At 40.4% G+C, this 72,089-nt stretch overlaps 1 protein-coding gene across 5 annotated transcripts; it reads left to right on the top strand.

Annotated features, from left to right (window-relative positions):
- The first annotated feature begins 32,024 nt into the window (after window positions 1–32,024).
- On the top strand, window positions 32,025–66,695 carry MEP1B (meprin A subunit beta). Of its 5 annotated transcripts, none has more exons than XM_033178041.1 (15): window positions 32,025–32,233; window positions 33,909–33,927; window positions 34,751–34,795; window positions 34,879–34,922; window positions 37,483–37,561; window positions 45,890–46,007; window positions 47,335–47,513; window positions 53,312–53,530; window positions 54,175–54,327; window positions 56,873–57,088; window positions 59,476–59,919; window positions 61,444–61,623; window positions 62,949–63,075; window positions 63,722–63,926; window positions 66,215–66,695. In XM_033178041.1, exons 1-15 carry the CDS (start codon window positions 32,171–32,173, stop codon window positions 66,224–66,226), a joined length of 2,103 nt encoding a protein of 700 aa, XP_033033932.1. In that variant the 5' UTR covers window positions 32,025–32,170; the 3' UTR covers window positions 66,227–66,695. The 5 variants fall into 5 exon arrangements, with proteins under 5 accessions (XP_033033932.1, XP_033033931.1, XP_033033933.1 ...); XM_033178040.1 differs by having other exon boundaries at window positions 32,028–32,233; window positions 66,212–66,695; XM_033178044.1 differs by having other exon boundaries at window positions 32,029–32,233; window positions 59,761–59,919; window positions 66,212–66,695.
- The last annotated feature ends 5,394 nt before the right edge of the window (window positions 66,696–72,089 follow it).

The raw sequence follows: 72,089 nt of genomic DNA, 5'->3' as shown, positions 1-72,089 counted from the left end.
TAGTGCTTCCTGTCTTGTCCAGCATGGTAAAATTTTGAACCTCACAAAATTTCTCAGACCTCTCTACATGATGAGTAGCTGATTTTTAACAATTGGGGAAAATATAGTCCTATGAATCCACTAACAACTCTAAATGGATTTATAATTTATTAATCACCCAACCTTTAGATACATTTGAGCCATATTTCTTATTTTTGTGGGATGTTATTACTACACAGATAACACTTGCCACAAGGTGTGGGCCTCTTATAGTGTCTAAGGCGCCTGAGGGTTGCTGCCCATGAGTTATCCATCTCTGAGCTAATTTGTGGGCATGTACTGTTGAGACACGAGAAAACAGGAGCTTTCCTCTCCTCTCTTTCCTCTGCTACTAGGTACCAAAAGTCCATTTTTTCAGTGGCTTCTTGGGGACATCAGTGTCAGTTTGCAGTCCAGTTTCAAGAGTGAACAGGCTGTGAAAAGACCCAGTATTGCTTTAGAATAAGTAGTTGTGATATGGAAAAACTCTATTAAGGGAAGACAGCACAAATATTGGGTAACACAGTGGTTGGTCAAACTTTAATTCAGAAAGCCCTTATGGTTCAGTATATTTTATTTGGGTAAAAAGGGAGGGGTTCTCTTAAGGATATTTAAATACATTATTGTAAAAAAACTGAAACAGAGTCCCATTTTGTTGCTCAGGCTGGAGTGCAGTGGCTCATTCATAGCTCATGGCAGCCTCAAACTCCCGGGCTCCAGTCATCCTCCCACCTCAGCCTCCCAAGTGGCTGAGACTACAGGAATGCGCTACTATGACTGGCCAATTTTTAAAATTTGTAGTACAGACAGGGTCTTACTATGCTGCCTAGGCTGGTCTCAAATCACTAGGCTGGGCTCAAGTGATCTTTCTGCCTCTGCCTCCCAAAGCACTGGGATTGCAGGTGGGAGCCACTGTGCTGGCATGAATACATTCTCAAAAGTACCTGGAGTGCTGTTTGGGCTGGCAGAGATCTGGGGCTCAAGTCCCAGAATGATGTGTGTACTTCCTCACCAAAATAGTGCCGCTTTTCCTTCTGTCTGGGATGTCTAACCTGTCTCCAACTTTGGCCTTCTGACCTGCAGACTTAAGCTTCAGTCTAGACTCTTCTGTGAAGGCATTGCTGACCCCTTCAGAGAGATTTTAGAGTGATTTCCCAGGTCTCCAATGTACAGCGGTTCACCTGCATTATTTGCAATTGCCACATGGCCCCACATGTCGCCTCAGGAGGCTGGGAAGTCCCGAAGGCAGTGGCTAATAGGTGCTCAATCAATGCTTGGGAAAGGAATTTGTTGTTGCTTTTCGGATACTGGGGCTTTAAAATAAATATTACAAAGTATTTCGGGAGAAAAATATAATTGTGTCTACTAGAGTTCAAAAGCAATGTGCAATTCTGCCATGATTTTAAGCTCTTGGTATACTTGTTATCCTGAATGATGTCAGGTGTAATCCAGTTTCGTGAATCTACGACAGGACAAACTAGTAGCTCTGGGGGAAGGAAGCACAAAATGCAGGAAGCAAAAGGAACCGCATCAAATTACAAGTGCAGCTAGGCAAGCGGCACATTGAAGAGGCTGCTTAAAACACACACGCGGGACAGCCACAAGGTGGCAGCTTAGAACTGTGACATTACGCATCGACCATTCAAAGACCGAACAGCGGGGGAATATGGCAAACTGGAGAGTGGAGAGCGGGTTTATTGGGGCAATTAGAACCGGGAAAGGAGAAAGAGACCATGATTTATTGTACTTGGTGCACACATCTTTATAATTTTGTTTGCCCTAGAAAAAAGCACAGGCACACACACTTAAGCACATATACACAGCAAAGACTCATCAATTTCTCTCTTAAGAAATGTTAACCCCAGAATGAGTCTCCTGTGCAGCAGCTAACTGGCTTTTTCCTGAGGTGGCCTCACGTCCTCCGTACCTCTTATGGGGAGCTTTTATAGGCTATTAAGGATTTTTTTTTTTTTTTTTTTTTCTGAGACAGTCTCGCTCTGTTGCTCAGACTGGAGTGCAGTGGCGCGATCTCTACTCACTGAAACTTCCTTTTCCCGCGTTCAGGTGATTCTCCTTCCTCAGCCTCCTGAGTAGCTGGGATTACAGGCGCATGCCACCATGCCCGCCTAATTTTTGTATTTTTGTATTTTTTTTTTTTTTTTGGTAGAGACAAGGTTTCACCATGTTGGCCAGGCTGGTCTCAACTCCTGACCTCAGGTGATCTGCCCACTTCGGCCTTCCAAAGTACTGGGATTACAGGCGTGAGCCATCATGCCCTGCCAGGACTTCTTAAGAGTACTTTTACTTTCATTGGAGTTCATATAACATTTACTTTAGAACCTCTCTCTCTTATAAATTGCTACTCTACTCTGCTTATAAAAATATACATATGGAAATCCATATATTATAGACTGTATACATCTATATTATACATTATTATAATAATATGTAGCATTAATAGATGAATCAGGAAACCAGTGCTTTCTACCATGCCTTTGAAACAGTGGTTGCTCAATATATGTCTGCTGAACCGAAGGGAAACAGAATACATATTTTGGAAAATGGAAGGTGTGGACACAGTAGCAGGGGAGTATTTCAACATAGTATAGAGGATCATAAAGGGGCAAAAGGGAGAAGAGAATATCCACCTCTTTGCCACTTCTCAGAGCAAACCTGCTGTACCCAGGGGTCCATGAAACCCAAGGTCCCGTTCCCTAGTTTGTTCGTTTGTTTTGAGACAGAGTCTCACTGTGGCCCAGGCTGGAGTACAATGGCATGATCTCTGCTCACTGCAACCTCTGCCTCCCATGTTCAAGCCATTCTCCTGCCTCAGCCTCCCAAGTAGCTGGGATTACAAATGCGAGCCACCAAACCCAGCAAATTTTTTTTTTTTTTTTGAGACTGAGTCTCGCTCTATTGCCCAGGCTGGAGTGCAACGGTTTAATCTTGGCTCACTGCAACCTCCACTCCCCGGGTTCAAGTGATTCTCATGCCTCAGCCTCCCGAGTAGCTGGGACTACAGGCACATGCCACCACGCCCGGCTAATTTTTGTATTTTTAGTAGAGACGGGGTTTCACCATGTTGGCTAGTCTGATCTGGAACTCCTGAACTCAGGTGATCCACCTGCCTTGGCTTCCCGAAGTGCTGGGATTACAGGTGCAAACCACCATGCCCGGCCCTAATTTTTGAATTTTTTTTTTTTTTTTTTTTTTTGAGACGGAGTCTCGCTCTGCCGCCCAGGCTGGAGTGCAGTGGCCAGATCTCAGCTCACTGCAAGCTCCGCCTCCCGGGTTCACGCCATTCTCCTGCCCCGGCCTCCCCAGTAGCTGGGACTACAGGCGCCCGCCACCTCGCCCGGCTAGTTTTTTGTATTTTTTTAGTAGAGACGGGGTTTCACCGTATTAGCCAGGATGGTCTCGATCTCCTGACCTCGTGATCCGCCCGCCTCGGCCTCCCAAAGTGCTGGGATTACAGGCTTGAGCCACCGCGCCCGGCCAATTTTTGAATTTTTATTTTTATTTTTTATTTTGAGACAGAGTCTCACTCTGTTGCCCAGGCTGGAGTACAGTGGCATGATCTCAGCTCACTGCAACCTCCACCTCCCAGGTGTTCAAGCAATTCTCCTGCCTCAGCCTCCCGAGTAGCTGGGATTATAGGTGCCCACCACCATGCCAGGCTAATTTTTAAAATGTTTTTAGTAGAGATGGGGTTTTACCATGTTGGCCAGGCTGGTCTTGAACCCCTGACCTCAGGTGATCTGCCTGCCTCGGCCTTCCAAAGTGCTGGGATTACAGGTGTGAGCCACTATGCCCAGCCCCCTTCCTTGTTTTGATCCATACTATCACAATGTCTACATGTCCTTCTAGTGATTTGAACAGTAGTCTTTATAACATAATCATGAAACCTTAGATTTCTAGAAGACAACATAAGAGTCAATGCCTTGTCTGAAAGATCGTATTTGCATACCTTGCCCAGGGTAGGCATTTAATAAAGGTTGGTTATAAATTTAACCTACCCAATAAGAAGTCCAAAAGCTAAGCACAGAACTACACGAATGTGGGAAATTACTGAATTAAAAGGAAATGTTATTTACAATAAACCATATAGATAGATACTACCTAAAACATAGCTTTTGTTAAACTTCCAACAAATCAAAATTATATTTTAGTAAAATCATATTTTCTCAGACCAGCAGTAAGTTAAAAACTATGGATACAGGGCAAAGGGTGCAGTATCACCCTGTCTCCAGGAACTTATAACTTACTGGAAAATGATAACATATCTACAAATGCACTTTCGACAAACTATGGCAAAAATAAGTGCTATAGATGCTCAGAGGAGTGAGGAAGTCTTCGTAGAAGGGATTAGCATTGGCCCGGACTTTGGAAGGTAAATCATAACTATATAATAACAGGAGCGGGAAGCATTCGTGGGGCAGAGGCTCAGGAAGGTGTGTTCAGGTGAGGGTGAGTAGAACAGGGTGATCAGAGCAGAAGTTCAGGAGGGTGTGGCATGGGGAGATAAGACTGAGATGCAGAGGGGCCAGATTGTGAGGACGCCTGGGAGTCTGTCCTCAGAAGAGTCTGTCCTTTACCCCAGAGGCACTGCAGGCCTTTGAACAGGATAATGACGTGGTGGAGGCTAAACTTTTGAAAGATTATGCAGGATATATTGACATGGGTTTAATTAGAGACTTAGATGTGATTTTGTTTTATAAAAGTCATCCAGACAAGCTGGGCACAGTAGCTCATACCTGCAATCCCAGTGCTTTGGGAGGCCGAGGCAGAAGGATCACTTGAGATTAGAAGTTTGAGACCAGTTTGGGCAACATAGTGAGACACTGTCTGTACAAAAAAAAAAAAAAAATCAAAATCAAAAAATTTTGTCAGGCATAGTGGTACGCTTGCAGTTCTGGCTACTGGGGAGGCTGAGGTGGGAGGATCACTTGAGCCCCGGAGATCACAGCTGCAGTGAGCCATGATTATGCTACTGCACTCCAGCCTGCATAATACAGTAAGACCCTGTCTCAAAAAAAAAAAAAAAAGCCATAAAGTACAACCTGTAGCTACTGTATGTATATAAATATTCAAACATATGATAGCCAGTAGGTTTATCATATAATTGTAATTAGGTGACAAAATAAATTTGAGAACCACATGCTATTTTAAATACATTAATTTTTATTAGTTGAAAAGGTTTTAAAGGTATACAGTATTTGAGAAAATGACAAAAACACAAATCTCATGCAATATCTTTCATTTTCAGTTTAAATATTTTTTATGAACAAAGTACAAATAATGGCCCACATTTCTTATAAATAGACTAATTTTTAAAGATGTAGCTGGGGAGTGGATGATGAATGAAGAGAATGACTATGACTTTATTTAGAAGCAAACCCCACCTAAAGCTCTGAGGGCAGGGGCTTGCTTTTGAAAGGCACTCTTTGCAGTCAGCTGGGCAGCGGTTTGCTATGCACGGTGGCCCTTCAGAGGACCAGCTAACCTGAAAAGTTATCTCTCCCAGGATCACCAGCCAACTGCAGCACAAACCTTCTGCAAAGAAAAATGGGCTGGGTGCGGTGGCGCATGCCTGTGGTCTCAGCGACTGAGGAGGCTGAGGTGGGAGGATCAAGGCCAGGAGTTGTGGTGAGACCAGCCTGGGCAACACAGTGAGGTCTGGTCTTAAAAAACAACTTAAGTTTCACTTAGGTATCCACAGTTTCGTTGGGGTAACAGAAAAATATTCCTGCTATATAGTCTGGCAGTTCCTCAAAGGTTATTTCTTTTTTATTTTTTTTGATGGAGTCTCACTCTGTCACCCAGAGTGAGACTACAAGCTTCGCCTCCCAGGTTCATGCCATTCTCCTGCCTCAGCTTCCCAAGTAGCTGAGACTACAGGTGCCTGCCACCAGGCCCGGCTAATTTTTTGTATTTTTAGTAGAGACAGGATTTCACCATGTTAGCTAGGATGGACTCAAAATCCACCCGCCTCGGCCTCCCAAAGTACTGGGGTTACAGGTGTGAGCCACTGCACACAGCCTAAACATGGAATTTCAATATGACCCAGTAATTCTACTCTTAGGTATATAGACAAGAGAAATGAAACATATATTCACATAAAAACTTGTATGAGACTATTAATAATAGCATTATTTACAATACCCAAACATTGAAAACCACCTGCTGAAGAGATAAATAAAATGTGGCATATCCATACAGTAGAATATTCTCTGGCAAAAAAATGAGGTACTGATATATGCTACGAGATAGCTGGATCTTGAAAATATTATGCTAAGTGAAATAAACTAGACATAGAAGACCATCTAGTATATGATTCTATTTCTATGACACGTCCACAATAGGAAAATCCATAGAGACAGACAGTAGATTAGGGCTGCACAGGGCTGGAGAGACTGCAAAGAAAGAGGGAGGGGTGGCTGAATGGTAGGATTTGGGGAGGGGGGCAATGAAATGCTCTAAAATTGTTGTGGTGATGGTTAATGCTGTGAATATACTAAAAGCCAGTCTTTGTACTACATTGTACACTTCAAAAGGGTGAATTATATGGTATGCATATTATATCTCAATACAATTGTTACCAAAAGAGAAATATCTGTTGTAACATCATAGTACTGGAAAGGACTTCAAGATGTGATCTAACACACTTTAATCAACTAAATGTAGTTCATCTAATATGTATCACTAAGTCATGGAGCCCTCCTGTGCTGGGTTTGGATGTGATGTTGTGAGAGCCCTGAGGAAGGGCACATGGCTCAAGCTGGAAGTCAGGAAGAGTTCCCGGAGGAGATGGTGCTTATGCCAAGAGTTAAAGGATAACTAGGCATTAGCTTGGAGGCACTAAGCAATATGAGGGGGTGGGCACCGTGGCTCCCGCCTGTAATCCTAGCACTTTGGGAGGCTGAAGTGGGAGAATTCCTTGAGCTCAGGAGTTTGAGACCAGCCTGGGAAAAACAGAGAAACCGCATCTCTTAAAAAAATTTAAAAATTAGCTGGGTGTGGTAGTGCACAACTGTGGTTCCAGCTACTTGGGAGACTGAGGTAGGATGATCTCTTGTGCCCAGGAGGTCAAGGCTGCAGTGAGCTGTGATCATGCTACTTCACTCCAGCCTGGGTGACGGAGTCAGACTGTCTCAAAACAAAACTGGGGGATGTAGCTTTGGGGAGGGATGTAGCTTTGGGGAGGGATGTGTAAGGAAGCTGTAAACACTTGGTATAATTGGTATATCAAGTACAAGATTGGAGGGGACAGGAGATCAACAACTAGGCAAAGTTATAAATACAGAGGGAAGACCTCCAGCGCCATGCTGTCTAGATTGCATTGACTCTTGTAGCTTATAGGCTACCACTGAAGGGCTGAACCCAGAAAGTGACACGGTGTCTTGCATTTTGGACAGACCACTCTGTACATACAGAAGAAGGGGTCATGTTGGCAGAAGGAGCCAGTTAGGAGGCCAAAGTCCTCCTAGGAGAACTTAGGAGAGATGGATGCTGAGAGTCTGAAAGGATAATGTGGTAGGGATGATGGGTGGGGAGGAGAGAAGGGGGTTTCCAAAATGTTGAGGAGGAAAAATGAGCCATGCTTGATATGGCTTAGGTGTGAATATGAAGGACAGGATGAGGTCCAGAAAACTCAGGTGTTCTCATTGATGTGCCCAGGTAGGGGGAGGAGCCATTAACAGAGAGCAGCTTGCAGGAGATAGATTTTCCCTAGGAGGAACAAAGTGAATTGGGTTCTAAATGAGTTGATTTTGAGATACGTCCAGCAGGAGCTGGATTTTGAATGTGAAGATTAAGGATAGGAGGTCACTGAAACCATGAGAACAAATTAGGTCACTCAGACTAACATGGAATAATATCTAATAGGTGTTAACATTCACTACACCTCTTCTATGTGTTTATATGTATTAACTTACTTAATTCTCCCAAAACACTATTCAGGTGATACTTTTACCCCATTTATGTAGAAATGAGAGGTTAGAAATAATAAGAGAACTTCCAGTCTCCCTACCCCCACACCTACCTACTTACCCACCTCAGTCCGCTGACCTCAAGTGCTTGCTCTTCTATGGATGAAAATAACTTTTCTCAGAGTGCAACCCCTCCACAGTGGAATAGATCTCATCCTCTTACACCTACTAAAATAACATTGCTTCAGCAATTGTCCCCTCCCTCTGTTCTTCATAAAATCCAGCCTCTCTATGGATCATTCCTCTCAGTATACATACTATTATTTCTCCCAGTTCGAATAAAACCAAAACCACAACCAAAACCAAAACCCTTCACCCCATTCTGCCTTCCAGCTTATGTTCCATTTTTGTCCTTCCTTTTACACCTCAAAAGAATTGTCTGTACTCATTGTCTCTAACTTCTCTATTTCATTCTCATGCGATCTCATGCTGGTATGGCTTTTATAGCTTCTACTCCGTCTAAATTGTCCTTAACAAGGTAGCCAAAGACCTTCATTTTGGTAAATCCAACAATCAGCTCTCAGCTCTCATCTAATTTGACCCGTCTGCAGCATCCTGACTCAGCTGATCACCTCCTCCCTCTTCCGTCACTGGAGTCGGAGGCTACTAAGCTCTCGGTTCTTATCCTACCTCTCTGCTCACTCCCTTAGTTTCTTTTGCTTATTCCTCCTCGTGTCCCATTCTCCTGCCTTAGCCTCCCGAGTAGCTGGTACTACAGGCGCCTGCCACCATGTCCGGCTAATTTTTTTGTATTTTTAGTAGAGACGGGGTTTCAACGTGTTAGCCAGGATTGTCTCAATCTCCTGACCTCGTGATCCACCCGCCTCAGCCTCCCAAAGTGCTGGGATTACAGGCATGAGCCACCGTGCCCGGCCTGGATTCCTCCTTTTCTTTGATATTCCACATCCAGTCCAAATTTCCACGGACTTCACCTTTAAAATATTCCTGGGATCTGACCTCTCTGTATCATCCTCACTGCTGCTCCCCTGGTCTGAGCTGTCCTCAGTTCCCCTGTGGATTTCTGCAATAACCTCATAATCTGCATTTGTCAATCTTTCAGTGTATTCCCAATAGAGCAGCCAGAATAATCCTGCTAAGACTCATTTGATCTTGTTATTCCCCTGCTTAAAAATCATCCAGTGGACACTTAGGCCACAGCGAGTAGGAGCCAAAGTCTTGGAATGTCCTACAAGCCCTTCCTTCTCTCTACCCCACTCCTTAAACAAATTGACCTCCCCTCTTGCTACTCTCTTCATTTGCTCCACAACTCAGGGCCTTGTATTTGCCGTCTCCTATGGCTGGAACTCTCTTCCCATAAAATCCCCAGAGCTTGTTCCCTCACTTCCTTCATATAATTACTCAGATGTCACCTCCTTGTTAAGTCCTTCCCTGACAACCCTATTGTATATTTCTTCCCCTCCCCTGACACTCTTTATTCCCTCTCTTAACCATGATGGATGAGTGTTGTGCTAACTTAGCTGAGCTGGAGTTATTCCCAGATTCTCTTTCCTGGAGAGCACTGAAGTCACATGGGCCACAGATAGGTGTCTCACATGCAGACACATAGGAACCTGACATGTGATAGGTACTCAACAAATATTTGCTGAACTGAACCAAACCAGGTCACGCCTTGACAAAGTGACCTGGCAGAACTGAAGGAACCACCATCTTGTTTTACACTTAGAAGACTGGTGCAGCTCAGTGCACTGTTGCTACCTGTTGGCCTGATGAGCACATGGCAGTTGCTGGACCCTTGACAACTCCTCTAGCTCTAGCTGGATCTTCCTTTAGTTTTTCAGCCTCTTAGGTGAGGGATGTATTTAGCTTCATGGTGAAGGAGGCCAGCTTCTCCCTCAGTATCCCTCCTCCCACCCTCCACATCACCAAAGTTGGATGCTTAGAGACAGTGAGAGTTCCATAAGAATTCCAGACAATCCTCTTGGCTTACAGCTCAGCTGTGTAGGTTCCGTCTTGCTTCCCTTACTTCATGTCCATCTTCCTTTTCTGACTACTTGCCCTACTGATTTCAGGCACCAGCACCTGACACAGAAGCAATAGCGTCCATATAGACTGTTTAACCAGCCCCCACATTTGCACAAAGACAAATCCCTATAATAAGTGCCTATAATAAGCCATTCCACATGTCTACGTGTGGTATGTGGATAAATGTTTAACAATCAGCTTTCTGGAGGGAAAAAAAAACCCCAAAAAACCCTAATTTGTAGCATTTGCCAATTTCCCTGGTATAAATATTCTTACCATGGCCAATTTCAAGCCACCAATGTTACATCACTGAATGGGGAGGAGAGAGAAGATGCCAATTGCTCTCTCAGGCCAGTCCTAGCCAGCTCCAGCCCACCACTGTGAATACCTCTTCATGGTCTTGTTTCTCTGGTCAAATCCTAATAAACCTATTTTTTCCCCCATATCTCTTAGCACCTTCTCCCATGCTCTACATTTTAGTCATCTGTGTCCTACTTTGAAATGTAAATTCTATCAAGGCAGGGAATTTTGCCTGTTTTGCTGTATCCTTGACTCTCAGATTTTTTTTTGCTTTTTTTTTTTTTTTTTTGAGATGGAGTCTCGCTCTGTTACCCAGGCTGGAGTGCAGTGGCACGATCTCGGCTCATGGCAAGCTCAGCCTCCCAGGTTCACGCCATTCTCCTGCCTCAGCCTCCCAAGTAGCTGGGACTACAGGAGCCCGCACCATGCCCGGCTAATTTTTGTATTTTTAGTAGAGACAGGGTTTCACTGTGTTAGCCAGGATGGTCTCGATCTCCTGACCTCGTGATCCACCTGCCTCGGCCTCCCAAAGTGCTGGGATTACAGGCGCGGAGCCACCGCACCCAGACTTTTTTGCCCTTTTATATAATCATAAAATTAAGTTTATCAAGTAGATTTGATCTCTAAAAATGAGCATATAGAATGGCTCCTTTATGGTAGCCTCTATATATGTTAAAGTTGTTTTTTATTATATTTATTTATTTTTTGAGACAGTCTCATTCTGTCACCCAGGCTGGAGTGCAATAGTGCCATCTCAGGTCACTACAACTTCCGCCTCCTCAGTTCAAGCAATTCTCATGCCTCGGCCTCCCGAGTAGCTGGGATTACAGGTGTGCGCCATTGGCTAATTTTGTATTTTTAGTAGAGATGAGGTTTCACCATGTTGGCCAGGCTGGTTTCGAACTCCTGGCCTCAAGTGATCCACCCATGTCGGCCTCCCAAGGTGCTGGGATTACAGGCATGAACCACTGCACCCAGCCAAAATTTTTTTTTTTTTTTTTAATACCAAGGCAACTATTTTAACTCTCTGTCCCTAGTTTCTTGTATAGAAAAAAGCCTTTTCTGTATATTTCTATCTTATCAGAACAGATCTTGGCACTTAACAGCCATTCCACATGTATTTACTGAGTGAATGAATGTAGTACGGGAGGATGTCGCAAGAATAGAACCCTGGGTCTGGCAGAGGAAGAACCTGAGTAAGAATTCTTGGAACTTCGTCAAGGCGTGACCTGGTTTGGTTTAGTTCAGCAAATATTTGTTGAGTACCTATCATATGTCAGGTATCTCGTGAGCTACTGAGATCATAAAAAGAATATGGTATGTTTGCCAGTCTGGCTGAATTCAGCAAGGTTAGAGAAAAAGGGAGAGAGGTTTCAGGGTAAGCAGGACAGAGCGAGTTTCTAAAATGAAGAAATATTCAATAGAGCCAAAGGCAGCATAATGGATGATTAAGAGATTGAGAAGTATCTTCTTTACAGAGCAATCGGAAAAGTTACAGCGGATTTTCTCCGAGACACTACTTTCTCTGATGTTATATTCTCCAATACTTTGACCATGTTCTGTTATAGCCATCTGATGTAATTAATTTTCCAACAGCCATCCCTTTTGGCCTTTTGGCAGTGGGATCTTTTTTTTGTGGTGGTGGTTGTTTTTGAGATGGAGTCTCACTCTGTCACCCAGGCTAGAGTGCAGTGCTACGATCTCGGCTCACTGCAACCTCCGCCTCCAGGGTTCCAGCAATTCTCCTGCCTCAGCCCCCGGAGTAGCTGGGATTACAGGTGCGTGCCACCACATCCAGCTAATTTTTGTATTTTAGTGGAGATGGGGTTTCACCATGTTGGCCAGGCTAATCTTGAACTCCTGACCTCAAGTGACCCGCCTGCCTTGGCCTCCCAAAGTGCTGGGATTACAGAAGTGAGTCTCGCCCCCAGCCTGGCAGTGGGATCTTAGAGAACAGGGCTGATAAAAACTTGTGCCCTCGGTGCCCAGGTCAGTGCTCGGCACTTGAAGACACACAGCACCATGTTTGATCAACAATTAAATTACAAAGAGATTTAAAACATTTTAGACATCCCAGCTATTTGTTTCAGGCTTTTCTCAGTTTTTCCCCATTGTTTTCCACAGAAACTTACCAGAAATTGAAATATTATAATACCAACTGTATCCTTCAGTTCTCCAAAATTCTGATTTTGGAACCAGAAATAAATATTAAGTCGCAGTTTATAATGAGACAAATCACATTTGGGATTAAGGGAAGGTTGATTTGAGGCCCAAATAAATCTTTTTTTTTTTTTTTTTTTTTTTTTTGAGACGGAGTCTCGCTCTCCCGGGCTGGAGTGCAGTGGCCGGATCTCAGCTCACTGCAAGCTCCGCCTCCCGGGTTTACGCCATTCTCCTGCCTCAGCCTCCCGAGTAGCTGGGACTACAGGCGCCCGCCACCTCGCCCGGCTAGATTTTTGTATTTTTTTAGTGGAGACGGGGTTTCACCGTGTTAGCCAGGATGGTCTCGATCTCCTGACCTCGTGATCCGCCCGTCTCGGCCTCCCAAAGTGCTGGGATTACAGGCTTGAGCCACCGCGCCCGGCCACAAATAAATCTTTAGTTGGGAAATGCCACTGTGTAATTGATAACTAGCCTAGATTTCTTTTACTTATTTTCTTAGAAGGTTGTGTTTTACAGGATCTCTAATCCTGAAAGGTCCTTTCCACCCCCCACCCCCACTCAGAAAGAAACATTTAATAGTGACTTAAGAATAGAAGTCATAGAAGTCATGTCTTGGGTAGACGTGAGGCTAATCCTGGAACTTTGATTACTATGCCCACCATTCACTAAATTATGCTCTTCTGGTCTAAGAAAAATTTCAACTGACTGGAGATTCCTCCGCTGACCACATCGTATAAAATAGCTCCCCTCCTCAGCCTTGCTGCCTCCTTTCTCGAGTTCTATTTCTTTCCCGCACTTACGTATCCCTGACATTGTGTTCCGTGGTAACTAATTGGTAATTGTCTTCTCTCCCACGGGAATGTAAGCTCCACAAGGGCAGGGTCTTTATCTGTTTCTTTTACTGCCTCATCCCCAGGACTGAGAACAACACCGGCAGAAAACAGTTACAGGAAATACGTTAAATGGATGATTATGAGCTTTCTAGAGCAATAAGTTGATTTGTCCTTTTTATTAGGCATATTACCCTTTTAGAATCAGTTTTCAAAAACTGGTAAAGACAAGAACATGAGGGCTGAGTATGAGGCCTGCCTAGTTCATGGCACTAGCCCATTCCCCAAGTTAGCCCCTTTCTCCTTTTCGTAAAGTTAAATAGATGGGTCTTCAGCTGTGTCCCAACTCTTCCCTGCCCCACTCCTCCCCACTCTCCCCAGGCCTCCGTCTCGTCTTCTCCTCTCCCCTGTCTCCACTGGCTCATGCTTTGCTGCCAGCATGCCAAGGCTAGGTCTAAGCTTTGTTAGAACCTGCTGCTCCCTTCGTTACTACCCTACCTTTCTCCTTTCTCTCACCACCCAAATCCAAAATCGTGAGGATAGTGCTGACAACTCTTTCTTTCCATCAATTCCTCCCTGAAACTTTTACAATCTGGCTCCTATTCCTAAGTATTTCTGGAACCTCCTTCTTATGTAACTATCCTAAATGGTCTCTCTGCATCCTATCTGTATTAGTCCGTTCTTATGCTGCTATAAAGAACTGTCCGAGACTGCGCAGTTTATAAAGGAAAGAAGTTGAGTTGACTCACAGTTCCAGAGGGCTGGGGAGGCCTCAGGAAGCTTACAATCATAGCAGAAAGGGAAGCAAACATGTCCTTTTCCACGTGGCAGCAGGAGAGAGAAATGAGTACCTAGTGAAAGGGGAAGCCCCTTATAAAACCATCGGATCTCGTGAGAACTCACTGACTATTATGAGAACAGGATTGGGGAAACTGCCCCCATGATTCAATTATCTCCACCTGGTCCCTCCCACAACACGTGGGGATTATGGGGACTACAATTCAAGATGAGATATGGGTGGGGGCACAGCCAAACCATATCACTATCTTAACCTTTTGGAACCCATTTGCTAAACAGGCAGCAGAATAATCAACCTAAAAGGAACACCTGATCATGAGAGTTTCCTGCTTAAAAACTGCAGAGGCTTCCCAACTTTTTTAGGATCAAGTTCAAGCCTCTTTCGAATGGCATCCTCAGCTGACATGGCTGGCTCCTGACTGCTCTGCCCACCTCATCTCTCAACATTTCTCTGCTGGGAATTGATTGGGTTCTCTGTCTGAATCCATTGTTTCATTCACGCAGGCAGCAACTCTTTCTTTGCTGTAATTCCTTTGCTGTGGGTGCCCTCTGTCTAAAATGTCTGAATTTCTTCTCTCATCTCCATCCGGCTTACTCCAGTTGATGTTTTAATACCCTGGTCTTTTAAATGTTTTGAAATAATGAAGTATCTATCCGTCCCAATGTCATCTGTTGACAACCCATCATTTCTCCACTGATTTGCAGTGTCTCCTCCAGCATGTGGTAGATTCTTACGTTTAGGTCTGGTTTGGGGCCTTATATTATTTAATCTATTAATACATCCATTCCTGTGTTGTTACTATTTTTATTATTATAAATTTCAAATGACTTTTAATATCTGATGTGAGGGAAGGCAAGCCTCTCCACCTTTTTCCTACATAGTTACTAATATCCACCACCCCATCTGTCAATCTTTTTCTTTTTTTTTGAGACTTTTTTTTCCATTTTTTTCTTTTTTTTTTTTTTCTGAGTCTGACTCTGATGCCCAGGCTGGAGTGCAGTGGCATGATCTCAGTTCACTGCAACCTCCGCTTCCCAGGTTCAAGTGATTCTTGAACCTCAGCCTCTCAAGTAGCTGCGATTACAGGCAGGCACCACCCTGCCAGGCTAATTTTTATATTTTTAGTAGAGACAAGGTTTCACCATATTGACCAAGCTGCTCTCGAACTCCTGGCCTCAAGTGATCCACCTGCCTTGGCCTCCCAGAGTGCTGGGATTACAGATGTGAGCCACCGTGCCTAGCTGTATCAATTTTTTGTCAAATTTTCTTGACTATTTTCAGATGCTTACTTTTCCAAGTGAGTGCTAGAATCTCTTTTTTCACATTTCTCCTTCTTCAAAACAAAAAAGGGATTTAGATTGAAACTACTATAATTATAAATAATTTTAGAAAGTATCATTTTATTCTTACAAAGTCAGAAAGAGGAAAACGGAAGAGCTAGCAATTGTTCAACTATAATTTGTGTAGTCCTTACCATTAATTTGTTCTGTGCGTTGGTTTTTGATAAGGTAAAATTGTTGATAAAATGATGTATTATCAAGAAAAATAATCCGAGATATAAAAGTTGGCTAAACAGAATGCCAATTTCAGTGGAGTTCTGTGCACTGTCCAGAGAATGTTATCTGATTTTATAGGAATGTGTACCTTTGATTGTCTCCTAATGACTAGGGCAGAATTGAACTTGCAGGAAACTGGTAGTCATGGCAAACAATTCTTGTCAACAGAAATGCAAATGCTTTTGTACAGTAGAGATATAATTGATTTCTGACCTGTAGAAAGATTATCCCAAATGCTGCATTTCATTTTCTTACATAATATTAATAAGTTTTACAACCATTAGCATATTTATTTCAGCATTCCTAATTGCCTCTGTGTATATATGACTGTTCAAATTTTCTCTTAAACTGGTTCTTACATCTTACTGGTTTCTTTCTTGATTAATTGAATACAATCTTTGACATACATACATTTTATATTTGCATGAGGGTCATAATATGAGCTTCTAAATATTATATTGTAGTTGTATTGTGCCTTAACAAAACTATGTGAGAAATGTGATTAAAGCAAATTCCTTTGCTTACACTCTTTAAAGGAATTCTTCTAGAAATGTAATATATGCTTATAAAGTAATTCAACTGTACAGAAGCCACCGTGCTTAGACTTAAATTTCAAAGAACATATTGCCCAACCCCTTATTTGAAAACGAGAACAACAGACATGCTAAACTTCTCAGATGATTTAATCATAAACAGATAAAGTTTATGACAATGTTGCATAAATAGGGAGAGGCCTTTGGGAGGCAAACTGAAAGATTTATGCTCAGTAGGACTATTTTATAGAAAAAGAGAATATTTATATAATCCTTGTTAGATTAAATACAGAAATTTTACAAGTTGGTCAAAAGCAGCTAACAGTAAAACAGGGGGCAGGGAACTAGATTCCCAGAACAAATCTTAGTCTTATTAAACTTCCTCAGGGCTGGGTGTGGTGGCTCACAACCCGCAATCCCAGCACTTTGGGAGGCCGAGGCAGGTGGATCACCTGTCAGAATTTCAAGACCAGCCTGGCCAACATGGTGAAACCCTGTCTCTACTAAAAACACACAGATACAGACACAAAAAATAGCTGAGCGTGGTGGCAGGTGCCTGTAATCCCAGCTACTCAGGACGCTGAGGCAGGAGAATCACTTGAATCTGGGAGGTGGAGGTTGCAGTGAGCCGAGATCACACCACTGTACTCCATCCAGCCTAGGCAAAAAAGTGAGACTTGGTCTCAAACAAAACAACAAGCAAGCAAACAAAAAAACCTCCTTAGAAAATGGCTTATTAGTTTTATCAGGAATGCTAATTTCTTCCCACGAGAAGTTCTTTCCAAGTCTAGGCTTTGGGACAATGTTGTTTGCACAAATCTTACATTTTAGTGTAAGTGTGAGGAAGAACATTAATGTTTTGATTTTTCCCTGTCTTTGATGCCTTTAAATAAATGTATCAAATTTCAAATACTTTTCAAATTTTTTTCTTCTTTTCTTTTAATTTTTAGTTTTTGATATGTAGAGACGGGATCTCGCTATGTTCCTCAGACTGGTCTTGAACCCCTGGGCTCAAGCTGTCTTCCCACCTCGGCCTACCGAAGTGTTGGGATTACAGGAGTGAGCCACCAGGCCTGGCTTTTTTCACTAAACTGGGCTTCTTCACTTTTCTTAGGGAGTGAAGTGCACAGGAGAGGGCAGTGAGGTTGAAAATGAGGGCTTGGAGAGGGCAGTGGGAGGACTGGGAAGCCCACAGGAGGAAGGTGAAAGGGATGTCAATGCTGGAAATCTTCCCCAGTCCTGAACTCTGAGCCGAGAGGACAAGTCACAACTTACAGTTGGTTTTGCAACCTAGGAAGACTTAACCCCTTTCCCTTCTTGTTTTGGAGCCCACCTCACACCTTGTCAAACATATTAAAATGCAGACATTCCACATCACATAAATAGATTCTTCTTCCCATAAAATATTGGGCATATTTTTATAATTCTGCCTTTGAAAATATTTGGCTATGAGTCACTTTTAATATTTTATTCCTTTCTTCATAACCATGTTTACCTGAGGCTTCTTGCAAAGTGAGAAAATTTGATATGTCATTTTTTAATGCAAAAATATTTATGAATATTAAATTTAACGACAGATGAGTTTGACATATTATTTGGTAGAATGTTTAATTAGACATTTATTGATTCACATCTGTAGCTTTATTTTTAGTTAGGAGCAAATAATTTTTCCCCCTAGGTCTGTCTCAGGCATGTTTGTAGACAGCATTGTTCAAGCTCATTGGCCCTGGGCCCTGTTTCTATGGTTCCTAATGGATAAAACAGCTTGCTGACAGTCCTCTGACTTGATGGTTTGGGCTGCTTCCTGGAAATGCCATGAAAAAACTGCCTATCCCTTCATGAGAATTCAGGGCAATGTCTATGCAGGGACAGTGGGGACAATTGAAAGAGGCAGCTTCCATTCTAACATTTTTGAGCCATGGACTTGTTAGTCTAATGAAGCTCATGGATTCCTCCTCAGAATAATGTTTTAGATGTGGAAAATAAAATACACATAGGATTAAAAAGGAAATCAATTCTTACTGAGATACTGTTAGGAAAAAGAATAAATTCATGATATAGTAACACACACGTTTCTTTTTTTAAGTTATTAAATGACAAGATCTAGCTCTGGGCCTAAGAACTATAGTAATTTCAAAGTAGCAATGAGTATAAACAATATTTTGAGATATAGGACCTTAATGTGATCTGATATGAAAATATTTGATGTGTCTATTGATGACAAAGTCACAGGTACTTATACTGTGACTAAGACTTGTTGCCTATTTTCTTTTTAGAATTTCTATGTATGTATCTATGTATGTATGTATGTATGTATGTATGTATGTATGTATCTATCTATCTATCTATCTATCTATCTATCTATCTATCTATCTATCTATTTTTGAAGCCTACAGCACCCAGTATTCCCAGGCTGGCTCTCATCCAAATACTATCTGGGATTGACCCTTTTTAGCTTTGGAAATCAAACAAGATTGGGTGGATTCAGGGTGGTAAGGATGTAGATGTCTATTTTCACAATGGAGAGAAATGCTACATTTTAATTACAAGCTAATAAAATTAAGGTGTAATTATTTTTTTCTTTCTGATTCTCAGAACCTGTGATTTCTATCCATAGCTGTGGGCCCCAAATTAAGATCAACGGAGGTGAAGAATGTCCCCACTTTGGTGAATTATTATGGCGAGAGGATTATAGATACCATACGACTCTCAAGCTTGAGAGATTCTGAAACAGAGTCTATAGATCTCTCAGCCCCCGAAGACACTGTCTTGAATTCTTCTGATGTAGTATCAGTGGAACAGAAAGTAAATGGCTTTGCTGATACAGAGTCCTAGAAAATTTCACAGGATTTCTAATCTCCTGTTCCAGGCTAAGATTATGACTCTCAAGTCTGCTTTCTATTCTCTCACCAAATGGCCCCCAGAAAGCTCTCCTGAGCCTCCCTACCTTGGAAGCTTTTAATTTCATTCTAAAATTTATGTACTTTAAAGTTCATACTTCACACCAAACCACCCACTAACCCACCTTCCCATCCATCCATCCATCCACCCACCCATCTACCCATCCACCCATCCACCTATCCATCTACCCATCTACTCATCCACTCATCCATCCATCCATCCATCCACCCATCCATCCATCCACCCATCCACTCATCTATCCATCCATCCATCCATCCATCATCCATCCACCCACCCACCCACCCACCCGTCCATCCACCCATCTACCCATCCACTCATCCATCCATCCACCCACCCAACTACCCATTCACTCATCCACTCATCCATCCATCCATCCATCCACCCATCCACCCACCCATCCACCCATCCATCCATCCATCCATCCAGTAATGAGCCCATGCCATAAAGGTATGAATGTGTAACTTACCTCCCTTTTCAAATTCTCCCCTTGTTCATAACCTCATAATGAGAAATATCTACATTAGTGTAAAAGATTGTGTATGATAAAGTCATCCTCAGATGTTTCCAGCATAATTGAAGCAAATCAAGTCATTGCACTATGCAGTTTTTGGGCCAATTTGTGAAAACTGGTGGTTATTCTTGACTTCTGGTCCTCAGATCTCAAATGTCTAATACTGATAGTAAAATTGCCTATCCCACATGTAAGTGTGGTCATGATTTCCAAGACTGTTCATTATTTCTGTTTTTTTTCCTTTCCTCTCTCAGATGAAGACAGACCAGCAGCTTATACTTCCTTTCTTTTTTGTCATAAAAAAATGATAACCTAATATTCCGTGTCTGTATGGTGATATTCTTTTGTGTTCTGGGCCCTGGCATACCCCTTCAGAACTCTCATCTGGTAGCTGACTCCATGGAAACACTTACCTGTGACTTAAGTTAAGACATTTGAACTGGGAAGCAAATGTTTTTCTTTCCCTTTTACTGTAACCAAAACCTGCAATGAGTCACATCTCACCCACTCCATGCTCATCTGGCCATTCTGGCCACATGGAGCAAAGTCAACAACTAAGGCCCAGCACATGCAGCAGCTGTCAAAGCAGAAGTCCTCAGTCATTGAACAGCTGAGTATTATCATAGATCCTAGGGTTCCCATAGTCCATATGTAGGGGAAGCAGCTTCTTCTCACCATGATGGTGGGGATCTAAAAACCCAGCACACATGACACTCTCGCCTTGACCCACTTCTCCATCCAAGGGCAGAGTTTGAAGTTCAGAATGGTGTGGCTCCCTCTCTCCCTCTCAGCCCATCAGGCCCTTTGGTGACTCAGTAAACCTTGCCAAAACTAGGCTCTCTGTTCTCTTCTCTACTTAGACTGACCCAAGAATCCATCCTCCTTTTAAATTGGCTTCCGAGGTCCAGATATAGACTATGAACAAGTATTTCACTGCTTGACCTTTATACTTGGTGGATACCTTTCTTATAACTGATCAGATGAAGCCCTGACAGTCTATTTAAATGCTTGTGCCCCCTGTAAACTATTTAAGAGCAGGGATCATGCCAATTATTTCTATGTCCCCAGTATCTAGCACAATGCCAGGATGTGGTTTTCCATAAATATTTTGAATGAATGCATGAATATGTCAATGAAAGAACACTTTAGTTTTCTCTAATAATTCCCTTGTGCATGAACTTCCTTACATACATGTCTGTGGTCCATATTGTAGTTTTTGTTCTAATTTCCAGGCACTTACTTTACATACATAATTTTTAATATCCTAATCCTGTCCTTTTATTACTTTCATTTTATACATAAGAAAGTTGAAGCTGGACACAGTGGCTCAGGCCTGTAATCCCAGCACTTTGGGAGGCTGAGGTGGGAGGAGTGCTTAAGCACAGGAGTTCAAGACCATCTTGGGCAATATAGGGAGACCCTATCTGTACAGAAAAAAAAAGTTGAGGCTCAAGGAGTTTAACTTTCTTATGCTCAGGTGGCTAATACAAAGCTGAACTTCTCAGCTAAGGGTTCAAACGCCAGTCTTTTTTAGTGCAGCTCTATCTTCCCATTACCATGAGGCAACAGTGTCAAGGTGTGTTCCATAGAATCCTGAGGGTCCTTGAGACTCTCAGAGTCCACAGGTCAAAGCTATTTTTACAATAATACTGACTTTTTTTTGTCTTAAAAAAACACAAAAAAACTATGTTGAGAACTGTACCTTGGTACAAAAGCAGTGATAACGGTAGTCATTGTATTTTTCACCACTGTGCACTTTCATTAAAAACAATAAATAACAAAACAGTCTCACTTTAAAATGTCCGGATGATGCTATAAAAATTAATTTTGTTATATCTAGACCCTTGAGTACACATCTTTTTAATATTCTGCATGACAAAATGTGAGCACACATTTGGAAGAAAAGCATTTGTGTGACTGAGTTGTAGAAAAGATGCCTTTTTCATGGTACATCATATTTACTTGAAGAACAACCGATATGCAAACTATGGTTATTAGGCATTTGGCAGACATGTACTTGAAAGTGAATGGAGGCCGGGCGCCGTGGCTCACGCCTGTAATCCCAGCACTTTGGGAGGCTGAGGTGGGTGGATCACAAGGTCGGGAGTTTGAGACCAGCCCGACCAACACGGTGAAACCCTGACTCTACTAAAAATACAAAGATTAGCTGGGCATGGTGGTGCGCACCTGAAATCCCAGCTACTCAGGAGGCTGAGGTAGGAGGATTGCTTGAACTTGGGAGGGGGAGGTTGTAGTGAGCCGAGATCACACCACCGCACTCCAGCCTGGGCAACAGAGGGAGACTCCGTCTCAAAGGAAAAAAAAAAAAAAAAAGAAAGTGAATGGAGTGAGCCTAAAACATCAAGGAAATCAATTGATGGCATTTAGTGGCAATGAAAAAAATTAAGCTTTCAAGAGAAAGTTGGAATTTTGGAAAGCTTGTATCTGCTACTATGAACTTGACAGTTTCCCAGACACATCTAAAGTTTTCTGATGAGATTGGTGGTGATATTAACAAAGTGATTTATTTGATAAAGTATCACTAAATGTGTCAACATTTGGAAGATCTGCATAACTCAGTGAACCTAGATTTTTCTAAAAGATGAATGATGTTATGAAATGAAAATCATGCTTAGGTAAAGGATCCATTCAAATGTAAGGTAGACCAATAGATTTGAATATAACATCATATGAAATGGACATAAAAATAACAGAATATGAAGGGGTTTCATTTTTTTTTGATGTGGTTTAAGAAACTACAGCTTGTTGAGTTTGGGTGTAGTACTTAAGTAGAGCAGCCACAATTATCTAAAAGGCTATTTCAACTTTTTCAACTACATTTCTCTTTGAAGTCAACTTGAGCACAGGAGACGTGCTCATCCATCCACCCATCTACCCATGGGTGTGTGACAAGTTTTTTTTTTTTTTTTTTGCTTTTGTGCAGGATATTTTCTACTGCGAGGTACAGCGAATGCTTGAACAATGCCATGGACCCCCTCCCACTTCAGGAACACGTTGTAGTGGAGTCTCCAAGGCAACAGCATAGTCTTGAACTAAGTGTATGTCCCTGTTTATTTTTTGGCCTCTTTCTGTTGTTGACTGCAGGTAGTGTCATTTACCTCCTTTGGAAAATGTTTGTTATTCTAGTAGTTTTCTCAGAAGGCACACACCATAAAACAAAACAAAAAGTCAATGCAGTAGAGCAGAAGCAAGATGATGCTCAGTGTTGGGTGCACAGAAGAAGCCACCTGCTAGTGGTTAAACTGGATTAATTGAATCTTGGTGATCCTGTGTCAGGGGCCTATAACATGTACACTTGATACTCTCAGCTTACGTGTTTTTGTTAAAATATTGAATGGTTTTTATTTCTTAGACTACATTTTTTTCTTGGATTTTATTTTTTAGAGACTTTATTTATTTTAGGTTCATGGCAAAGTTGGGTGGAGGGTACAGAAATGTCTCATATATCCTTCGCCCCACACATGCATGGCTTCCCCACATCAACATCCCCAACAAGCGTGGTACATTTGTTACAACTGATGAACCTACATTGACACATCGTTCTCACCCAGAATTCATAATTTACATTAGGGTTCACTCTTGGTGCTGTATGTTTTATTTTGACAAATGTACACTGACCTGTATCCACAATTGTAATGTACAGAATAGCTTCACTCTTTTAAAAGTCATTTATACTCTGCCTATTCATCCCTTCCTGTTCTCTACCCCTGGGCAATCGCTGAACTTGTCATTGTTCTTAATTTAGCCCTTTCCAGAATGCCATATAGTTGGAATCACACAGTGTATAAATCTTTTCAGGTTGGCTTCTTTCACTTAGTAATATACACTTAGTTTCCTCCATGGCTTTTCATAGCCTGCTAGCTCATTACTTTTTAGTGCAGAATAACATTCCATTGTCTGGAGGTAACACAGTTTATTTATCCACTCACCTACTGAAATGCATATTGGTCACTTCCATGTTTTGGCAATTAGAAATAAAGCTGCTCTAAACATTCATGTGCAGGTTTTTGTGTGGCCGTAAGTTTCCAACTCCTTTGGGTAAATACCAAAGAACACAAATGCTGGATCATATGGTAAGGATATATTTAAGAGGTGAAAGATTTATATGCTCTGACGAGAAACCAGAGCATAATAAGACTACGTTTAGTTTTGTAAAAAGCTGCCAAACTATCTTCCAAAGTGGCTGCACCATTTTGCTTTCCCATTAGCAATAAATGAGAGTGCTTGTTGTTCCACATCCTCACCAGCATTTAGTGTTGTCAGTGTTTTGGATTTTGGCCATTCTCATTAGGTTTGTTATGGTATCTCATTATTGTTTTGATTTTAATTTCCTGGATGACATATGACGCAGAGCATCTTTTTATATGCTCCTTCACCATCTGTGTATCTTCTTTGGTGAGGTATCTGTTAAGGTCTTTGGCTCATATTTGAATTGGTTGTTGTTTTCTTATTGTTAAGTTTCAAGAGTATTTTTAATGTTGAACCAGCCTTGCATATCTGGGAAGAATCCCACTTGTTTGTGGTATATAGTTCTTTTTCTACATAGTTGGGTTTGATATTCTTCATCCTTTTGCTTTTAATCTTTTTGTGTCTTTATATTTAAGGTGGGTTTCTTAGCCAGATGCAGTATCTCATACCTCTAATCCCAGCACTTCGCAAGACTGAGGGTGGGGACTGCGTGAACCCAGGAGTTGGAGACCAGCCTAGGCAACATAGTGAGACCCAGTCTCTACAAAAATAATTTAAAAAATTAACTAGGTGTGGTGGCACATGCCTGTTATCCCAGCTACTTGGGAAGCTGAGGTAGGAGGATTGTTTGAGCCCGAAAGTTTGAGGCTGCAGTGAGCTGTGATAGTGCCACTGCACTTCAGACTGGGTGACAGAACAAGACCCTGTCTCAAAAAAAAAAAAAGTGATTTCCTATAGACAAGGTATACGTGGATCTTGTTTTTTGATCTATTGTTACAAATTGTGTTTTTTAATTGGTGCATTTAGGCCATTGATGTTTTAAGTGATTATTTGTATATATGGATTAATATATACCATGTTTGTTGCTGTTTCCTGTTTGTTGCCCTTTTCTATGTTCCTATTTTTGTCTTTCACTCTTTTCTGCCTTTTGTGGTTTTTGTTGAGCATTTTATATTATTGGATGTTCTCTCATTTCTTAGCATATCAGTTATACTGCCTTTTAAACTTTTTTTAGTGGTGTCCTACAGTGTGTAATATACATTTACAACTAATCCAAGTCTGCTTTTAAATAAGACTATACAACTTCATGGGCAGTTGTGAGCACCTTATAATAACAAAATAATCCCAATTCCTCCTTCTGATCCTTATATCATTGCCATTATTCATTTCACTTATATATAAACAGACATGGGCATATATAATCAAATACATTGCTATACTATTTTTGAGCAAACTGTTGTCTGTTAGATCAATTAAGAATATGTATAATAAAAGGTTTTCTCTTACTTTCATTTATCCCTTCTCCCATGCTGTTCCTTTCTTTATGTAGATCTAAGTTTCTGATCTATATCATTTTCTTCCTCTCTGAATAACTTCTTTTAACATTTCTTGCAAGGCAGGTTTAGTGGCAAAAAATTTCACCAAGTTTTGTTTGTTCAAGAAAGAGTTTATTTCTCCTTCACTTTTGAATGATAATTTCCTGAGGTAAAGAATTCTTGGGTAATTTTTTTTCCCTCTCTGAACACTTTAAACATTTCTTCACTCTCTTTCTGCTTGCGTAATTTTTGAGAATTCTAATGTAATTCTTATCTTTGTTTCTATATAGGTAAGATGTTCTTTTTCCTCTGTCTTCTTTCAGGATCTTTTTTTCATTATCTTTGATTTTCTGTTGTTTGAAAATGGTAAGTTTGGGTGTAGATTTTTGGCATTTATTCTGCTTGGTATTCTCTGAGCTTCCTGGATCTGTATTACGGTGTTGGACACTAACTTGGGAGAAATTCTGAGTCGTTGATTCACATATTTCTTCTGTTCATTTCTCTTTTTCTTCTCCTCTGGTATTCTCATTATGTGTACATTACATCTTTTGTAGTTGGCCCACAGTTCTTGGATATTCTGTTTTGGATTTTTTCCCTCAGTCTTTTTTTTCTCTCTATTTTTCAGCTTTGGAGGTTTCTATTGAGAGTCCTCTAGTTGTGAGATTCCTTTCAGCTGTATCCAGTCTACTAATAAATCTATCAAAGGCATGCTTCATTTCTGTTACAGTGTTTTTTATTTCTTGCATTTCTTTTTGGTTATTTCTTAGAATTTCCATCTCTCTGCTTATATTACCCATGTCCCCTTGCATGCTGTCTACTTTATTTGTTAGAGCCCTTAGCATATTAATCATCATTGTTTTAAATTTCTGGTCTGATAATTCCAACATATCTGCCATATCTGAGTCTTGTTCCATTGCTTGCTCTGTCTTTTCAAACTGTGTTTGTGCTTTTTAGTATGCCTTGCATTTTTTTCTTGATAGCTGGACAGTGTACCAGGTAAAAGGAATTGCTGTAACTAGATCTTTATTGATGTGTTGGTACGGTGTGGGGGGAGGGGAAGCATTCTATACTCTTATGATTAGATCTCAGTGTTTCAGTAAGCCTGTGCCTCTGGACTCCACGTGTGCTTCTCAGACCTCCCCACCTCACCCCCATAGGTGGGGCAGGATAGCTAGAGTGGACTGGAGTTGGGTAGTTCCTCCACATGGAAGGGTAGAGTCAGATGGAATTGGGTGTTTTCCTTCCCTCGGGTGAGTTAGGCGCTGGTAAAACCCCAGCAGGTTAGGCTGTGGTTAATTAGTTTCTCCTTGTTAAGAAGAACATAGAGCTTTTATGGTTTTCAGTATAGTTTCTTTCAGCTGCTCTTGATGTAATCATGAGGGAGTTTTTCTCTGATGTTCACTGTGAAGGCTTGATGAGGCTTCTGGAGGTAAAACTTGGAAAAGCATGCCCCCCACCCCTTCCCCATGACAGATCCCCCTGGAGTTTTTATCACTCAGATTTGTCCACATTGGCCCTCCAGGAACTTGTCAGTTACAGTTCAGGTTTCCTTAACCCAGTGATAGTTCCTTACGGCAGATTCTGCCCTGTTGTGATTCTTTGTATTCACCTGTTGGTCTTTCCCACTTTAGCACCAGCAGTTTCTCCTCTAACCTCTTTTATAAATCTAAGAAGCATTGGTGATTTTTCAGTTTGTTCATATTTTCACTTCTTGTTAGGGCAGAGTGGTGACTTCTCACAAGCCAGACTGGAAACTGGAAATCCCATGAATGGCTTTTAAAACCATGTTAGTGTTGGGTACACACAATCCCATCCTTGGGAAACACAAGAAAAGAAGCAAAAAAAGTAACTGTGATGGTTAATTTTATGTGTCAACTAGGTTAGGTTATGCTACCCAGATGTTTGGTCAAACACCAGTCTAAACATAATTGCAAAGGCATTTTTTTTCTAATGATGAAATTAACATATAGATTACTCCATCCAGATATGGGCGGGGATCATCCAATCAGTTCAAAGCCTTAAGAGAGAAAAGAGTTTCCTTTTCTTCCTCTAGGTCTTTAGAGGAAGAAGAAGCACACTGCCATGGTACTCCAGCTGCAACATCAATTCCTGCCTGGGTCTTTAGCCTGCTGGCCTACCCTGCAGATTTTGGACTTGCCAGCCTCCACAATCATTTGAGCCAATCCAATCTATCTATATACACACCCTATTGGTTCTGTTCCTTTGGTAAACCTTGACTAATATAGTAACATACTATAATTTTGAAAAATGGGGTAAAAGATGGTAATTTGGGGGAGGGACTTGGAAGATCTGTGTGAAATATGTGATTTAGTCTGTCCAATACCAGGCAATACAGATGTCTTGGGAAGATGTCTTATGAACCCCTCCACCCCTTAGTTGGCCGAACTCCAATTGAATTTGTGCTCTCATAGCTTCCCAGGGACTTTTATAATTACTCTATCTTCATTTTTTTCTTTTTCCTAAATCCATTTAATTTAATTGAAATTCAAATATATATATAACTTTCTAATATGCTAGGGAAATGTTCGTAAGATTTCATAAAGAGCTAGTATTGGGAAGTATGACATAACTTACAAAAACTTTTTAAGAATCACATTCCTAAGAGAAGTATGCTTTCCTGATGGTGCGAGGGGATCTCAGAGCAGTATATAAATCCTATCATCTCAGCACTGGGTTTCCTGTTGATGATATTGCCTGGGGAGAAATGAACACCAGAGGTGGACCAGTGACCAAAGGCAGAGACAGGTTTCTGGGATCAGATTCCTAATGCCATGATGAAGCTTGTAAAGGCTTCCTACAGACAGAATACAAGTGATGGAAGCTGGAGGTATGTTAGACCAGCCAAGTGTAGCTTCTGCAGTAGAGCTTCATTGACAACCTCAGAAAAGAACAAACTGTAAAAGATATCTATTTATTGTTGGGAAAATACATTTTTTGGAAATTGGATTTCAGCCATGCCTCAGTGACTTCCATGAGATTCCTAGTGAGGCTCTGCCCATGTCCTGTAATTAGGGTTCAAAACAGACTCCAACATCCTGAGAATGATCGCTTCCTGTTCTTCCTGCTTCCACTTTTCCCAACTTCAAATATGAACGGACTTTATCAACACAGAGAATTCACTCAGGTGTTTCAGTTACAAATCTTAGCTCACAAGCTCACAGAAACAACTGTGCTTAATAAATGTCTTTCTTTTCCTTTTTTCTTTTCTTTTCTTTTTTTTTTTTTTGTGACAGAGTTTCACTCTTTTTACCCATTCTGGAATACAATGGCATGATCTCAGCTCACTGCAACCTCCGCCTCCTCGGTTCAAGCAAGCCTCCTGCCTCAGCCTCCTGAGTAGCTGGGATTACAGGTGCCAACCACCACTCCCAGCTAATTTTTGTATTTTTAGTAGAGATGGGGTTTCATCATGTTGGCCAGGCTGGTCTTGAACTCCTGACCTCAGGTGATCTGCCCCACCTTGGCCTCCCAAAGTGCTGGGATTACAGACTTGAGCCACTGTACCCAGCCTGTCTTAATTTTTCTATAACCATACTTTTTTCTTTCGATTTTAAAATTTTTATTGATATGTAATATTTGGGGGTACATTTTATTGATATGTATATTTTGGGGGTACATATGATGATCTGATACCGGTATACAATGTATAATCATCAAATTAGGGTGATTAGGGTATCCATCAACCCAAACATTTATCTTTTCTTTGTGTTGGGAACATTTCAAGTAATCTTTTCTTGCTATTTAAAAATATATAATAAATTGTTAGCTATAATTTACCTACTTTACTATCAAATACTAAAATATTTCTTTTATCTAACTGTATTTTGTACCCCTTAACCAATTTCTTTTTGTCTCCTCCTCCTCCCTTTCCTTCCTTTCCTAGCCTCTGGTAACTACCAATCTACTTTCTATCTCCATGAGATAAATATTTTTTTTAGCTCCCAGATATGAGTAAGAACATGTGATATTTGTCTTTCTGTGCCTGGATTATTTCACTTATAATGACCTCCAGTTCCATTCATGTTGCTGAAAATGACAGATTTCTTTTTTATGACTAATATTCCATTGTGTATATAGACCACATTTTCTTTATCCATTTGTATGTTGACAAATACTTAGGTCGATTCTATATCTTGGGTATTACAAATAGTGCTGCAATAAACATGGGAGTGCAGATATCTCTTCAATTTACTGATTTCCCTTCTTTTGGATATATCCTCAGCAATGGGATTGCTGGATCATACGGGAGTCCTATTTTTAGTTGTTTGAGGAACCTCTATACTGTTTGCCATAATAGCTCTACTGCTTTACATTTTCACAGTGTACAAGTCTTCCTGTTTCTCCACTACCTTTCCAGAATTTGTTATCTTTTATTCTTTTTGATAATAGCCATTCTAACTCAGGTAAGATGATATCTCATGGTGGTTTTGATTTGCACTTCCCTGATGATTAGTGGTGTTGAGCATTTCTTCATATACCTATTGGCAATTTGTATGTCTTTTTTGAGAAATGTCTGTTCAGGTCTTTTGGCCATTTAAAAATCAGATGATTTGTGTTTTTGGTATTGAGTTGTTGTAGTACTTTATATATCCTAGTTATTAATCCCTTGTCAAAAGGATAGTTTGCAAACATTTTCTCCCATTCCGTGAGTTGTTTCCTCACTTTGTTGAGTGTTTCCTTTGCTGTGCAGAAGCTTTCTAGCTTAATATAATCCCATTTGTCAGTTTTTGCTTTGGTTGCCTGTGTCTTTGAGGTCTTATCCCCCAAAAATCTTTCTACAATGTTTACTTTGAGTAGTTTTATAGTTTCATTTAAATCTTTGTTTGTTTGTTTGTTTGGAAATAGAGTCTCACTCTGCCACCCAGGCTGGAATGCAGTGGTGCGATCTCGGCTCATTACAACCTCTCCCTCCTGGATTCAAGCAATTCTCCAGCCTCAGCCTCCAGAGCAGCTGGTATTAAAGGTGTATGCCACCATGCCTGGCTTATTTTTGTATTTTTAGTAGAGATAGGGTTTCACCATGTTGGCCAGGCTGGTCTCGAACTCCTGACCTTGTGATCCGCTCGCCTAGGCCTCCCAAAGTGCTGGGATTACAGGCGTGAGCCACCATGCCCAACCACATTTAAATCTTTAATCGATTTTGGGTTGATTTTTGTATATGATGAAAGACAGATCTAGTTTTATTCTTCCATATATGGATATCCAGTTTCTCAGCACCATTTATTAAAGAGACTGTCCTTTCCCCAATGTAAGTTCTTGGCATCTGGTTTCTCTGGGTTCTTTACTCTGTTCCATTGGTCTGTTATAATAATTGATGTTTTAGGCTCCCATTCACATAGGTGTCAAAAATTTAATTGCGGCCAATTCAGGACTCACATTTTACCTTTAGGCTTGTGCCTAACCTTCATTAATAGTCCTAATACATTGGGAAGGTCCCTTATGATCCCTGATGTCATCTATCCTCACAGGCATCCTCTAAAATATCAGTCCCTCTGTCTGGTCCTTATTTGTGATTCTGTGCAGTCTGCTATGGTGACATCCTGATTCCTATCCACATGGCCCTTCAGGCATGACAGCTTTTTCTGATCCTTCTGTGCTTCCCTTGGCCTCAGGAGTTATTCTCCTCTTCCCAAGATGTGCCTTCTTCTGTAGAGTCCCTTTGCTTCCTTGTAGCTCTAGCCAAGAAGTAGGCCCATTTGGTTTTGGATCCTACAATATATCTGGGGGATCTCAGGGATCAAGTGAAGAACTGACTATAACTACAGTTTTACATTTTCCCTTTTAATTCTCATCCTACCTCATAGGGTGGGAAAGGCTGGCTTGTACTCAAGAGCAACCTCTCAAACCTTTTGTCTATGCTACATGTCTCTTGATAGTCTTATTAGCACAAAATGGGGTGAAGGCTAAGCTAGAGAGGGGAAGGGGAAACTAGAAAAATATTATTACTATTATTATTATTATTATTATTTTTTGAGATGGAGTATCATTCTATCACCCAGGTTGGAGTGCAGTGGTACGATCTCAGCTCACTGCAACCTCCACCTCCCAGGTTCAAGTGATTCTCCTGCCTCAGCCTCCTGAGTAGCTGGGATTACAGACATGCACCACCACACCTGGCTAATTTTTGTATTTTTAGTAGAGATGGGGTTTCACTGTGTTGGCCAGGTTGGTCTCGAACTCCTGACCTCAGGTGATCCACCCACCTTGACCTCCCAAAGTGCTGGGATTACATGCGTGAGCCACCATGGCCAAAATGAGTATTTGAAAAATATTATCCTGCATCATAAGTAAGTTGAAGCCATGGGAACTGAGAGAGCAGGTTGTTTCTAAAGAGAAATTATCCCAAGAAAAGAAGCAAAAAGTGAGAAAGAATTAAGAGATTAATGGGAACATTATTTTATTAGAAAATCAGTGACCATTCCTACCTTTATGACCCATGTCCCACCAGTGTTTGCTTGATGGGAATTTTTAGGGATGAGGTACACTGCTGTCTTACTACTTTATATCTGAATAACGCGTGTGCCTGATTTCTAGCACATTAATGGATTTTATAACTCAATAAATTATAGGCAGTCAATAAATTTTTATTAAATGAGTGAATGATAAAAAGCAGTGGACATAACTGGAACTATTAAAGCAGCATGGGGCTATATGAGCAGGAGGAGTTTCATAAGATCAAGATTAAAAATTAATTTGATATATATACTTTTTGCTCAAGTGGTGTTTACGAGTCTTGGGGACCAGTACACATATATTAGAGAATGTATTCATTAAGACGTCTCAGCTAGGCACTAAACTGTTGACACAGAAAAAAAAAAAAAAAACCCTACAAAACAACTCCGCAGAGCGGTGTTAAAAATACTGGACTTTCATCCCTTGACTGGAGGTATTACTATAGCGTCAAGCTGACCTGCAATATGGATCATTGAGATCAAAGGCTATAAATTATAATGTTTGCCTTTAAAAAAGCAAATTCAACCCTGAATGTCATAGTTAGCTACTTTCAACTGGAAGCTACAACATGGATTTATGGAATCTGTCTTGGTTTCTGTTCTTGGATGCTCTTCTCATGATTTCTGGCTTGGTAAGTAAACAATATATAGAAAACAATTTAAAAATTTTGGGACAGTTGATATTGATTGTCAAAAAAACAACTGTTTGTTAATTTTTTGTTCTTTATACATCTTGAAATGTTGATCTCAAATGAGTGTTTCTTCTTGGAGAGTAGAGGTGGGCAGGGTGTAGGGAGTGACAAATAGCCACACCAGAGTAGAGACGTTGACATACAGTTATGTTTTCCTTTTAGTTTCATCATTGTGTAACAAGTTTTCTTTTGATGAGATTATAAATTTGAATTTTGAAAATCATTCCATTTTTACTGCTGAATGAAATGCAGATTGCTGGACAGTTAACTTGAGATATGAATGAGTGTCACAGGCACCGTCAGTGCTTACAAAGTTTTGTAACATGGTATTTATCTTCTACTTCTTCATCAATTCAGACTAATCCTTCTACAATTTGGACTAATCTTTTCTATCAGGTAGTTTGTATCACAAACCAACCCAAGGTTTTAAATGAAGTTTCAAATGGCTGGTGGAAAACCTTCAGTTGTTATTTTTAAATAACAATTATTATATTGGGATGATATTCAATGAATAGGAACTAGAGCATTGCAAACAAAAGATACTGATGAATACATGTTAAACTGTAATTAGGAATAAATCCTTGATAATTTTATTCTGTAGGTGCCCTGGCATTCCTCTGTGAGTGTATGCCTGTGTGTGGTTATAGTGTGAAACATGCATTAATGTCAAAAATGATGGTAATCTTCCATCCAGTTCATTCCCACGTTTTGTTAAACACTCCAAATGATTCTAATATTTAGATACGTAAGCCGTATTTGAATAAAATTGTACTTTACACTGTTGTGACAATTTATTACAGCTCACAATGTGCTTTCTTTCACATTATATACTGTAACCCTCACAATACCTGGGCAAAGCAGGTACTGACCATATTTTATAGATAGTTTGAGTACTTGGAAGGTGAACTGAATTACCCTTAGTTAGTAGAACCAGTAACATAACCCAGACAGTCCTATGAGCTTTTTTATTTAATTACACTAAGACATTTCTCAGATTTACTTAGTTTTTTTTTTTTCTTTGGACATGCAATCTGAGTTTCATTGGCCATTTGTGGAGAATCTATTTTCAGAAAAAAAAATTAATCACAAAATGTACCCTTTTTTTCCCTTAAATATTTGTATTGTCTTGAAGGCAGAATTATTCTGGGAGAAACATGAACGTAAAATAACTTGATTAATGAGTCGTGAATAAAATTTCTTTTTAAAGAATTGTTATAAATTACAATATTATTTCAACATTGAGAATAAATTATTAGCTTTTTCAAACATTGCTCCATGCATGCTTTAGAAAATCATGTGTAAAGTGAGCACTTATTTGAAAGCTACAGTCTTATGTTCTGCCTTTTTCCCCCCATTTTTTGAAGTTGATTTCTTGTTTCCTTCACCTTCAAATTGATTTAAGAGGCAGTTTCATTTTCTATACGCAATGAGAAGTCCCTTTGGTCAAAAAGTCATCTTAGACTTCAATTTAGCCATCCTAAATACATGTCAGGAAATAATCCATAATATTAGTGACAAAACAAACAAACAACAAATGGTTAGATATAAACTGAATCCAAGAAGACCATTCATGGGCATTATAATAATATATTTTGTTTATGTGTTTATTTCCCAGTCAACTCCAGAAAACTTTGGTGAGTCTATTTTGAGTTTTGCTCTAGGCTATAGAGAACCTAGGACGTATTTAATGCTAAATATCATACATAATTACATATGCATAATTGATGCATAATTGCATTGAACTTTGATCTAACACTGGATTCTTTTGATTTATGGAGCGACATTTTATTGTCCATGTTCCAAGGTTCATATGCCCAGCAGAGAAATAGATGGTGGTATAGGAAAGGCCAAGCACAGTGATTGACACACAGACATCCCATAAATGCTTGCTGTTATGTTTTTGTTATTTTGTGTCAAATCAGATGGACCTAGTAATAACAGTCTACTCAGTATTCACTTGCATACTCAGAGATTTGGCCATATTATATACACCTTTGCAACTTAAAATAGTAATTCAAGTTTAACTTAAGAATTTTGCTTGAAAGTTCCAAGGTATACTACTAGCAAGTGATATACATGTATGAGTAGATTGGGCTAGTTTGACCAAATTTAATCATTTGTTTCCTATTTAATCTAGTCTTCTAGTCTTTCAAATTAAGCTTAATAACATATGGAGCGACCAATTTCTTATTCCTGAAGTCATTTGACATTCAAGGAAAGTCGATAGGACAGAATACATACATAAAAGCTCTTTGGAGCCCAACGTGGCTCATAGGAGATTCTTAATCAATCAATCAATCAATCAATTAATCAATGTATGTTGAGTCTGAATCTAGTAGTAACTTACTTGATGCCAAAAGAAACTCACTTAGTTCTGATTATATAAATGACAAAGGTTTTCTCCTTTTATAAACATAATGTTCAATTTTGTTGTTGTTGTTGTTGTTTTAATCAAAGATGTAGATGGCGGAATGGACCAGGACATATTCCATATCAATGAAGGTCTGTGGATTTTTTTTACATAATCTCTTAAGTAGAGAGTTTGAATCCAATTTGCTAACATGAATTTTTATCTTTACTCTTAGGTTTGGGACTGGATCTTTTTGAGGGTGACATCAGACTTGATAGGGTGAGTTGAAACAGTATAAGGAAGAGTCTTCCATTGACCACTGCAAGCCAAGTTCAGAGTAACTAAGAAAGATTAGACAGCATGAATTTTGTTAAGCCCAACTATCTCTAAGGGTGCAGAATCATGGTGACACATTTATTCAATGAATATGTTATACTCAAAGAAATGCATATAATTGTGTCTTCATCTTTCATTACTCAGATTTCTGTGTGGTTCAAGCCACCATAACTCATTACATATGTCTTAGTCTTACTGATTTGATTGATTTTCATCATTGGAGTAATATGACATTTTCATTTTAAAATAGGACCTCACAGATTCAATCTAGTGGAAGCAAAATTAAACTGAATTTGTAAACATCTTCAATGAATCAGGCTTTTTACCACAAAAAAATAGATTTTGTGACGTCTACCGTGGCCTTAGCTAAAAATTGCCAAGTTAAGACCCTCCCAAACCTATTCATAAAGAGTGCTGATTTCATCTAAGTTATCATGCCACACAGATAAACACAGGTACTTTGCATGTAGATTAGGGGGACTAAAAAGTTCATTATCATAAAAGCACTATTTTTTTCAGTGTTCTCTCACAGAATGGAAATAAGCACTATTTTTCAAAAGACAAGATATAGTTTATTGTCCACTAGATTGAAAAATATTAAGAAACTTACTACTTACTGTCCCTTTTGGTGATGATAGAGAGAAACCAGGATGCTTGTTTAGGAATGTGTTTATAACATGTTATTATACGGGAGAGTATATAAACTTGAAAAAAAGAAAGAAGATTTGATTTGATAAAAGCTATCATAATTTAAAATATGTATACCATATGACCTAGAAATTATCCAGTAGATCTTTTCGTGTAAAATTCTGCTCTTCCTTCCAACACAGTCCTGAGTCACTCCCTTACTTCCTATGTCATAAGCATCAACATCCCTCACAGTCCTCCCACCCTCAGGAAACAGAGCTGCAGTGTCCCAGGCTTACTCTTCTATCTATACTCTCTCTTGATCTCACCTTGGTCCAGGGATTTAAATGTCATCTCCATGCCAATTAATCCAAAGGCATATCTCTGGTCCTCTCCTTTCCCTGAGCTCCAGACTGGTCTATCCAAGCGCTAATTTGCCAGCTCCACTTGAATGTCTACAAGACATCTCAGACCTAAGGTGTCCTCTGATCATGTGAACCCTGACCTTCCCAAACTGTTCCTCCCCACTCTCCTCTCTTCATAAAGTCATCCTCACAACCTGACTACTCAACTGAACACATAAAAACTTCAAGAGTCACCTTTGCTTCTCTTCTCTCCTTCACTCTCCATCCAGCCTATCAGCAAGTTCTGTCATTTCTAGCTCTAACACACACTGCAAGTTGTCTACTTTTCTCCATCACTCTAATTCAGGCCCCATCATCTCTTGCCTGGCTTTTTCCATTAGCCTCCTAATTTATCTTTCTATTTCAGATATTTTTCCCCCGTAATCTTTTCTACCCTGTTACTTGTCCTTATCTCTCACAGCAAAGTCATTTTTCAAACAGGCAGTGACTTCATTTCACCTCCTGGCTTGAAACTCTTCCATAGTTACCTATGGGTTTAGAATCATCTCCGGATTTAGCCCTAGACTTCCAAGCCTAGCATGTCTTAGCTCCTGCTTCTCTCCTCCCCTCTCCCTTCCCCTCTCCTCTCTTTTCCTCTTCTCTTATCTCATCCATGTTTTCTCTTAACTCATTAGGCTACTGGTCTCAACACATATTCAAAACATACCAGGCATATTCCCACCTCAGAAGCAGAATAACTAATGTTCCCTCTGCCTGAAACCACCTTCCCAGGACCCCTTTCAACGCTGGTTCTTCTTGCTATCCTATTTCCCCTTAATGTCATCCCTTCAGAGTGGCCTGTCCTGATCACTCCATCTCATGTACTCCCTCATCCCTCTGCCCTTGTTCACATCTCTCTTTCTAATTTCCTCCCTATTGCATTCATCCTGCTTAAACATATATTTTTTTCATACTGTTTCTCTCCTCCACTAGATATAAGCTCCATGAAGCCAGGGACCTTTATTACCAAGGAATCTCTATTCTCTAGGACAATATTCAATTTGTTGACTGGGTAAATACATTAGTAAAATATTATTCATTTTCCATTACACAGTTTAAAATCCTTTAAACATTTTTGAAAACTTTGGCCCAGCTCATGTGTGACTTTTTCTGATATTGTGATATCCAGATTATCAAGGTCTTGCTATCACTGTTTTCTTGCATCTTTTTAATCTTTAAGTGTGGGAAAGTAAGCTATAAATCTACCAATATTTGTAGTTCAGTTTTCCAACAGTTATTTTTTGCATTATTCCTTCTTCAACTGTATTAACAAAATTAATGATAGAAATTAGTAATTTCTTCCTAGAAACTTTGTTATATTATGATAAAAGTAGGGCTACACACACACACACACACAGTTTGTGCGAACTGGGAGAGCTTTAAAATTCATTTATTTCTAGATTAACTACTGATTGTTTCCTAAGTGTTTGCCTTATTAGTTTAACTAGCCCTTTTGCATTTATTTTTGACAGGCACAAATTAGAAATTCCATCATTGGAGAAAACTATAGATGGCCTCATACCATTCCATATGTTCTAGAAGATAGCTTGGGTTAGTATGCGCTTTGGAGTATTCACAACTAATGTATGTTTCTGATAAAATATGATTACAATGTTTCAAAGGGTGGGCTTATGTGGTCTTTAAGGTTTTGTTTGATTTGCTCCTTTGTGTGGCTATGTACATTTACTATGAAAAAAATAAGCAAAATGAACAATGAATGTAACCTAAATGATTCTGTCTGAAATATTTAGTGTCTTGACCAATACAGCAATGCATTCAACCAACAGTTATGGAGAGCCTACTCTGTTATGCTAGGGACATAACGATTAGGGAGCCAGTCTTTTTTTTGTGGGGGAGGGGCTCTGCATCATATATTCATTGAACCAGTGCAAAAACATCTTTTGGGGAGCAGGCCAGGGTCCCAGGAGGATACTGGGGGTGCGGTGGGGGTGAAACATGGAAGAAGAGGGCCTTGCTTCCTCTTCCCGTGGCAGGTATGCCCCCTTCTCCTGGAGTCTGGATCCCTGGTGAGTGGGGCCACTGACTGACTGTCCGTCTGCTTGGCCCTCTCTATCCCTGCAAGTTCGGGGAAGAAGAGTCCTTGGCAGCCCGGGGCTGGGAGCCCAGGTCCTCTGGTGCCCCCACTAACTCAGGCTCCGTGGCCTTGGGCTCCTCGGCCTTATCCTTGTTTCTACTGGCCTCCCGGAGCTGGTGTCACTGCGTCACCTCGGCTTTCAGATTCTCCAAGTCTTTTTTTGACTGAGAGGAATGAAGAGGATGCCACTGAAGCCTTTGAACTGCTCCAAGATGCTGGCCATGCCGGGGGCTGTGAAGTTGAGGGGCGGGATGTTGTTGCTGGAGCCATTGCAGTAGATCTCATTCATGGCGCTCCGCAGGACCACGGCTGGCTGGGTCAGGCATTTGAGGTACTCGGAGTTCTCCTTGGTCTTCTCCTGGTCCTCGCCCAGCTGGGTATTAACGGAGGGTGTGCAGCTCTTCCTTCTGGTGCTGCAGGGCCCACCGGAACTCAGCTTTGCTCTCATAGACCTAGGCGATGAGGTGATGGCCAAGGCCACCTTGAGGGCCTTGGGTCCGTGGTACTTGGTGCTGACGGCCAGCGCGTTGTCCAGGAAGCGTGGCGACAGGTCATACTCCATTACCCTGTGCAGCACCCGCCCGATGTCCAGCACGCCACCTCGGAGTGTCTTCCCCAGGCACCAGCAGCGTGAGGTAGCCGGCGCCCCGCAGCAGGCTCAGGGCCGGAGACAGCTGCCTGCTGGTGAAGCAGCGCAGGGCCAGGTGCATGTTTTCCTGGATGGTGTTGGGGTGCTTGATGCCCATCACCCGCACGCTCATCAGCACTGCCTCCTGCTGGCTTCTCAGGGCCTCTGCGTACTCGCCCATGATGTAGTGGAGGCGGGTGAGGAGGCGCAGGCAGGCGCAGATCTCCACGTGCACGGCTCCCTACACTTAACAGGTGCAGGGCCTGATTGATGGGCTCACAGGGAGCCAGTCTTTATTTTAAAGCAGTGGTTTCCCCTGTGATCAATTATACATGTGACAAAACGCATAAAATAAACAACTAAACAGAACTTGAAGAACTGGCGCCGGGCGCGGTGGCTCACGCCTGTAATCCCAGCACTTTGGGAGGCCCAGGCGGGCGGATCACAAGGTCAGGAGATCGAGACCATGGTGAAACCCCGTCTCTACTAAAAATACAAAAATATTAGCCGGGCGCGGTTGCGGGCGCCTGTAGTCCCAGCTACTCAGGAGGCTGAGGCAGGAGAATGGCGTGAACCCGGGAGGCGGAGCTTGCAGTGAGCCGAGATCCGGCCACAGCACTCCAGTCTGGGCGGCAGAGCGAGACTCCGCCTCAAAAAAAAAAAAAAAAAAAAAAAAGAAAAAGAACTGGCATTGTTTTATCAACATTTTATTTTGCCAGGTCAGGAACTTCAACAACAACTTAACATGATAAAAGCTTTTATCATACTCTTTTCATACAATAAATAATGTTATTAGTTTAGTATTAAAATGTTAAAAAGTCAGAAGAATCAAATCCAAACCTAAGGGCAGCTTTTCTGTAGAAGAAACTTAAATGTGTTGGAAAACTCTAAACATGGTCTTCATTTTATCTATGGACTAGTGACAATGATGTCACTGACCAGCATTAGTGTAGAAATCGCTGTTTGGGAAAAGTTTGAGTAAAAACCCTGCTATCGTTTTTAAATTTTCTTTTTCTTTTTTTTTTTTTTTGAGACAGAGTCTTGCCCTGGAATGCAGTGGCACGATCTCAGGCTGGAGCGCAGTGGGATAATCTTGGCTCACTGTAACTTCTACCTCCCAGGTTTCAGCAAGTCTCCTGCTTCAGCTTCCCGAGTAGCTGGGATTACAGGCATGTGCTAGCACACCTGGCTAATTTTTGTATTTTTAGTAGGGATGGGCTTTCACCATGTCAGCCAGGCTGGTCTCGAATTCCTGGCCTCAAGTGATTTGCCTGCCTTGGCTTCCCAAAGTGCTGGGATTAGAGGTATGAGCCACTGCACCCAGCCTATTATAGTTTTTTAAAATTTCAACTTTTATTTTAGATTTGGGGATAAGTGTGCAGGTTGTTACATGGGTGTGTTGCATGATGCTGAGGTTAGGGGTACAAATGAACCCATGACCCAGGAGTTGTGAATAGCACCCAATGGGTGGCTTCTCCAACCCCTTCTCCCTTCCTTTCCCCTCTTGTAGTCCCCAGTGTCTTTTGTTCTCATCTTTACATCCATGTGTATGTAATATTTAGCTCCCACTTCTGGGAAAACATATGGTATTTGAAAACCCTGCTATTTTCCTTAAAGATCATGCATTTCAGTGGAGATTCACATAAAAGTGAATTATGATAGAATGGAATAAACATGATTCGTGATATGTTCAAAGAGCTATGGGAGCACATTGGAGGGGCATTAAACTCAACCTGGATAGAAAAGCATATGCATTATAAGCAGAGGACACTATATAGCAGGACTGCCACAAAGGTTGTGTAACTTGTACACTACACAACTGACATGACCTCCTGGAGCTGGTGCCGCCATGCCACCTCGGCTTTCAGATTCTGCAAGACTTTTTGACTGAGAGGAATGAATGAAGAATGCCATTAATGATGTAGAGCTGCTTCAAGAGGCTGCTCTCAGGTGGCTGGGCCAGGAAACAAGGGGAGCCGATACCAGGTTTACGTTCTTGCTGTTCACCAGGAGGCATTTGTTTCTTTGTGTGAAAGTGCTGTTCACCCATCTGGCCGGCCAGCAACTGCAGCACCTGCTCAGATGTAGTGCCTCTTTCTAATCTGCACACAGGCACCATGCAGGCTAGTGTGGCCTCTGATAACAAGGGAAGGATGCTTTTGCCAGATGCACCACGATCTGCTAAGGCTTGAAGAAGGGAGCAAACCCTGAGCTGGAATTTAGATTGAGAGTGGGGAGATAGGAAGTTGAACAGGTAGGCAGAACCCAGGTGGGAAAGGACTTGGGTCTTTCCCGTGTTAAAGAACTTGTTGTGTATACTAATAACATGGAGCCACCAAAAGTATTATTGTGGCAGTGATTGTTAAAATTGCAGTTTAAAATAATCACTTGGGTTGAAGTATAGAAGATGTGTCGTTAGTGGGGTAAAAAGAAGGTAGGGAGACCAGTTAGAAGACCAGTGAGGAAATTCAGAGAAAGAATTAAGAGATTCCTAACCAAGACTTTCTCAATGGGGATAGACAAGAGTGGATAAATCTAAAAGCTATTTGGGAGGCATTTGTTAGACTTATTGATTGACTGTAAGAGGTCAAAAAGAAGGTGGGTATAGGTAATGAGATTCTAGTGCTCAGGATTGAGTCCTGGGTAGCTGAGTGGATGGTAATGTCTTTAACAAGAATGGAGAATTTAACCTTGAGGAGCATGAGACAGAGAAGTGTGGTGGAAATTAGTTTTTGGCATGCAGAATTTGAAATGTATCAGAGTCACTGTGGTGGAGATACCAAATAAAGTGTTGGTATATGACCTGGTCATTCAAGATCGAGAAATATTTGGGAGTTATTAGGATGTAAGATATGGTTGAAGCCATGAGTATGGATGAGCATTTCACACAGTGCCTTGCATAGAACAGGTGCTCCATAGATAACTGGATTTTACTGATTTATCCTGGAAGTTGTGTTGAATAAGTAAGAAGATGGTCGAGAATGAAACTCAGTGCCATTTTTTGGAACTGGTATAGAAAGAAGATCTGTCCCAGCACTTTGGGAGGCCAAGACGGGCGGATCACGAGGTCAGGAGATCGAGACCATCCTGGCTAACATGGTGAAACCCCGTCTCTACTAAAAAATACAAAAAACTAGAGGCCGGGCGCGGTGGTCAAGCCTGTATCCCAGCTGGGACGACGGGCGGATCACGAGGCAGGAGATCGAGACCATCCTGGCTAACACGTGAAAACCCGTCTCTACTAAAATATACAAAAAATTAGCCGGGCGAGGTGGCGAGCGCCTGTAGTCCCAGCTACTCGGGAGGCTGAGGCGAGAGAATCCAAACCCGGAGCGGAGCTTGCAGTGAGCTGCTGAGACGGCTGACTCCAGCCTGGCGACAGAGCGAGACTCCGTCTCAAAAAAAAAAAAAAAAAAAAAAACTAGCCGGGCGAGGTGGTGTGGCGCCTGTAGCCCAGCTACTCGGGAGGCTGAGGCAGGAGAATGGCGTGAACCTGGGAGGTGGAGCTTGCAGTGAGCTGAGGTCCGGCCACTGCACTCCAGCACTCCAGCCCAGGCGACAGAGCGAGACTCCGTCAAAAAAGAAAAAAAAAAAAAAGAAATCTGGTGGAAGTTATTGAGAAGGGGGAATTGGCCAGAAACATAGATGAAAAACTAACAGTAGGGTAGGAAAAGCCAGGGCAGGAGTAGTTAGCAGGGTTGGAAGCCATAAAGAGCACAGGGAGCATGAGGAGAGAAAGAGGTTGATTGACTTTTGGAATCAGGAACCTGAAAGATTTTGAATATATATGTTTTTTGGTTTAGTCTTTTTGATTAACAAATTTTTAAGTTCTTTTAATTCTCCTTCCTTCCTTCCTTCCTTCCTTCTTTCCTTCCTTCCCTCCCTTCCTCCCTGCCTCCTTCCTCTGTGTCTCTCTCTCTCTTTTTTGAGATGAGTTCTTACTCCATCACCCAGGCTTCAACCTCTGCCTCCCAGGCATAAGTGATCCTTCCACCTCAGCCTTCCAAGTATCTGGGACCACAGATGCATGCCACCATGCCTGGCTAATTTTTTGTATTTTTGGTAGAGATGGGGTTTCACCTGTTGCCCAGGCTGGTCTTGAATTCCTGAACTCAAGCAACCCACCCGCCTCGGCCTCCCAAAGTGTTGGGATTACAGGCATGAGCCACCACGTCCAGCTATATTTCTTTTTTTTTTTTAATTATTCTCCTAAGTATGTTCCATGAAAGATTAGGGAGCTTTAATTTTATGTATCTCTTAGGTTATTTTTTTTTTTTTGCCATGTATTTAACCAAAGCCATCTAACCTTATAAGCTTTATTTATTTTTTAAACAGCATTATAAACAACATAATGAATGCCTTGAGGACAAGAGCTATTTTTCATCTTGCAAACTGGAGGATTACCATAGTCTCTGGCATGTTATATGTAATAATATTTTTGAAATAAATTGATAAGCCTATGTATATATATATAAATGAAAAATGTTAGGTAAAAATTCAGCCTAGATCCTACCATCCAAACTGTGTATATTTTTACATAGTTATAACTATGACGTCTTACATTTTTTGTTCTAATTTTTTCACTTAATGTTATTGCATATTTTCGTATTATATAGTCTTTATAATAGAATCAAACTTCAAATTTTTATAGACTAATTTTTTAATTATGTGATTTTGATTATTTCTTATTTAGAAAATACCTTTGTTTAATATTGTAGAATTCACCTTATTTTCTATGTTCAAATTAAGAAAAGTATCCTTATGTTTCAGAAATGTATACCGTCTTCAAATGACTCAGACTAAGAAAATTACTAAGCAAGGCCACTCTTACAGGTAGCAAAAGTAAATACCTATAAAGGATTGATTTCTGGAAGCCCCTAGTACTCATATTCTAGTAGGTCAACCTGTGAAATTCTACCAGTAGGACTGTAGTCTTTGAGCTTGAACTTCAGATGTTACCTGGCTGGTAGATGCAACTTCCCTGAAAGAAGTAACACTCAAAGCAGCCATTTATACTTTCCAGGGCCTAAGTTATAATTCCTTGCCTTAGCACCAAGGGAGAAAAGGCAGTGGGGGAGGCTGAGGGTAAAGAGTTGGAGATAGAAATGAAGGGGAAGGTGCTAGAAACCTGAAGGGGCTGCTAAGGGGAAACAATCCTGAACAGCTGCTTACTGAACTCCTAGGACTGCCAGCAACTTGCCTCATTTTCCGAAGCCTGGGGATTTCTATGATATGGTTCCAAGTGGAGCTTTCTGCATCTATAACACAAGGTTAACTAAGGCTCTTGGTAAATAAAGGCATATGGAAAATAAAGATCTTATCTTGGTAAAGGGCCTCAGTGTTGATAAAGCTTTCACATGTTACTTTATTAATTCAAGAAACTGTCCTCATTAAGTTTTCATAAATGGCCTAAACTAGTATGCTCTTTTAAGTTCTGTTTAAAACAGTGATATGGTGGTCAGTATTATCATACCTTATTTGAAGGAAATATTACATTTGAAATAATGACCCAAATATGATACTTATAGGACAGAACATTTTGAATGTTACAGCCATACGTAGATACACACACACACACACGCACACACACTTTGCATACTATTTCAGGGTGTTCATAGACCTTCTCATCTGAATGTCCTCAGATTAAAAGCCCAGCTGTGAGGCTTTTAATACATATTATAGCTTCTCAGATTAAGTATGTGGTGACAATTTATTTTGATTGTCTGTGATCCAATGTCCAATGGATCCAATTTGTAATCTTCTATTCATTAAAATGATAAAAACAATACTCAATGATGAAAAAAGATTTTGATGATATAATATTTAGTGAAAAAATAGTTGGTAAAATGCTATGTAGATGACTTTATTTTTTATAGAAATATTAACATATATATGTTATATGTGTATTCAAAGGCAAAATGTATGGTAAGGGTGATTGATTATTCCTGGATGATAGGATTTTAAATTTCTTTTTATTCATATCAACGTTTTAACTTATTTATAATGATAGTGTATTACTTATGTGGTATTGTAAAAGTCTGAACTTAGTGCCTTTTACAACTTATGGATTTTAGGGTCTTCCCTATGTGAATCCTGTTCTTGATCTTCTTAGACCTGCCTCAACAGAGGCATATCAAGTAATCTTCCTTGAACGTCTATGCAATGGTTACTCAAGAAGGGAGAAAGGAAATGAACATTTGACAAATGCTAATTTTACTTGGAACTTCACGTTTATCTTATTATCCTCACAATATCCTGCAAAGTTGATTTTATTTCCTCACTTAACTGATAATAACATCAAAGCTCCAAAGGTTGATTGAATGCGCAAAAGTTTTATGTCAAAATTAAGTGGTGAGGATAGAGAAGAACTTAGGTGTGTCTGGCTCCAAAGTCCAAGCACTTTCCCCTCTGCCATACTGTCTCCCACCTCCTGGCAGGCTCCGATTTTTCACTTCATGAGGACCTGGCCCATATGATGCCTCTCCATGTGCATCTGATACAGCCCTTCCTCCTGGTCACTCACAAGTTTCTTTTCCTGTATGTTGTTTCTTCCATGCCTCTGCCTTCTTTGAGCTCCATATCCATATCACTCTTATATCCAAAGCATTGGCTCTTACCCCTATTTTGGGCCATGAACTCACTTGCAGACCTCATGAAAGCTCTCTCTAGGAAATGCACTTTGCATATGTAGATATGCACACACACACACAGACACATACACGCTTTGCATACTATTTCAGGGTGTTCACAGACTCTCCCATCTCAAGATCCTCAGATTAAAAGCCCAGCTGTGCGGCTTTAAATACATATTATGTCTTCTCAGATGAAGTATGTAATGGTGATTATTTATTTTGATTGCCTGTGATCCAATGGATATGTTCTCTGAGGTACAGAAATGCATTTTTATTGTTTAGTAATGCACCATTAGTGAGTGCTAGAGAAATATGAGGCCAAATAAGAGATCTGAAGAATAAGCAGATACTGCATATGATATTCAATGGGTACTGAATTCTAATTTTTGTAAAAATAAAAGACTCAACATTCATGAAGGGACTAACTCATGATAAGCAATATATTACAATGGCCTGCTTCCATGGTAGATTTTTCAGTGGTGATTGTTTTAATAAGCATATTTTCGTTTGTTTTCTTCCTTCAGAAATGAATGCTAAGGGAGTTATCCTCAATGCATTTGAACGTTATCGCCTAAAAACCTGTATTGACTTTAAGCCTTGGGCTGGAGAAGCAAACTATATATCAGTGATCAAGGGCAGTGGGTAAGTTGAAGACTTAGTCTTCTAGGGCATCTAAGGAGAACTCTAGTGCCTGGGACGTTACATTACAGCAATCGTCCTAGGCTCTGATCTTTAGGAAGGGGTGGGGACTTTCTTGCTAGTTGCTGGAGAGGAAAAAACAACTGGATCTAGTTTTCGTAGGCATAGAAATTATATTCCCATACATGTAACCACCTTTAGACACAGTGGATGGGATTGCATGCCATCAGACCCACAACCTTGTGAATTTCAGGCCGTTTGTAATTTACATACTGTTTATCCCTTTCAAGTAAAAAAATGTGTATTTATGCGTGTCCATGTCTGTATTTAAGCTTATTTTAACCCAACCACTCTTATTTCTCGAGTTAAGAAGGCGACGGTATTATTTGTCTTGAGCTCAGCAATTCTGAGTGATTGCTGTCCCTGTAAAGTCCTTGTTTAATGGGCACAGGCATACCAAGGAGGATCTCAAAGACTTTGAAATTCACAGGAAAAACCAGGTCTGGACCACCTTGGGGATGAATTGCTCCTATGTAATATCTGGCGTTAGGGCAAGTTCTTTAAAGATCACCTGGTCTGCCTGTAGTCCCAGCTACTCGGGAGGCTGAGGCAGGAGAATGGTGTAAACCCGGGAGGCGGAGCTTGCAGTGAGCTGAGATCATCCGGCCACTGCACTCCAGCCTGGGGGCAGAGCGAGACTCCGTCTCAAAAAAAAAAAAAAAAAAAAAAAAGATCACCTGGTCTATAAGGTTTTTTAATATTATACAATACCTGGTATATTAGGCTGTTCTTGCATTGCTGTACAGAAATACCAGAGACTCAGTAATTTATACAGAAAAGAGGTTTACCTGGCTCACATTTCTGCAGGCTTTATAGGAAGCATGGTGCTGACATCTGCTCAGCTTCTGGGGAGGCCTCAGCAAACTTACAATCATAGTGGAAGGTGAAGGTGGAGCAGGCATGTCACATGGCAAAAGCAGGAGCCAGAGAAAGAGTGGGGAGGGGGAGGTGCTACACACTTTTAAATGACCAGATCTCATGAAAATTCACTATTGCAAAGACAGCACCGAGCATGAGGGGTTCGTCCCATGACTCAAATACCTCCCACGAGGTCCCACTTCCAGTATTGGGAATTACATTTCAACATGAGATTTGAGTGGGGACAATTGTCCAAACTATATCACCTGGGTTATGAGAGAAATGCACAGTGTTCAGATGTAACAGCAAAGGATTTAGGTGGGTAATGAGGTGGACTAGGCAGTGGGGATTCTGCCCTGAGACCTCAGATTGTAACATCCTCTTCCCCCTTTCTTGTAAACTCTCCTATAAGCTGCTGGTCTTCAGTGGGAAATAGGCAGGTTGGGAAGCAAGAACTTTCCATTGGGGCAAACTGTGACCGAATAGCAACGGTTCAACACGAGTTCCTCCACGCTCTGGGATTCTGGCATGAGCAGTCGCGTTCTGACCGGGATGACTATGTCAGGATAATGTGGGACAGAATTCTGTCAGGTACATTTCTCTTGTTTTCCTTTGTTTTTAGTCAAGGACTGAATTTCTAAGCATGCGTCCTCTCTTGTCATCTGTGGCAACTGTTAATAATTTTAAAACTTTGATGTTTTGATGTCTTAACTCATTCAGCTCGAACTCATTCTGAGTTATTGGAGCACTGGTATTCCAGAACCCATATGAGCTAGATAAGCTCTTAGAAACTGTTTGTGGTTTTAAAGCATATTCAGTCCCACAATATGTTCCTGAGTATTATATGGAATGGAGTCTGTGCCCAAATTAGTTTTGCAAATCCCCAAGTCTTAGTCCATCTTGCGCTGCTATAACAAAACACCACAGACTGGGTAATTTATAAAGAACTGAAATGTACTCCTCATTGTTCTGGTAGCTGGAAAGTCCAAAATCAAGGGGTGGGCATTTGATGAGGGCCTTCTTGCTGTGTTGCATACCATGGCAGAGGGCAGAAGGGCAAGGGAGAGTCAGAAAAAACAGGGCCAAATCTGTCCTTTTACAAGGAATCTACCCCTGCAGTAGCAAACCTACTCCTGCAGCAGTGGGATTAATCCATTTATGAGACAGAGCCCTCATGCCCTAATTACCTCTCATTAGGCCTCACCTCCCAACACTGCTGCAGTGGGGATTAGGTTTCCAATACATGCTTTTGGGGGGACATATTCAAGCCACAGCACCTAGGTTAAAAGAAATTAGACATATTTATCCCACTATACTGCTCTGAGTCTTTATTAGCTTGACAGGAATTGTAAATCTCTAAGAAAAGTGATTTACAAAATGATTTGATCATGGTCTTCTTTTTTTCTTTTTGCAGAGTAGCTTGTAGAGTATTTGGATTTATTGTTTCATGGAACAATTTTCAGTAATAGTTGAGTAGCAGGAACTGTTTGTGATTCTATGTTCAAAGTCACAAAGTCTTAATGACCATGTCTGAGTAGAGCTCATGTTTTCCACATTCCACAGTGACACTCAGCTTCCTCATCTGTCCTGCCTGTGTGGGGCGAGACAGAGGAAAGGGCACTGCTATTATGTCTGAGGCACTGTGAGGAGTGCCCTACACAAGGTCCCCTGACACCACACTTCTTGAAATCACAGATCTTGCTCTTCATCCCCCGCCTCTGCTTATCTCAAATGGCGTCAGACATAGCAGCAAACGAAAAGATTTCTAGAGAAACAGCAGTGTTTAGCTTTAATCCACAACCATACTCTTTAGGATTCCCAAAGTCTTATTTTTGATCAAAACTTCTGCCCACATTTGATAACACATCTTTATGTTTTGGAGATTAGAACCACCTCAATGTGTCCACAGAATCATTCCATTTCAAGTTGGAATCAGTTGCCCATTGGTATAATGCTAAACGGCCTGATGTCTTCTCTAAATAGATTCATTTTTGTTTTTTATTATTATTTTAAACTGACAAATCATAATTGTATATACTTCTGGGGTACAGTGATATTTTGACATGTGTACACAATGTGGAATGACTAAAACAAGCTGTTTAACATAGCCATCACCTCACTTATCATTTCTGTGGTGAGACATTTGAGATTTATTCTCTCAGCAATTTTGAAATATACACTACATTATTATTAACTATAGTCATCGTGCTTTATTTATTTATTTATTTTGAGACAGAATCTCGCTCTGTTGCCCAGGCTGGAGTACAGTGGTGTGATCTTGGCTCACTGCAACTTTCGCCTCCTGGGTTCAAGTGATTCTTCTGCCTCAGCCTCCCTAGTAGCTGGGATTACAGGCGTCCACCATCATGGCTGGCTACTTTTTGTATTTTTAGTAGAGATGGGGTTTCAACATGTTGGCCAGGCTGGTTCATCATGCTTTAAATACATCCACACATATTCCAGTAACCATGAATTATGGTTAGTCAATAACTACATGTCAACGCTTTCTAATGACTCCTTTGTAGGATAACTAGAAAGTTATCATTCCCTAAAGGGAATATCACCACCGACCCCACAGAAATACAAACTACCATCAGAGAATACTATAAACACCTCTACGCAAATCAACTAGAAAATCTAGAAGAAATGGATCATTTCCTGGACACTTACACTCTTCCAAGACTAAACCAGGAAGAAGTTGAATCCCTGAATAGACCAATAGCAGGCTCTGAAATTGAGGCAATAATTAATAGCCTACCAACCAAAAAAAGTCCAGGACCAGATGGATTCACAGCTGAATTCTACCAGAGGTACAAGGAGGAGCTGGTACCATTCCTTCTGAAACTATTCCAATCAACAGAAAAAGAGGGAATCCTCCCTAACTCATTTGATGAGGCCAACATCATCCTGATACCAAAGCCTGGCAGAGACACAACAAAAAAAGAGAATTTTAGACCAATATCCCTGATGAACATCGATGCAAAAATCCTCAATAAAATACTGGCAAACCAGATTCAGCAGCACATCAAAAAGCTTATCCACCATGATCAAGTGGGCTTCATCCCTGGGATGCAAGGCTGGTTCAACATTCGCAAATCAATAAACGTAATCCAGCATATAAACAGAACCAAAGACAAGAACCACATGATTATCTCAATAGATGCAGAAAAGGCTTTTGACAAAATTCAACAGCCCTTCATGCTAAAAACGCTCAATAAATTCGGTATTGATGGAACGTACCTCAAAATAATAAGAGCTATTTATGACAAACCCACAGCTAATATCATACTGAATGGGCAAAAACTGGAAAAATTCCCTTTGAAAACTGGCACAAGACAGGGATGCCCTCTCTCACCACTCCTATTCAACATAGTGTTGGAAGTTCTGGCTAGGGCAATCAGGCAAGAGAAAGAAATAAAGGGTATTCAGTTAGGAAAAGAAGAAGTCAAATTGTCCCTGTTTGCAGATGACATGATTGTATATTTAGAAAACCCCATTGTCTCAGCCAAAATCTCCTTAAGCTGATAAGCAACTTCAGCAAAGTCTCAGGATACAAAATTAATGTGCAAAAATCACAAGCATTCTTATACACCAGTAACAGACAAACAGAGAGCCAAATCATGAATGAACTTCCATTCACAATTGCTTCAAAGAGAATAAAATACCTAGGAATCCAACTTACAAGGGATGTAAAGGACCTCTTCAAGGAGAACGACAAACCACTGCTCAGTGAAATCAAAGAGGACACAAACAAATGGAAGAACATACCATGCTCATGGATAGGAAGAATCAATATCGTGAAAATGGCCATACTGCCCAAGGTGATTTATAGATTCAGTGCCATCCCCATCAAACTACCAATGAGTTTCTTCACAGAATTGGAAAAAACTGCTTTAAAGTTCATATGGAACCAAAAAAGAGCCCGCATTGCCAAGACAATCCTAAGTCAAAAGGACAAAGCTGGAGGCGTCACGCTACCTGACTTCAAACTATACTACAAGGCTACAGTAACCAAAACAGCATGGTACTGGTACCACAACAGAGATATAGACCAATGGAACAGAACAGAGTCCTCAGAAATAATACCACACATCTACAGCCATCTGATCTTTGACAAACCTGAGAGAAACAAGAAATGGGGAAAGGATTCCCTATTTAATAAATGGTGCTGGGAAAATTGGCTAGCCATAAGTAGAAAGCTGAAACTGGATCCTTTCCTTACTCCTTATACGAAGATTAATTCAAGATGGATTAGAGACTTAAATGTTAGACCTAATACCATAAAAACCCTAGAAGAAAATCTAGGTAGTACCATTCAGGACATAGACATGGGCAAGGACTTCATGTCTAAAACACCAAAAGCAACGGCAGCAAAAGCCAAAATTGACAAATGGGATCTAATTAAACTAAAGAGCTTCTGCACAGCAAAAGAAACTACCATCAGAGTGAACAGGCAACCTACAGAATGGGAGAAAATTTTTGCAATCTACTCATCTGACAAAGGGCTAATATCCAGAATCTACAAAGAACTCAAACAAATTTACAAGAAAAAAACAAACAACCCCATCAAAAAGTGGGCAAAGGATATGAACAGACATTTCTCAAAAGAAGACATTCATACAGCCAACAGACACATGAAAAAATGCTCATCATCACTCGCCATCAGAGAAATGCAAATCAAAACCACAATGAGATACCATCTCACACCAGTTAGAATGGCAATCATTCAAAAGTCAGGAAACAACAGGTGTTGGAGAGGATGTGGAGAAATAGGAACACTTTTACACTGTTGGTGGGATTGTAAACTAGTTCAACCATTATGGAAAACAGTATGGCGATTCCTCAAGGATCTAGAACTAGATGTACCATATGACCCAGCCATCCCACTACTGGGTATATACCCAAAGGATTATAAATCATGCTGCTATAAAGACACAGGCACACGTATGTTTATTGCGGCACTATTCACAATAGCAAAGACTTGGAATCAACCCAAATGTCCATCTGTGACAGACTGGATTAAGAAAATGTGGCACATATACACCATGGAATACTATGCAGCCATAAAAAAGGACGAGTTTGCGTCCTTTGTAGGGACATGGATGCAGCTGGAAACCATCATTCTTAGCAAACTATCACAAGAACAGAAAACCAAACACCGCATGTTCTCACTCATAGGTGGGAACTGAACAATGAGATCACTTGGACTCGGGAAGGGGACCATCACACACCGGGGCCTATCATGGGGTGGGGGGGGGGAGGGGAGGGATTGCATTGGGAGTTATACCTGATATAAATGATGAATTGATGGGTGCTGACGAGTTGATGGGTGCAGCACACCAACATGGCACAAGTATACATATGTAACAAACCTACATGTTATGCACATGTACCCTAGAACTTAAAGTATAATAAAATAAAAATAAAAAAAAAAAGAAAGTTATCATTCCCAGGTTTCATCTCACCATCCCTTCAAAGTCTTCTTACTTCCATCTCCATCTACCGTGGATGTCCTCAGCCTGCCGTCACTGCTGGCCAATGCCCAGAGTAGTTCAACAACACTTTTTGTTGTTGTTGTTTGAGACAGGGTCTTACTCTATTGCCCAGGCTGGAGTGCAGTGATGTGATCACAGCTCACTGCAGCCTCAACTTCCCAGGCTCAGGCAATCCTCCCACCTCAGCCTCCTGAGTAGCTGGGAATACAAGCATGCACCACCATGCCTGGCTAATTTTAAAAATATTTATTTTATTTTATTTTATTTTATTTGAGATGGAGTCTCATTCTGTCACCTAGGCTGGAGTGCAGTGGTACAATCTCGGCTCACTGCAACCTCCGCCTCCTGGGTTCAAGCAATTCTCCTGCCTCTACCTCCCAAATAACTGGGATTACAGGCATGCACCAACACACCAGGCTAATTTTTGTATTTTTAGTAGAGACGGGGTTTCACCATGTTGGTCAGGCTGGTCTCGAACTCTTGACCTCATGATCAGCCTGCCTTGGCCTCCTAAAGTGCTGGGATTACAGGCGTGAGCCACCATGCCTGGGCTTAAAATATTTATTAGCGATGAGGTCTCGCTTTGTTGCCCAGGCTGGTTAGCAACACTTTTTAGAATCCTCCCTTCCACGAGCAGTTTTTACAGCCTTAGACTAAATGCCAGTGTCCTAACTATGGGCTGCAATAGAACCTTAGATATGTTCAGTGTCACTGCTGGTATTACAGTTCTAAGTTTGAATGTTATATTGTAAGATGGGAATAATGAAACTGTTGTTAGTTGTAGCAAAAATTTTTTGAGTTTATTATATTCTCCATTTCTAAGTGAGCAGTATTTGGAGTAAGATAAGCTGAATTTTGTGAACATCAAGTAAAGATTTTTTATTTATCCTTTAGGCAGAGAGCACAATTTTAACACCTATAGTGACGGCGTATCAGATTCCCTGAACGTTCCCTATGATTACACTTCAGTAATGCACTACAGTAAAACTGCATTCCAAAACGGAACAGAGCCCACCATTGTCACAAGAATCTCAGACTTCGAAGATGTGATCGGCCAACGAATGGATTTCAGTGACTCTGATCTCCTAAAGTTGAATCGACTGTATAACTGCTGTATGTGACAGGTTCTTTGAAATGACTTGTATTTCCCTCTGTTATGTAGAAAAAAATGTGGGTCTGTGCCATTTTGTCGAGCACTGGTGGGGTTTCTGAGATTATGGAGACTTGATATTCAGGAAGTGAACAGAATAGTACTCAGATCTTAATCTACAACTTGGAAGCAGTATTTTTCTTTTCACCACATCTGGTGTTGAGATCTAAAAACAAATTGGGTCCTGTAGGAATATGCCTCAGGCAGGTTTTTAAAGCTGTTAGTAATTCAAACATGGGTAAGATTGATACTCACACTTCCTTTTAGCTAGAATGGTATGTCTAGTTGTAATATGAATGGGATCAAATAATCTGGATTGTGGCTTAATGATTGGAATACCTAGGGGAGTATAGACTCAGATATCTACAAATTAGATAATTTTTTAAAAAAAGATGGGGCAGGGAGCTTATTCAGATGTGCAGAATTAATTACCTTCTTTGTAGGGGTTCTGCAAATAAAGAGGGATCTTTAAGCCACCATCACCCAGAATCAGCCAGGTGTTCCCTGTAATACCAACCTGGCACTTCTAATACTGTGGTAAGTTCAGTTTTTGTCACTTAGATTATCATGTTGTATGAGTGTCAATAATTGTTTTTTGCTTTTGTAGCCTCTTCCTTGAGTTTTATGGACTCGTGCAGTTTTGAACTGGAAAATGTGTGTGGCATGATCCAAAGTTCAGGAGATAATGCTGACTGGCAATGGGTTTCACAGGTTCCCCAGGGGCCAGAGAATGATCACTCCAATATGGGCCAGTGCCAAGGTAACAGGAGTGAGATACTCCTAGGTTGTGTACTCAATGGCTACAGCCATGTTCTTCTCTTTGAAAGACCGGGATTTTATCTCTAATTTCTATCAGAATAATTAATGATTATTCATTAGGTGACTACTGAGAAGTAGGTCTTGCACCTGATAAAGACATTGTTAATTGCTTTTCCTTCTGCGTTTATTTTTCTTTCTACAAGTCAGAGCTGGGCTCTGTGATGCCTCTACCAGTGCGTTTCCATAGGAGAGCATACCAGACTGGGCCTCCTGCAAGGCCTCTTACCTCAGGGGCAGTACTAGTGTTTTCTAGAAGTTTGCAGAATACAAGAGACTCTTTCCAATGGACAGCACTAGGCTGTGAACTATTGTTTCAGAACTGTAGCTGGATGTGATTATATGCTCCTGTTACAAAAATATCTAAAAAGCACCGCTTATTTAATTTTCTTCAGATGCATATCCCTTTCCATTTTCATTTTGTTTTGCCTTAAGTAGCTATTTGGCTACAAGGACCACATTTTTACTTATTTGCTTATTCTGGCAACAAATATGTAAAACTAGACTTCAGAACTTAGGGCCAGTGCTTAATAATAATAGCTCAGATGATCTAGGCAGGAATTGGAGGCCTCCAATGGCAAAAAGGTCCTTTTCCTTTTATTTTTCTTTTTAAATGCATATTTGGATAGTGGATAGGGGCCCTACTCAGACCACAGGAAAGTAGATAGGGAGGGAGGGAGGAAAGGAAGAAGAATCCAGACCAGGTAGCTCTCACTTTTTTCTGTTTTTGAAAGCTAATTTCTGTAGTAAGGGAAAGGTTCCCTAACGTTGTGTCTTTTTTTTTTTTTTTTTTTTTTTTTTTTTTTTAGAGACGGAGTCTTGCTCTGTCGCCCAGGCTGGAGTGCAGTGGCTGGATCTCAGCTCACTGCAAGCTCTGCCTCCCGGGTTTATGCCATTCTCCTGCCTCAGCCTCCCGAGTAGCTGGGACTACAGGCGCCCGCCACCGCGCCCGGCTAGTTTTTGTATTTTTTTTTAGTAGAGACGGGGTTTCACCATGTTAGCCAGGATGGTCTCGATCTCCTGACCTCGTGATCCGCCCGTCTCGGCCTCCCAAAGTGCTGGGATTACAGGCTTGAGCCACCGTGCCCGGCCCGTTGTGTCTTTCATAAATTGCCTGCTCCTAGAACCATATTTAAATGCCCAACATAATTCCCTGCATATAGTGGAAACTAAGCAAATACTTGAAATAAGGTAAAGAAAACTGGGCCGTGTGCAGTGGCTCATGCCTGTAATCTCAGGCCTTTGGGAGGCCAAGGTGGGCGGATCACCTGAGGTTGGGAGTTTGTGACCAGCTGGGCCAATATGGTAAAACTCCGTCTCTACTAAATATGCAAAAATTAGCTGGGTGTGGTGGCGCATGCCTGTAGTCCCAGCTAGTTGCAGGACTGAGGCAGGAGAATCACTTGAACCTGGGAGGCAGAGGTTGTAGTGAGCTGAGATAGTACCACTGCATTCTAGCCTGGACAACGGAGTAAGACATTGCCTCAAAAAAAAAAAAAAAAAAAAAAAGGAAACAAAATATATATACATTCAAACCAGAATTACTAGCTCTGCCTTCTTTAGAGATGGCTTGGAAGATTAAGTATTGCAGATAATGAAAGCAGAGAACTGGGAGGTGCCTCTGAAATTGTCAGGTTCAGTTATTCTCAATTTTTTCATTACAAATATCATTTAAAAAATATTAAAATGTGAATCTCCCCAGATGGTTGCTGTAGTCACAGTATCTTCTGAGAGTTGAATTTCTTTCTTTCTTTTCTTTTTTTCTTTCTTCTTTTTTTGTGACAGTTTGAAGCCAAAGAAGTTAGAAAGTGTTTTTTTAAAAAAGGGGGCAGCCAAGGTCCTGGTTTCCTGGCTGGGCTCTTGTTCCTGTCCGCATTGTGTGTTCACCTCTCCAGAAAGACCTAGAAGTTCACGTTGAATTAGCCTTGGGATACACAGATGCTACAACTCTCTACCCACCCAAGTTTCAAACCCTCCTTTTGACTTAATTTCCATTTTCCTTTTTCATACTCTCAGAGGGGGAACCACCCTCTGTAGCATCTTTTTCCAGTGGTATCTCTTCCCACTTGGAGCTGGACCAGGGTCGCGGACACTTGAAAGGTGTCCTGTGTAGACTTTTAGCCCTGCTGTTTGGTCTTGACCTGCAGCCTTACAGTGGATTTTTAAAAAATTAGCATTTGATACTTAAACTTGCTGTATCTTTATAGCTCATAACAAATGAAGATAAGCAAGGATTAGTGCCCACGGAAAACTACTATTGTAAGTAAACGTCTTATAAATAATAGAGAGGTTTGAGTTTTATACTGTTATGTCAATCTGCTAGCTTTTGCAAGTGCCAGATATGCAGCTTAGGCGTCTGTCGTTTCTCCCTGGCGATTTATATATGGATGTTACTTATGCCTCGTGTAAAGAATCTAGCACCACTATTAACAAACACACATTTCCATACCCAGTATCTGTTTTCTCTCAATTCTGCTTTTCTTTAACAGGTTCTGGTTTCTTCATGCATTTCGATAGCAGCTCTGTAAATGTGGGGGCCACAGCAGTGCTGGAAAGTAGAACGCTGTACCCTAAAAGAGGATTTCAGTGCTTGCAATTTTACTTATATAACAGTGGCAGTGAAAGTGATCAACTGAACATCTACATCAGGGAGTATTCTGCAGACAATGTGGATGGCAATTTAACCCTTGTGGAAGAAATAAAAGGTACAATGTCAACATTCTTATTGTTTGGATTCAAAGTGAGGCAATCTTAGGTCTTTTCTTTAGTTAATGCAACAATTTACAATAGGGCAGGGGCTACTGAGTCACTACCCTTCGACTAAGAACGAGATTCTTCTTGTTTTAAGTGGTGGCAAGGAAGCTAGAATGAAGATTCTTTCTGAGTGCTCTGTTATGTAACACTCGCTTAAGAAACTGTAGACCAGTCTCTGGCACTATGGAGGTCAGTTCTTGGCAAATAATAAAAATACAAAGCCGGGCGCAGTGGCTCACAGCTGTAATTCCAGCACTTTGGGAGGCCAAGGCGGTCGGATCACCTGAGGTCATGAGTTCGAGACCAGACTGGTCAACATATAGTGAAACCTTGTCTCTACTGAAAAAATACATAAATTAGCTGGGAGTGGTGGCACACGCCTGTAGTCCCAGCTACTTGGGAAGCTGAGGCAGGAGAATTGCTTGAACCCGGGAGGCGGAGGTGGCAGTGAGCCGAGATCACGCCACTGCACTCCAGCCTGTGCGACAGAGCAAGACTCTATCTCTGAAAAAATAAATAAAATAAAATAAAATACCTAAAAATACAATGTGAACTAGCTTAGGCAAAATAGGACGGGCTCCTGGCTGAAGGGTAGTTACAGCCTGTGGGACAGATGAGGGAGACACCGGCTTGAGGGGGCATTTTTAGTAGCTCTGTCTCTGAACATTGCTGGGGACCTCTTGTTTTACCTCAGAAAGGCTTTCTTTATAGGACTGGCACTTTGGTTGTTTCACTTCCCAGCTTACATGTGACCACATTTGCTCTCAGTCTGGAAAAAGGACTCTTCCTCTAATATAAAGCTTAGAAAATAAATCCCGGTGAAGAACTGGGATGCTTATGACTTCAGTTAAACACAGCCTCTGGAGCAATTCCTGAGTAGGAAGTGAGTACTCACCCTTCTTACCAACAATATGTCGGAGAGGAGAGCCATGTTGGCACCTATGCAAGTAGATGGTTAAGGGGGTGACTGAGAAAGGGAGGGGCTGTGGGCTGGCAGATATATGACTGTCTATTCCACTTAATCATCTCATGGCTTGAATGAATTGAGTAATTCAATTTGTTCCACAATTGGATCCATATTATGCAATAGAGTATGCCATTTTCCTCCTGTTTTTAACAACGAGAAACAATCTGAAATACAGGTGACATTTTTCTTTGTGAACACCTATAAGCAATGAGGTTTTTAATCTCACTAAGAATATACACATATTATACATACATTACTCATGTAACAAAATAAAATATAAAGTATAATTATATATAATATGTATTATATATTAAATATATAAAAGTCTTATATATAAGCCGTATGTTACTATAAATGTTATATATTATGTATTAATATATAACTTAATACAAATATTGATATAATGTATTATAATATATATAATTGTCCAGGATTGGAAGGGGGATTCTTTCTATTAGCAATCTGTGGGTGTGTCATTGATATACAATAACACAAAAAGGCACTTAAGAAGCTTCCTTATTTTCTGTCATTTGGGTATGTCTAACTTATTTTCAAGTAGCTGTGTTTCACATTAAGAACCAACATATTTTTGTTTTAAGATTTTGTGTTAACCACTAGTTTGACACGAATTTCTCAGCTGCTGTCCATCTGGGGGTTTCTGCAGATTATTTAGTATACTGCTTCTTATTTGAGTATGTGATATAAGAAAATCAGACAAAATGGCATATCATGTGCTGCTAGAGAGGGTTATGGGCTAACAGTTGGGGAGGGAGTGCAGGTTGGAAAGAAAGAAGGTGGTACCAAGTATCAGATAAATACTTACAATGGTGAGTCACTGGGAAGCGATCTAAAGAGTAGATTGCAGGATGTGGGCTTTCCAGGGTTTGGTGGATTTTGTTTAATATTACCAAAAGGTTGATTGAAGATTTTGTGTGTGAGGGAAGTATTCCAATCAAATCATAAATATATTAAAGAAGGCTTTGCCTGAGTGTTACAGGAATCTTGGGTAGAAGTGTTATGAATGTTGGGCTTGCTGCCTGTTTAACAATGGAGAATGCCAGGTAACTCATAGGTAGGGCATGAAGTACTCGTGAGCTAGATGTTGTTATTTACTCTCCCATCTCTAGGAAAGGGTGATTTATTTGAGAAACAGCTAGACAAATATTCAGCTATTCCAGAGAACAGAGTGACCCCACAGAAGCACCTTTAAGTAAATAATTCTAGGCTGGAGCTTTGGCAAAACCATACTTCTGACCCATAGAAATAAATCGGTTTTGGATGATCCTTTGTCTAAGAAGGCTAGAAATCTAATGTTGACATGTACATAATTTAAACTTCTTTGTCTTTGAAATAATAATAACTCTTTTGCAGAAATACCCATTGGGAGCTGGCAACTTTATCATGTAACATTGAAAGTGACCAAGAAGTTTAGAGTGGTGTTTGAAGGACGCAAAGGCTCTGGCACATCACTGGGTGGTCTGTCTATTGATGACATCAATCTTTCGGAAACACGGTGCCCTCATCATATCTGGCATATAAGGAATTTCACACAGTTCATTGGCAGCCCAAATGGAACTTTGTATAGCCCTCCATTTTACTCTTCTAAAGGTTATGCCTTTCAGATTTCCTTAAATCTAGCCCATGTGACTAATGCAGGGCTATATTTCCACTTGATCTCTGGAGCCAATGATGATCAATTACAGTGGCCATGTCCTTGGCAACAAGCCACAGTGACACTTTTGGATCAAAATCCTGACATTCGACAGCGTATGTCCAATCAGCGGAGTATAACTACAGACCCATTTATGACCACTGGTTTGTAACTCATTTTCTTTATTGCTAATAAACAATCATTGCTCTAGGAGGGATGGATCATTTTGGGAATGAGAGATTGCACAGTTAGTTACTCAGGGAATTTTGAGTCCCAAATCTTAAGAACAGATATTTAGGAGAAAGGTTTCAAGAATTATGGACAGAGTCTTTCAGACAGGAGCTCATCAGAAATGTCAGCAAGGACTCCAACAAATAAAGAAGATACTGACTGTATTCCTGGGAATTGATGGCCCTCCTCAGATTTTCACTTCTGTGCAAGAAGTGTTGGTTTTAGAGTCTGACATGCCTGAGTTCAAGTCCAAGGTTTGCTTCTCATTAGCTATGTGACCTTGAGCAAATAATCTCGTAGGTCCCCAGTGTCCTCAACTGTAAAGCCAGGGCTGTAGTAACCATTCCACAGATTTGCTATGAGAATTAGTACAGGTCAAGTGTGGAAGCTGTGGAAAGGCCTGCGGTGGAGAGGCCCTCAGATGTTGGGTTTTTCTAACTCATGCTACCTTGTTCACGTCACTGGGAATGTCAAAAATAATTCAGCGTTGGAAATGGGGGTAGTTTTTGACCAGAAGGAAGGTATTGAGCAGGTGCATTCAAGTGTTGGTGGGAAGGGTGTGAGAATGCATTATAATTTCTTAGTAAAAAGTTTTAGAGGATTTGCTAATCGTGACATCATTCCCCATCTTTCCCATCTCAAAAAGAAGTAGCCCACTGAAAGCAATGATCACACTTCTAATTTTAATAACTCTTTGCTTCTGAGACCCTCATAAAGGAAAACAATGAAATTATGGCAAGCTGAATATTTTTGCCAAATGTGAATTCTATATATGAAAAACATGGACCAAATTGGCATAGAAAAAATCCAACTTAATCTCATAGGATAATATTCACCAATGGAATTGTAGGGACTTGACATTCAGAATTTCTTCACTTTTTCCCAAAGTGTTGCTTCCTGAATGACATTAAAAGCAGCTCAGGGTTGGGTAGGTCATTATCTTTTCCCTGAAGCAGTACTTATTCTTGTCTTCTACTTCTGAAGCACTTTGCTCTGTTAGGTGGATAATTCAGTTAATAAGATACATCATTCTATGCTGATATTAAAAACTCTCTCAGCAATATATTGCTTTAACTGGACAAACTGTAACTTTGTAAAAGGACTCTCTTAGTAGCCTTAGGCTACTAAGAAAGTATTCTAATAGATAGGAGGGTTTCTATACCGGTCAATAAGTAGAGATATGATATTCCCAGGAATATCTGGTACCTAGGAAACTTCTGGTACCTCTCCACTCTTCTTCTACAGTGTGGTCCTCCCTGCCAGGTAATTTCATTTCCTCTAGGACAGTATAAATGAACAAGCCCCAGTGATTTGCCAGGGAATACATCACAGGCCAATAGCATCATTTAATTATTTTGAGCTCCAGCCTAATTGTGTTTCACATTGCCTGTTCTTTCCTACCACCAAAAGCTACGATGATGATAAACACACTCCATTAATATAAATTGCTTTTTCAGATAATGGAAACTATTTTTGGGACAGGCCTTCCAAAGTGGGAGCAGTGGCTTTCTTCCCTAATGGAACTCAGTTTAGAAGAGGTGGGGGCTATGGAACCAGTGCCTTTATAACCCATGAGAGGCTGAAAAGCAGAGATTTCATAAAAGGAGATGATGTTTATATCCTACTGACAGTGGAAGGTATGTTAATAAAAATAGTTTTATATAAGCTAGTTTTTTGTTGTGGCCACTGATTATTTTCTGTTTATTTCTGCATTCCAATTTTAGGTGTATTATGTAGAGATGTGGGGGGAAATGGGCATGAGTGGGGTGTGGGGGGAATATGAATTATTAACAATATGAAAATAATTTAATTTGAAACAGTAAGGATTCCAGAATAAAGAATTTAATGACTACCACATGAAGCTATAGTGGAAATCTTTAGGTTGGGAAATTTCTTTAGAAATAAATTAAAATAGAACAATTATACTCTAGGATTCCTGAAATAAAAACATCACATCCGCACATGAAATGACTGGAAACGTCTGTGTCTTATCTGTTTCAAATGTACATACATGCACACATGTATATACACACACACATATATATAGGCAGAAATGACATTAATCTCTTGTTAGATTAATGTTAAATTTCTTACTCTTGCAGCCAATAAATACATTTTGCAGCAATTCTGGTGGTTTCCATTTTTTATGTGGTAGGATTTTAACTCATTTTCTATTAAAGACCCACTTGGGTCTCAGTAAATCAGATTGTTGTTTGTGATGAAAGGTGGTGCAATTAAAACCCACAAAAATTTGACTCCAGTGTCCATTAGAGTAAATCTAGACGATACCTCTTGGAGAAATTATTCAGAAATAACTTTTGTTAAGAGAGAAAACATCTTATGTAGCAGAGAAAAAAAATCAGATATGCATCAGTTCTCTTTGACCATAGCGATTTCAACCAGAAGCAATAAGAAATACGGCAAAGAGCATAACACTAGTTGTCAGGGCACTTGGTGTCTTTCTCCAAGTCTCCACCAACTTGCTCTACCAAGCCAGAGACCTGTGACCTTGGGCAATGCCCTCAATTACTTTACATTTCTGAGTTTTGGTTTCCTTATCTGTCTCTTGAAAGTTGGCATCAGGGGCTTGTACCCTTCTGGGCTCCCACAATCCAGGCCAGCATGTGGTTGAGTTGGAGTCCCAGCAGGTTGGCCTAGTTTCCCTTTGCCTAGTTCTTATCTCGCTGCCTATATCAATGTTGTTAGACTGTGCTTCAAGGTTACCTGAATTTCTCACAAGCCTAAAATCTGATCATTGTCTATTTTGAAACTTAAGATTGGGCTTGGCATGATGGCTCACACCTACAATCCCAGGACTCTGAGGCTGAAAAAAAAAAAAAAAAAAAAAGAAAGAAAGAAAGAAAAAAGGAAAAAAGAGACATTAAAAGAAAAAGAAACTTAAAGATCAAATGATTGTTAAACAAAAGCTGATTTCCATCCACACTCTTCCCCATCTTCCTAGACATATCTCACCTCAACTCTACGCAAATCCAGGCAACACCAATCCCTAGTGTCCAAGACCTCTGCTCAAAAACCACCTGTGAAAATGATGGTGTCTGCACTGTTCGAGAAGGCAAAGCTGAGTGCACGTAAGGATCATTTGGAAGAGATCTCTCCATTCTTTGGTTAGAAATTTTATTCCCATAATGTAGTATTAAATACTTGATAGTTCTTATGAATGAAATCAGTTGATTCTCATCTCACAGTCATTCATAGAATTTTTTGTATTGTTGTCCTCCTTTTGGGGCTTTGGAAAACCACAAGAACTATCTTTGTGATAGCCAACACAATTTTTTATGAAAAAAAAATTACACTATATTCTAATTGTCTGAAAAAGTCCTCACAACAGTCCAGTTATTTTAAGTGTAGCTGCCTCCATTTCCTAGATGAAGATACTGACGTTCTGAGGAGCCCTTGGCCAAGATGTGAAGCTGGAGGGTGGTGGGCATGGGATGCTGAGAACTAAACTTTCTCTATCACCTGTGCTAACAGCCTTTCCTAACTTGCAGATGCTGTTTTAGTATCAGATTAGGAGGAATTCCATTTTTTCTTTCCATTGCTCACACCTGTGCTCTAGGTGCTTGTCTCTCTCCAGTCCACAGTGGGTAAAATAGTTCCATATAGCAGTGACCTGTTGGTGATCAAATAGACTAAAGGTGATCCACATCTTTAACTGTGAAGATTTCTGGAGTTACATATCAACTCATAACTCTGAGTCACACTCTCAATGTGCAGGTGCCGGTCAGGGGAAGACTGGTGGTACATGGGAGAAAGGTGTGAAAAGAGAGGCTCTACCCGAGACACCATCGTCATTGCCGTTTCATCTACTGTCGCTGTGTTCGCCTTGATGCTCATCATCACTCTTGTCAGTGTCTATTGCACCAGGAAGAAATATCGTGAAAAGATGAGCTCAAACGGACCAAATCTGACTCTGCAAAATGTAAGTTGAGGCTGATGTTTGATTATTCACAACCTATTGGTGAAATCTTATGGAGAGGAACTAGGACATTTTTGATATACTTTGGTTCTTGCCCTTCTTCTCTTTGTTTCCTATGCTGGGGCAACTGATTTCAGACTATAAAAGTTCCTATTACTTTCACTGTAAATCAACAATTCTTACATTGGGATTTATGGAGGTTCATTATCCTCCTGGAATTGTATACAACATTGTGTACAGTTGTGTGTAGGGGTTTTTTCCTGGAGTGTGGGGTGGTCTGTGACCTGAAAGGCACAATTGATTTTGCCTGCAAGTTCAAACCTTCCTGGTAAAGTGGAGAGGTGGCCTGCAAGTGTTTTTGTTCTAAAGGCTTTAGAGTGGTGCTGAGCTGAGGCCCGTAGGAAGGGGATGCAGGCATGTTTGGGGAAGCTTTTTCATTAAAGAAGGTTCCAGTTCCTTCTGGCTTCATGTGGAATAACTAATTCTAAGGCAGATTTTCAAGTAAAGGATTTAGTCTTGCCTCAAAAAATCTCTAAAATGTGAATAGACTCCTGAAACGACCCTGTTTCCAGTGGGTCCCTTGGGAAGCTGACTCTGAGATGGATATTTGTACACAGGAGGTTGACTGGGGAGGGCTCCTGGAACACATATAATAGGCTGAGGGAGCTGGCCTGGGCAGAGGGTGAGGTTAGACTGTGATGTGGCTGCAGCTGAGGCCTCAGCCCATCCTCCAGGGAGCTCTGGAGTGGGGATGATGCCTTCTTAGGCACGTCCTGAATCAAGCCGGGGGGGCCAGGCCTTTGTACTCCCATCGCTGGAAGGGGACTGCCCCCAAAGAGGGGGCATAAAATTGGACAAGGCAACAGCCTTTGGGGGAGGGCATTTCTTGCATGACAGCCTTCATTCAAAGGACAGGACCAAGCAGCAGTGCCCTAGCATCCACTACATACTCTAGCAGTAGAGTACAGTTTTACATGCGGATTCATATTCTTCCTTGCAAAGGAGCACAGAGAAAGTGGCATGAAATCTGAACATTACTGAAAAGTGAAGCCCTAAAATTCTTCCAGTTCTAGTTCATTCCAATTGGAATCTCTGAAAATTGCTACTGAAGCCAGTCAGAAAACATGCCCAATTAGAATATCTCCAAAAATAAAAATACCGCAATTGGCTAAAGCAAGAGTACATTTTCTTAAGAAAAATGATTATTCAAGACATACTATATTTAAAGTTATGAGTTTTTAAAGGGGACAGACGGGTATCGAGATATTATTATTTATATCAAGATATAAAATAATAAAAACATGTTTGACCAAGTCAGTCAAAACCTGGACAATGATAATGAACTGAAAGGAAATCGTTGTATTATCGTAGGCTGTTGTCCTATTTCCTCAACATCAGGAAGATGTTTAATGCTAATAATACAGCAATAGATCAATTACCTCACAAAACTATTACAAAAGTGCTTAACATATAAACAGATTGTTTTGTTTTAAGACAACTTTCAGCTTATTTTATAACTCAAAATAAAAGGGAAAAATCAGCGAATACTTGGCCTGGTATGTCAACCTGATGGCAGCTGTGCCTGCAAGTTCGGTCTCCTGGGCCATTGGGATGAGCCAGGATTTGGTGCATGGAAGGTGGAACAGTGGCAGGGCAGGAGGGGACAAGTTAACTGGGTGGATGGGATTGCCAGGATATTTCCTTGACAATGGGAAGTGTACCAGCTGTTATAAGGGCTCTAACTTAGCAAGTAAAAACTGGAAGGAGTTAGAGAAAAATGACAAAACCAAAGAAAAGAGACAGAAGGAAACTAAGTCAATAGAGTGGGGAAACCATGAGAGTATCAGGGACATGGGAAGGATAGTAAGTGGAAACACACGCACGCACGCACACACACTCCGTGATATTACAACAGAACTATTTTGTGTGTGGGTCATTTAAACACATTCCCAAGGACAAGGCAGTTGACTTACATTATCTTAGGCTGGCATTTCTACAGTTAATTCACTGATAACAGATCTCACAGATGTCGTTTAGATCTTAAATCAGAATGACCTTTTTTCTGAGGCAAATGTATGTGTTCACCGTAATGTTTTAGCATCTGAATAATGTGGGCTCAAAAAGCCAGGGCTCTAAATGGAGACCAGGAGCAGGAGCCAGCTAGGAGGAAGGCCAGGAGACTACTGATGGGGACTTCATTTAAAGACTAGATCGTTCTATTGTGATTCATTTAAATAACAGTTTTGAAATTTAGAAATTAAATCATCAATTGTTCTTTCCCCTTTTAGCAGCATGCTTTTTGAAGATTAACTCGACAATACGGCCAGCAAATGAAATTAAAAAGGATTCTTCATCATGGATTCGCCTAAGGGATATTACAACCACCTCGTTCTTCTAAAAATGGATCTTTTTCTGTAAATAGCTGGAAATACCATAAATCACTATTTTGGTCAAAGTCAATTTGGTGAAATACTGTTTGTGTTTCCTTCTTTTAAATGAGAGAAAAGCAATTCAGGCTCTTCTGAAATTATAATACTGTCTAGAAAAAAGGGAGAGCAACAGTTAGAGATTGCTTTTCAAATTACTGATCCTTCCATGTGGGGGCCACGTGTGGTGTCCTCACAAGTGATTCCTTAGAAACCCACTAGAAACACCCAGTGGGAATGATCCTCCATGCGGGATTGCAGCAGTTTTAGTGCCATCATTTCCCAGCATTGGGAAGGGTAATGGGATAGCTCCCCACTCTCTGTCAATATACATTCTTCTCCACAACGGGCTACTCTCTTGTTTTCTTATATAGTCCCTTTGGTACACGAGCTTGGTTTAGAATTTGATTGAGCAAATGACTATAATCAGCAAGAAAACATTTCACTCTTTGCGTGGCAAGTCTCAACGTTTTTGGGTCTCAGGAGTCTTTACATTTTAAAAATTACTGAGGATCTCAAATAGATTACTCAGGAATCTTCACATTTTAAAAATTACTGAGGATCTCAATAGATTACTGAGGATCTCAAATAGATTATTCGGGAATCTTCACATTTTAATCTATTTGAGGATCTCAAATAGATTACCGAGGATCTATTTTGCTTACAAGCAGCTCATTGATTTAAATAAGTGTTTATTAGAAATTCAAACCAGAAAAAATTTAACGTATTTATTAATCACAAAAAATAAGCCCCTTATATACTAACATAAATATTTTTATGAAAAATAGCTTTATTTTTCAAAACAGGAGAATATTTAGCAAAGAGGGGGCATTGGTTTACATTTTCTGGGAAAATCTCTAATGCCTAGCTCAATAGAAGACAGCTGAGTTTTCACAGATGCTTCTGCATTTATTCTATTGTGATATATTAATTTGTTTGAAGGATGTGAAGAAAATCTAACCTCACACAAATATGTTCTTGGAAAAGGGAGGCATATTTGAATAGCTTTCTTAGGTAAATATGAATATTCTTTTGAAATAATTTTGTTAAAAGCTAACAATGGTAACTTCTTAAAGGTTAGTTGCAATCAAAATCCGAAACTATATCAATGAACTTTTGTATTCTGTCCTGTAAAATCCATTAGTCTATCTTGTATTTTGAGTCTTTCAGCTATGTCTGATTTTGCAATACTGTGCATTGATAATTTAGAAAATATTGGTTCACTGAGTTATGCAGCTCTTACAACATTTGACACATTTCATTATACAGTATGAAAACAACATTAGTTAATTGCACTACTGATCTCATTTTAAAGTCTTTCATGCTTGTAACCCCAGCATTTTGGGAGGCCGAGGCAGGTGGATCACTTTAGTCCAGGAATTCGAGACCAGCCTGGACAACACAAGGAGACTCTGTCTGTCTATATATAAAAAAATTATCTGGGCATGTTGGCACGTGCTTGTGGTCCCAGCTACTTGGGAGGCCGAGGTGTGAGGATTGCTTGGACCCATGAGGTCAAGGTTGCAGTGAGCTGTGACTGCACCACTGTATTCCAGCCTGGTGGACACAGCAAGACTCTGTGTCGAAATAAATAAGTAAATACATGACTAAAACCCCCCAAATTAAATATACATATATATATATTTTAAAGTATTTAAGTCTTGGGAAATTGTTATGCTCATGGTGGCAGAAACAAATTTTCCAAAATTTTAACTTTTGTTTGAAATATTAAATTTTATCATTGGCAATAAATCCCATCTTTCTTGTAGCATCAGGCTCACTTTACTCAATTTTTTAAATTCAAATTTTATTTAGAGATAATTGTAGTCACACGCAGTAATAAAAAATAATTCAGAGAGATCCATCTACCCTTCACTCAGTTTCCCCTAATGGTAACATCTTGCAGAACTATATACACTACAATAGCATAATCAGGATATTGACATTGATACAATCAAGACACAGAACATTTCCATCACCACAGGAATCCCTAAAGTTGTCTTTATAGAGCCACATCCATTTCCCTCTTCTCCCACCTCCTGTTTATCCTCTGGCAACCGTTAATATGTTCTCCATATCATTTTGTTATTTTTAAAACATTCCATTAATAGAACCATTCAGCGTGGCACATTTTGGGATTTGCTTCCCTCTGCCCTCTCAACTTAATTCTTTGCAGATTCATCCAGGTTATCATGCCCATCAGCAGTTTGTTTCTTTTCACTGGTGTTGTCCATGATATGGATGGACTAAAGTTTGTTGAATAATTCATTGTTGAAGGACATCTGGGTTGTTACCAGCTTTTTGACTATTACAAATAAAGCTGTTATAAATGTTTGTGTGCAAGGTTTTGAGTCTTCATTTCTCTGGGATATTGCATGGTTAGTTTTTAAATAAACTACCACAATGATTTGCAGAGCACTATACCATTTTGCATTCCCACCAGCAATAGATGCATGATCCAGTTTCTCTGCATTTTCTCCAGTTCTTGGTGTTGTCATGATTTTTAAAAAATAGAGTTTATTTTTTAGAGCAGTTTTAGATGCACAATGAAACTGAACAAAAGTACATATACCTCTCTTCCCACAGATACACAGCCTCCCCAACTATCAACATCCTGCACCAGAGTGGTACATTTGCTACAAATGATGAACCTTCATTGACACATCAATTTCACTGAAAAGTCCATCATTTGCATTAGGCTCATTCTTGGAGTTGTACAATCTATAGGTTGGACAAGTGTATAATAATGCGTATCCACCATGGTAGTATCATACAAAATAGTTTCACTTCCCTAAAAATCCTCTATACTGTGCCCATTCATCCTTCCCTCCCCACCAACCACTGGTAACCACTGAGTCTTACTGTCTCCATAGTTTTGCCTTTTCTAAAATATAGAGTTGGGATGATATGGTGCGTAGCCTTTTTAGATGCACCTTTTTCACTTATCATCAGTATTTTTTATTTTAGCCATTCGGATAAATATGCGGTGATATTGCGTGATTTTCATTTGCAGTTCCTAATAGCTAATAATATTGAACCTATTTTCATGTGTTTATTTCCCATCTGCATATTCTCTTGAGTGAAATATCTCTTCATGTCTTTTGCTCATGCTCTAATCATCTAATCAGATTTTTTGGTCTTTTTTTTTTTTTTTGAGACAGTCTCACTCTGTCGCCCAGGTTAGAGTGCAGTGGTGCGATCTTGGCTCACTGCAACTACTGCCTCCTGGGTGCAAGTGATTCTCAACCGCAGCCTCTTCAGTAGCTGGGATTACAGGTGTGAGCCACCACTCCTGGCCCCAAGCTTTTTTGTTCTTACATTATTGTATTTTGAGAGTTCTTTACATATTCTACATACTATTCCTTTGTCAGATATGTCATTTAGAAATACATTTTCCCACTCTGTAGCTTGTCTTTTTATTCTCTTAACAAGGTGTTTAGCAGAGCAAAAGTTTAAAATTTTGATGAAATCCAATTTATCAATTGTTCCTTTTAATGGATTGAACTTTCGGTGTAAAGCCTAAGAGCCCTCTGCCTAGCCCTACATCCTGAGGATTTTCTCCTATATCTTAAAAAAAGTTTTATAATTTTATGTTTTACATTTAAGTCAGTAATATAGTTTGAGTTAATTTTTGTATAAGATGTGAGGTTTAGGTTAAGACTCATTTTTTGGGGGGAGTGGGCGTATGGATGTCCAATTGCTACAGCACTATTTGTTGAAAAGCTATCTTGCCTCTATTGATTTGTTTTTGCATTTTTTGTTTAACATATTTGTGTGGGTCTATTTCTAGATTCTCTATTCTATCTCATTAATCTATGTATCTACTCTTCTACCAATACCATATACTTTTGATTACTATACAGTCTTGATTATATAGTCTTTCTCTGCCAACGCCATATAGTCTTGATTACTACACATATACTATAGCTGTGTTGTAAGTTGTAAAATTGGGTAGACTGATTCCTCCCACTTTATTATTTTTTTCAAAATTGTTTTAGTTATGTTAGTTCCTTTGCCTTTCTATATAAATTTTAGGATAATCTTGTCTATATCTGAAAAGAACTCTTGCTGAGATTTTGACAAGAATTGAGTTAAATCTGAATATCAATTTTGGGAGAATCGACGCCTTTTTACTAAGTTGAGTCTTCCAATCCATGAGCACAGTTTCTCTCTCCCTTTCTTATGTTCCTGTTTGAGTTCTTCCTTCAGCATTGTCTAGGTTTCAGCATACAAGTCCTGTGCATGCTCTGCTAGATTTACATCTGTGTGTATCTCATTTTAGGAGAAACTTTTTATTTATTTATTTATTTAGAGACACAGTCTCACTCTGTGACCCAGGCTGGAGTGCAGTGGTGTGATCTCAGCTCACTGCAACCTCTGCCTCCCAGGTTCAAGTGATTCTCCTGCCTCAGCCTCCTGGGTAGCTGGGATTACAGGTGCCTGCTGCCACATCCGGCTAATAATTTTGTATTTTTGTAGAGACGAGGGTTTCACCATGTTGGCCCGGCTGGTCTCAAACTTCTGACCTCAGGTGATCCACCGCCTCTGCCTTCCAAAGTGCTGGGATTACAGGTGTAAGCCACTGCGCCCAGTAAGGAAATTATTATTGTAAATGCTATCATATTTTAAATTTTGGTGCCCGTGTGTTTATTGCTAGTATACAGTAATGTAATTGATTTCTGTATATTGAACTTGTGTCCTGAGCTCACTTAATTCTAGGAGAGTTGTTTTTTTTTTTTTGTAGATTCTTTGAGATTTTTTTTACTTAGACAATCATGCTATTCACAAATACGGACGGTTTTGTTTTATTTTTTCTAATCTGTATGCCTTTTATTTCCTTTTCTTGCCTGTTGGACTGACTAGAACTTCCAGAACCACACTGCACAGAGTGATGGAAGTGGACATTCTTGCCTAGTTTTCAGTCTTGGAAAAGCATTCAGCCTTTCATTATTAGGTATAATGTTACCTGTAGGATTTGTAAAGATTCTCTTTATCAAGCTGAGAAAGTTCTCTATTTCAGTTTTTCTGGAAATTTTTATCATAAATGAGTGTAGAATTGTTTTAAATGCTTTTTCTGTATCAATCTATATAATCATGAGATTTTTCTTCTTTAACTGGTTAATACTGTGGATTACATTGATTGATTCTGAATGTTGAACCAACCTTACTCCCTGGAACAAGCCACACTTGGTGATGGTGTATGATTCTTTTTATGTATTGCTAAATTGTATTTGCTTAAATTTCGTTAAATATTTTTGCCTCTAAATTCATAAGGGATATCGGTCTGTTGAGTTTTCTTTTTGAGACCGAGTCTCACTCTTGTCGCCCAGGCTGGAGTGCAGTGGCATGATCTTGGCTCACTGCAACCTCTGCCTCCCAGGTTCAAGCAATTCTTGTGCCTCAGCCTCCCAAGTAGCTGGGATTACAGGCACCCACCACCACACCCAGCTAATTTTTGTATTTTTAGTAGAGATGGGGTTTCACCATGTTGGCCAGCCTGGTCTCGCACTCCTGGTCTCAAGGGATCCACTTGCCTCTGTCTCCCAAAGTGCTGGGATTACAGGCATGAGCCACAGCACCCAGTCAGATTTTCTTTTTTGGTATTGTCTTTATCTGGTTTTGATATCTGGATACTACTAGCTTCTTAAAATGAACTGGAAAATGTTGCCTCCTCTTCTATTTTGTTGGGGGAGAGAGAAGAGATTGTGTAGAATTGGTGTTAATTCTTTGAATATTTAGT

This window comes from Trachypithecus francoisi, unplaced genomic scaffold (assembly GCF_009764315.1).
Source record: "Trachypithecus francoisi isolate TF-2019V2 unplaced genomic scaffold, Tfra_2.0 Lachesis_group19, whole genome shotgun sequence".
Classification (NCBI taxonomy): domain Eukaryota; kingdom Metazoa; phylum Chordata; class Mammalia; order Primates; family Cercopithecidae; genus Trachypithecus; species Trachypithecus francoisi.
Note: the sequence above shows the minus strand (reverse complement) of the source record. Positions and strands in the feature narration are given on the sequence as shown.

What these genes read in the sequence shown, in the direction of transcription:
- MEP1B (XM_033178040.1), top strand. Translation starts at nt 32,171, where the DNA reads ATGGATTTATGGAATCTGTCTTGGTTTCTGTTCTTGGATGCTCTTCTC. An exon ending in CATATTCCATATCAATGAAG is followed by an intron (nt 34,796 to 34,878) that starts GTCTGTGGATTT and finishes CTTTACTCTTAG; the next exon opens with GTTTGGGACTGGATCTTTTT. An exon ending in TGTTCTAGAAGATAGCTTGG is followed by an intron (nt 37,562 to 45,889) that starts GTTAGTATGCGC and finishes TTCTTCCTTCAG; the next exon opens with AAATGAATGCTAAGGGAGTT.